Genomic DNA, 71850 nt, shown 5'->3' on the forward strand with positions numbered 1-71850 from the left:
GTTTGCAATGCTCATTTCATGGCTTGATGATATTGAACTTTTTGCACTGGTGGAACCATGTCTATGCTTTTGGATCAAAATTGAGTATCTTAATGGCAACCGTGTGAACTTTCTTTGGCTATTTGTCTTACCCTCGTGAAGTTTAAATACTAACAATCTACAAATAGGATAGGGCCATGCTCTATTTGTTTGCAATGACCCTGAAAATTTTATGATTATGTTCAAGGTCTGATTGATGGACTACAATCTGGCTTGGATTCACATGATATTTTATCCATAATGTCAGGTAATTAAGCGATGACTATGAAGTTCAAATTGTTCAACTTTCCTTTAAAATACTCCATACGTTTCTCTTTTAATTCACATATAAGATTTGTTTGAAGTCAAACTACATAAAGATTGACCAAGACTATACAGTATTAAAAAATATCAACATATGTAATACTAAAGTTATATAGTATGAAGGCTGTTTTTGTGATATATCTAATGGTATTGATTTCGTACTGTAAATGCTGATATTTTTCTTATAAAGTTTGTCAAACTTTACATAGTTTGACTTTAGAAATTATATGCAGACTAGAAAGTAACAGAGGGAGTATCTTGAGACATATGCTTTTGTAAAAGATGGTGCCTTTGGGTCGATGAACACATGTTTAAGGATCTTTGGTGGTTGACTGGAGGAGCATGGGTGCTCGACGGCAACAGGGATGGGCCAAAGGAGACAACGTGGATTCGTTGTATGGGACGCCCTACAGGCTGTGTTGTTGCTTGTGTTTGACTCTGCATCATCCCTACCTTGAACCACTCCATTCTAGATACCCAATTCTATTTGTTTTGTATTTTGATATCTAATAGATCCGGGTTTAAGAAAAACGTACGTGGATTGTGTTCCCTACATTTTCTAATTTGTTTCAATTAAATATGCCTCTTAAGGTCTTTGCTATTCCTTTTTTAACAACTAGCGATCATTGCTTTGCACACACACGTTAATAATACATAATCAATATTATTACGCACAATACCGCATAGGAGGCGCGCCTAGGACGCGCCCCTGCCACCAGTGGTTCTTCACATTAGGCAGAGACGCAGAAAGACAGAGACAGAGAGGTCACTGTACATGTGATATGACTTGGGACTGAACACCGACCAGGACGTGTCGTAGCAGTGGCCACGCAGGTGTGTGCAAACGCGTGTCACGTAGGACTGCACTGGCCATGCAGGTGTATGCATAACGCGTGTCACGTAGGACTGGCCATGCAGGTGTATGCAAGACTGGACGTCTACTGGAGGCGCTTAATTACTGCGTCGTATCGGACTAGCAAGCAAAGAGGTGCCTGTTTCGCTACATAGCCTCTTTTGCCATTTATCGAGCCGGGTCATCCTTATCTTAATACTCCGGTTTAAAACACACGGTTAAATTTTATATGCATTTTTTTAAATAGATACAAGATTTATGACGTATTGCATTTACTTCTAGTAGATAACTGATAATTTGTTTTACTATTTTTATATGCATGTGTTGTACGAATGCTATTTTGCAATCCATCTTCCAACCAATCAATAACCATTTAGGTTTACAGAATTTTCAAACACGCTTTGTGTACTGTGATGGAAAGACTAATAGTTCCGGCATTTTTCACGTGGGCCTTAAAATGTCCGCAACCAGAAGCGAGCTGCCCGGACGCTCATCGAACGAGGTAGCTTTGTCCGAACTTCACAGAACGGGACACACACCGAGGAAGAGGGGGTGGTATCAGGGCATCTCCAATAGTAAGCTCAAACCAGGGGGCTTTCGGGGCATCTCCAACGGTAATGTGTAAATTTCTTTCGCTTTCATCCCTAAACAGGAAACAGTCTGCGGACACAGATTCGAAAAACCGTCATCCAACACTATTTGCATACATTTCAATCTGTATTTAAAAAACCGGACGGAATTCATGCAAATAAACCAATATCATCAAAGTTTGGATAGAAAATAGCATAAATTATCCATACATAGCAGGCAAATTAAGTCTATTACAACAATGTCTTAAATTTGACTAGATTACCGGATGCCCAACAAGGTTTTCGTCAACGGATTGTACTCTCCCTTCAGCTTCATCTAATGCACGTAAATAATCGTCTGTGTGTATTGTGGTACATCACGACAACGTGTGCGGGCTACTTAATGTGTTGACCGAGATTGAATGAACGAATCAATCATCGAGTTAAGCAAGAGGGAAAAAAACTTATGACCCCATCCTTTGTCACATGCAATGTCCAACTTGCCTCCAGCTAACGAACCACATTATAAAACTAGATGACATTGGTGTGGATAGTGTACCAGCGATACGATAACAACCTCACATTACATGCTTGAATGATGTAAATATCATAAGACGCAATGTGCTTTCGTCCTTGTTGATGAAACAATTCCCGCACTTGTTGACAAAAAGGTCTCCCTTCTACTCGTGTCTATGAAATCCGTGGACTCGGCCAACTACGTATCACACAACAACTTATCCTCGAATAGCTCACCATCCTTCGTACTCTAAAAAAAGTGACAGAGCCTTCGAAAATAAGCTCAATGGCATTTTACCAAACACCCGCCGAGCATGGTGTCCGCCATGGATGTCGTGTACATGAGGGAGGAGCCTACTTAGGTACAAAATATTGCAATTTTCGTAAATATTTTGAAACTAACATTAAAAAGATATATAGGTCTGTATTGTTGTATCCTTTCTGCCTCCAAAATTTTATGTAACAAAATGATCTCCTCAAAGTTGAGATGAAGCAACCCTAGTTGCCCGGAATGCAAGCATCCGAACAATTCTAGAAGATCCATATTAAGGACTTCCCAGAAATGTTGGTAAAACTCTGCAGGACAACCATCTGGGCCAGGTGCCTTATTATGTTTCATTTGGAAGACCGCCTTTCTAATTTCCTCTTTAGTGAAGGGAGCATTTAGTAAGGAGTTTTCCTCAACGGAAACCTGGGGGATATCATCTGATCGTGACTCATCCATGGTAATATTCCCATTTTCCGAAGCCCCAAACAGGCTTTTATAGTACTTTGTGATATATGACTTGAGTTGTTCTTAGTCCTCGATCCGGCTTTCCTCCTGACTAAGGGAATGAATACGTTTTTTTCCTATATTTGCCATTGACATGCCATTTTAATGTTGGGCATGGTCATTTTATTTGAAAGACCAAGGCATTTTTTATTGCTAAGTACATGACACTTCCATTATTTATATAGCATGGCAATTTTCAGCATACCATGGTAATTTATTCTTGCATTGCATTTTAGTTACAAACATCACGGGGCACCTTTTTGCGTGTATAAGATTTATTAAATTTCAGACATAGGCAAATGTGCGAATAAAGATACCCCACTATCTTGGTTGTTTTCGTATTCCTAAGGCTTGTTTAATTATAGTTTCAAGGAATTTTTTGTCGAACATAACGGCATTTTATACTAAACTGTTTTATACTAAACTGGGATTTATTTTGACCCAACACTACTAGAATCACCTTTTTTTTTTGCTGAGTTCTAAATAAACTCAACATAGGGCATAATGAACTCGACGAACATGTATTTTCTCGTACAAACGGAGGGTTTCGTTTTAGGAGAGGTTTTCCAGCGAACGAAAACGTTCCCTAGGGTTGTTGCACCCGTGGCGAATTAATTAATCGTTGGACAGTACTGAGCGTCGGCGCGTCGGCGCGAACGCTCGCGTCGGTCGCAGCGCGGCCGCCAGATCTGCGGGATGCACCGTTAGATCTATCAATGCACCAATTTTTTCTTGATTCAACAAATTTCGTTTATGATGCAGCAATTTTCCCCAACGGTTGTAATAAAAATATAGTTGTAGCAAAAAAATCTACGTGATTGTAGCAAAAAAACGAAGTTGATGATGCGTGGTAGCAAAACAAAAAAAGGGTTGTAGCAAAACAATCCGATGAACTCGGCTTGCAACTCTGACGAACATGTATGCAAATTTTTTAGTGAACGGTTGCAGCAAAAAATGATGTCGGTTATAGCAAAAGTTAACACTGTTGTAGCAAAAAAATCCAACGAAGTCGAGTTGCAACCAAACGTGCATGTAGCTTTTTTAATGAACAAATTGTAACAAAAATAGAACACGCTTGTAGCAAATTTTACCACGGTTGTAGCAAATCCGGACAAAAATTGTAGCATACACTCGCAAGCCAGCGCGCGAGTCACGCGCGATCGGTCGAAGCGTTTGGCCGGCACGTCGTGGCGAAACGTTTTCCTTAATCGATGGTCGGTAGGGTTGGGCGTTCGGTTTATATGGTTAATACGGTTCGGTTTATTCGGTTCTATGTAATTTTGGTTTTGGAGAAATAGAAACCGAAATAATCATCCAAAATTTAGAAACCGAACTATATTAAACGTAATATATCGGTTCGGTTTGTTTGGTTAACCGGAAACCAAAATTCATGCACTTGTCAGTATAAGTGTAATGACTCGAGATCACTGATTTGGATTGTATAATATACAAAAAGATAATTACAAGTTCTAGAAACCTTAATATCATTCTATGATTCATTCGGTCAAGCAAACTAGTAATCATAATTAAATAGAAAAAGCACATGGAATATGAAATATATTATGTATCGAGAAATGTGTGATGCCTCTGTACTGTTGCACATGCGAAAACAAGGTATTACATGGGGTATCCCACATATCGGTTTGTTCGGTCTATTCGGTTTCTAGGCACCAAAAGTCAAACAAAAACAAAACGTCGAACAACCTTAAATTTTTCCACCAAACCAAAAAACAAACCACCAAATAAACCTCCCCTGACATTCGATCGCCAGATATTGGAGCTCTGCTACCACGTGGCAAATTTGTGCCATCCAATGGATATTCGACGACTCACGAGTCGCTCCGGCGACGGCTCTGGGGGCTAACCTAGCGCCGCATGACTCATCGCGTTCCAGATCCGTTCTACCCTCGTCGTTGCCGGGGTGCACCGCCGGACTAAGGCCGACTAGCATCAGCTACGACGGGGATTTCTTTCTCTCCACGCTCGGTGGCGACCTGCGCGGGTGGCGACGCCGAGCAGTGGCAGCGAGCTGGCGTTGGGCGCGTCGGTGTAGAGGCGGGCGCCGGCGGTGGTTTGCCGCGGCGGAGCGCTGGCACGGAGGTCTTCGCGGCATGGCCTCCCTTGGCGTCGACGGCGCTGGTTCAGCCGGATCTGCATCGACTGGATCCAGTAGTTCGTGGCTGCAGGTGGCGGCTTCCTCGGACCGTCGACGCCGTCAAAGCAGCCAAGACTATGGTGGTTGGCTGCTCGGCAGTTCGGCGACGGAAGGTTTGGCCGATGGCGGCTGAGGCATCCGGCCTGGATCTTGGGGCAGTGGCCCTAGAAGGTGGTGGCTGGTGAAGCTTAGGCGACCCGCGGTGGCATGGCGTGGTGATGTCCGTTGCCTAGGCAGAACTTCGCCTGCGATCTAGTGCTTTGGCTCCAGATTAGATTAGATCAATGACGGTGACGAGCACGTCCGTGATCCTTCTCGGTGGCTATCGCGGTTTGGCGTGGTGGGGTGGCGGCCTGTCACGCCCAAGATGCGACCCTATCCTTAATTTGGCACGAAGGCCTCGTCAAGGATAGAAGCGCATCTCGTCGTGTCGCAAGAATGGATATCGTTACAAGTACATGTACTGAAAAGAAGAGATATATATACATAATTGGCTTACACTCGCCACAAGCTACATCAGAGTCACATCAGTATATTACATAATCATCAAGAGTAAGAGCAGGGTCCGACTACGGATGAAAACAAACGACAAAAGAAGAACGACGTCCATCCTTGCTATCCCAGGCTGTCGGCCTGGAGCCCATCCTAGATCGATGAAGAAGAAGAAGAAGAAGAAGAAGAAGCAACTCCAAATGAACAATCAACGCGCTCGCGTCACGTAACCTTTACCTGTACCTGCAACGCACAGATCAAAGATGCAAGGCATGGCATGGTAATTCACCTCACGCAAACTCTACACATTAAATGAAGCTCGATATGCAACGGGTTGCATATCGACGAAACTCCACGTTTAATTATTTAATTCACTCCCGTTAATTTACATGGCAATATTAAATTGTTGTTAACATGGCAAGGGTGAAACGATGATTCTACCTGTCATACTAGTCGGTTAACTCGCGAAACATAGAACGGAGCTATGTTACAAGAGACACGCAACACAAGATAATTATGCCACGAATGCGTCATGCATGCGAGTTCAAACATCAGGGGCAAGAAGAGAAAGAAACAGGTGTCACCATGGCGAGCGAGAGGGAACCATGGCGGCAAGACGGAAACAATGCCACGGCAACGTTCCTATCCCGATAACTCGACGAGCAATCGTGCCAACGTACTGGGAACGCGTGCGGGAACGATAAATAAAGATGGGGTGATCCCGATACCGGGTTCCCATGTGTCGAGGCACGACGAAAGAAGACAACGTGCAACGGGCAACATACGGTGCAACATACATATATTCATACATCACTCGTACACGATACACGACAACGTATCAACGTTATACCTTCGGAGCGTGCACAACGGAGCGGTTCGGTTCGGTGAAGGGGAACAACGGTCGTCGTGGACGTCGCGGTAGTAGTCGTACACAGTCTCGTCGACGGTAGTCGTTCTCTTGCGTCGGTAGATGATCTTCGGCATCGGTAGTCGAACACGGGTCTTCGGCGACATCGAGGAAGTCAAACTCGTTTCCGGGGTCGTCGAGGACGTCGTGGTACTCGCGGCGAACTTGTCGGTTCCATGAAGGAGGGGGGTTGGTGCACGCGGCGACAGCACAAACAAGCAACTAACTAGCAGTCTAACAGCAACATCGGCCACGGCAAGCACTAGCAGCAGCTAGCAACTAGCGGCAGCAACAGCACATGCAGGCAAGACGCTAGCTACTGCAGCAACAGGGACAAACATCGGCAAGCAAGTAGCAAGACACGCAGCGGCAACAGCAGTCTGCAACGGCTACCAAGCAGCAGCTAGCACAGCAAACGCGACAACAAAAGGAACCAGCAACCAGCAGCTAACAACCTGCAACTATCTAGCAACAGCAAAACGCACCGCAGCGGGCAACAGCGGCACGACACGACATGCAAGCAAGCACAGGTAGCTGTTGGAAATATGCCCTAGAGGCAATAATAAAACGGTTATTATCATATTTCCTTGTTCATGATAATCGTCCATCGTTCATGCTATAATTGTATTAACAGGAAACAGTAATACATGTGTGAATGAATAGATCACAATGTGTCCCTAGCAAGCCTCTAGTTGGCTAGCTCGTTAGTCAATAGATGATCATGGTTTCCTGATCATGGGCATTAGATGTCATTGATAACGGGATCACATCATTGGGAGAATGATGTGATGGACAAGACCCAATCCTAAGCCTAGCACTAGATCGTATTGTTCGTATGCTAATGCTTTTCTAATGTCAAGTATCTTTTCCTTCGACCGTGAGATTGTGCAACTCCCGGATACCGTAGGAGTGCTTTGGGTGTATCAAACGTCACAACGTAACTGGGTGACTATAAGGTGCACTACGGGTACCTCCGAAAGTGTCTGTTGGGTTGGCACGAATCGAGATCGGGATTTGTCACTCCATGTGACGGAGAGGTATCTCTGGGCCCACTCGGTAGAACATCATCATGAGCTCAATGTGACTAAGGATTTAGTCGCACGATGACGTGCTACAGAATGAGTAATGAGACTTACCGGTAACGAGATTGAACAAGGTATAGGTATACCGACGATCGAATCTCGGGCAAGTTCTATACCGACAGACAAAGGGAATCGTATACGAGATTGATTGAATCCTTGACATCGTGGTTCATCTGATGAGATCATCGTGGAGCTAGTGGGAGCCACCATGGGTATCCAGACCCCACTGATGGTTATTGGCCAGAGAGGTGTCTCGGTCATGTCTGCCTGTCTCCCGAACCCGTAGGGTCTACACACTTAAGGTTCGATGACGCTAGGGTTATAGGGAATTGTTATACGAGGTTACCGAAAGTTGTTCGGAGTCCCGGATGAGATCCCAGACGTTACGAGGAGCTCCGGAATGGTCCGGAGGTAAAGATTGATATATAGGACGGATGGTTTCGGACACCGGAAGTGTTTCGGGCATCACCGGTAACGTACCGGGACCATCGGGACCACCGGAGGTGGTCCCGGGGGACCACCGAAGGGGGGCAACGACCCCGGAAGGTAAGGTGGGCCAAGTGGGGGTGGGAACCAGCCCCTAAGTGGGCTGGTGCGCCTCCCCACTCAGCCCATGGCGCAAGGGAAAGAAAAAGGGGGGGCAAACCCTAGGCCAGGTGGGCCTAAGGCCCACCAGTGGGTGCGCCACCCCCTCCTCCCCTTCTGGCCGCCGCACCACCCATCTGGGAGGGCTGCCGCACCCCCTAGGGTGGGAACCCTAGGGGTGGCACCCCCTCTCCCCTTCCCTTATATATAGTGGGCACTTTTGGCCTTTGGAGGACACTGTTTTCTCTCTCTCTCTCTCGGCGCAGCCCTGCTCCTCTCCCTCCTCCTCTGTGTCGGCGCTTGGCGAAGCCCTGCCGGGAGACCTCGTCTCTCCACCGACACCACGTCGTCGTGTTGCTGGACTTCTTCCCCAACCTCTCCCTCCTCCTTGCTGGATCAAGGTGCGGGAGACGTCACCGGGCTGCACGTGTGTTGAACGCGGAGGTGCCGTTGTTCGGCACTAGATCGGAATCGCCGCGAGTACGACTCCATCAACCGCGTCCTAGCAACGCTTCCGCTTAGCAATATTCAAAGGTATGAAGATGCTCTTACCCCTCTCTCGTTGCTGGTCTCTCCATAGGAAGATCTGAACATGCGTAGGAAAATTTTGAATTTATGCTACGTTACCCAACAGTGGCATCCGAGCCAGGTTTTCTATGCGTAGATTCTATGCACGAGTAGAACACAAAAGTTGTGGGCGATGGTTTGTCAATTTGCTTGCCGTTACTAGTCTTATTCTTTTCCGGCGGTATTGTGGGATGAAGCGGCCCGGACCGACCTTACACGTACGCTTACGTGAGACTGGTTGCACCGACAGACATGCATATCGTGCATAAAGGTGGCTAGAGGGTGTCTGTCTCTCCTACTCTAGTCGGATTGGATTTGATGAAAAGGGTCCTTATGAAGAGTAAATAGCTTTGGCATATCATCGTTGTGGCTGTCACGTAGGTAAGAAGGCGTTCTTGCTAGAAACCCAAATCAGCCACGTAAAACTTGCAACAACAATTAGAGGACGTCTAACTTGTTTTTGCAGGGTTTGACATGTGATGTGATATGGCCAAAGTTGTGATGTTGCATGTATGATGTATGAGATGATCATGTTATTGTAATAGGTTTCACGACTTGCATGTCGATGAGTATGACAACCGGCGGGAGCCATAGGAGTTTTCTTAATTTATTGTATGAGATGCAACGCCATGTGCTTACTACTTTTACTTCATTGCTAACGGTTAGCCATAGTAGTAGTGATAGTAGTAGTTGGCGTGACGGCTTCACGGAGACATGATGATGGAGATCATGGTGTCACGCCGGTGACGATGATGATCATGCGATGCCTGAAGATGGAGATCGAAAGAGCAAAGATGATAATGGCCATATCATGTCACTATATGATTGCATTGTGATGTTTATCATGTTTTACATCTTATTGCTTAAAACGTCGGTAGCATAATAAGATGATCCCTCTTAAAATTTCGAGAACGTATTCCCCTAAGTGTGCACCGTTGCGAAGGTTCGTTGTCTCGAAGCACCACGTGATGATCGGGTGTGATAGATTCTAACGTTCGCATACAACGGGTGTAAGCCAGATTTACACACGCGAAACACCTAGGTTGACTCGACGAGCTTAGCATGTACAGACATGACCTCGAATACAAGAGACCGAAAGGTCGAACATGAGTCGTATGGTTGAATACGATCAGCATGAAGTTGCTCACCTTGGTGACTAGTCCGTCTCACGTGATGATCGGACACGGGTTAGTCAACATGGATCATGTATCACTTAGATGACTAGAGGAATGTCGATTTAAGTGGGATTTCATACTTAATTTGATTAAATGAACTTAATTGTCATGAACTTAGTCTAAAAGTTGTCTTTACAAATATTGTAGATGTCCAACGTCAACCTCAACTTCAACGCATTCCTAGAGAAAAACAAACTGAAAGATGATGGTAGCAACTATGCGGACTCGGTTCGCAACCTGAAGCTCATCCTTGAAGCAGTTAAAAAGGCTTATGTCCTTAATGCGCCGCTAGGCGACCCTCCCGCTCCCGCAGCAGCCCAGGACATTCTAAACGTCTCGCAAGCGCGGAGTGATGACTACTCTCTGGTCAGGTGTGGCATGTTATACAGTTTAGAAACGGGGCTCCAAAGACGTTTTGAGCAACACGGGGCATATGAGATGTTCCAAGAGCTGAAGCTAGTTTTTCAAGCTCATGCCCGTGTCGAGAGATATGAAGTCTCCGACAAGTTCTTCAGCTGTAAGATGGAGGAGAACAGTTCTGTCAGTGAGCACATACTCAAAATGTCTGGGTTACACGGTCGTCTGACTTCACTTGGAGTCGAACTTCCGGATGATGCTATCATTGACAGAATCCTCCAGTCTCTCCCACCAAGCTACAAAGGCTTTGTGCTACAACATGCAAGGGATGGAGAAAACCATTCCCGAGTTGTACTCGATGCTCAAGTCTGCAGAAGTAGAAATCAAGAAGGAGCATCAAGTGTTGATGGTCAACAAGACCACTAGTTTCAAGAAAGGCAGGGGTAAGAAGAACTTCAAGAAAGACGGCAAAGCTGTTGCCGTGCCCGGTAAGCCAGATACCGGGAAGAAGAAAAAGAACGGACCCAAGCCTGAGACTGAGTGCTTCTATTGCAAGGGAAAGGGTCACTGGAAACGGAACTGCCCCAAATACTTAGCGGACAAGAAGGCCGGCAACGTTAAAGGTATATGTGATATACATGTTATTGATGTGTACCTTACCAGCGCTCGTAGTAGCTCCTGGGTATTTGATACCGGTGTTGTTGCTCACATTTGCAACTCAAAGCAGGAACTGCGGAATAAGCGGAGACTGGCCAAGGACGAGATGACGATGTGCGTCGGGAATGGTTCAAAGGTCGATGTGATCGTTGTCGGCACGCTACCTCTACATCTACCGTCGGGATTAGTTTTAAACCTTAATAATTGTTATTTAGTACCAGCTTTAAGCATGAACATTGTATCAGGGTCTTGCTCAATGCGAGACGGCTACTCATTTAAGTCAGAGAATAATGGTTGTTCTATTTATATGAGCGATATGTTTTATGGTCATGCTCCGCTGATGAATGGTTTATTCTTGATGAATATCGATCGTGATGTTACACATATTCATAGTGTGAGTACCAAAAGATGCAAAGTTGATAATGATAGTCTCACATACTTGTGGCACTGCCGCCTTGGTCATATCGGCATTAAGCGCATGAAGAAGCTCCATACTGATGGACTGCTAGAGTCTCTTGACTTTGAATCATTTGACACATGCGAACCGTGCCTCATGGGCAAGATGACTAAGACTCCATTCTCAGGAATAATGGAGAGAGCAACCGACTTATTGGAAATAATACATACTGATGTGTGTGGTCCAATGAACGTCGAAGCTCGCGGTGGTTATCGTTATGTTCTCACTCTCATCGACGATTTGAGTAGGTATGGGTATATCTACTTGATGAAGCACAAATCTGAGACATTTGAAAAGTTCAAGGAATTTCAGAGTGAGGTTGAGAATCAACGTGACAGAAAAATTAAATGTCTACGATCTGATCGTGGAGGAGAATATTTGAGTCATGAGTTTGGCACACACCTAAGAAAGTGTGGAATCGTTTCACAACTGACGCCGCCTGGCACACCGCAGCGCAACGAAGTGTCTGAACGTCGTAATCGCACTTTAAGAGATATGGTGCGATCTATGATGTCTCTCACCGACTTACCGCTATCATTTTGGGGATACGCATTAGAAACTGCAGCATTCACTTTAAATAGGGCACCGTCTAAATCCGTTGAGACGACATCGTATGAACTATGGTTTGGCAAGAAACCTAAGTTGTCGTTTCTTAAAGTTTGGGGCTGCGATGCTTATGTGAAGAAACTTCAACCAGAAAAGCTCGAACCCAAAGCGGAGAAATGCGTATTCATAGGATACCCTAAGGAAACTATTGGGTATACCTTCTATCTTAGATCCGAAGGTAAAACCTTTGTTGCCAAGAACGGATCCTTTCTAGAGAAAGAGTTTCTCTCGAAAGAAGTAAGTGGAAGGAAGGTAGAACTTGATGAGGTAATTACACCCCCTCTCGAACAGGAAAGTACCGCAGCGCAGGAAGTTGTTCCTGTGGCGCCTACACCGACTGAAGAGGAAGTTAATGATGATGATCATGAAGCTTCGGATCAAGTTACTACTGAACCGCGAAGGTCCACAAGGGTACGCTCCGCACCAGAGTGGTACGGCAACCCTGTGATGGAAATCATGTTGTTAGACAACGGTGAACCTTCGAACTATGAAGAAGCGATGGCGGGCCCGGATTCCAACAAATGGCTTGAGGCCATGAAATCCGAGATAGGATCCATGTATGAGAACAAAGTATGGACTTTGGTGGACTTTCCCGATGACCGGCGAGCCATAGAAAATAAATGGATCTTCAAGAAGAAGACTGATGCAAACGGTAATGTAACCGTTTACAAAGCTCGACTTGTCGCAAAGGGTTTTCGACAAATTCAAGGAGTTGACTACGAAGAGACTTTCTCTCCCGTAGCGAAGCTGAAATCAGTCCGAATCATGTTAGCAATTGCCGCCTTTTATGATTATGAAATTTGGCAAATCGACGTCAAAACAGCGTTCCTTAACGGGAACCTTAAGGAAGAGTTGTATATGATGCAACCAGAAGGTTTTGTCGACCCTAAGGGTGCTAACAAAGTGTGCAAGCTCCAGCACTCCATCTATGGGCTGGTGCAAGCATCTCGGAGTTGGAACATTCTGTTTAATGAGGTGATTAAAGCGTTTGGGTTCATACAGGTTTACGGAGAAGCCTGTCTGTACAAGAAAGTGAGTGGGAGCTCTGTAGCTTTCCTCGTACTATATGTGGATGACATATTATTGATGGGGAATGATATAGAGATGTTGGAGAGCATAAAGGCCTATTTGAACAAGAGTTTTTCAATGAAGGACCTTGGAGAAGCTGCATACATATTAGGCATCAAGATCTATAGAGATAGATCGACACGCCTCATAGGTCTTTCGCAAAGTACATACCTTGACAAGATATTGAAGAAGTTCAATATGGAAAACTCAAAGAAAGGGTTCTTGCCAGTTTTGCAAGGTATGAGATTGAGTAAGACTCGGTCACCGACCACGGCAGCAGATAGAGAGAAGATGAGTTCTGTCCCCTACGCTTCAGCCGTGGGCTCTCTAATGTATGCCATGTTGTGTACCAGACCTGATATAAACCTTGCCATAAGCTTGGTAGGGAGGTACCAAAGTAATCCCGGTGCGGAACACTGGACAGCGGTCAAGAATATCCTTAAGTACCTGAAAAGGACTAAGGAAATGTTTCTCATTTATGGAGGTGACGAAGAGCTCGTCGTAAAGGGTTACGTCGGCGCTAGCTTCAACACAGATCCGGATGACTCTAAGTCACAGATCAGATACGTATATGTGTTGAATGGTGGGGCAGTGAGCAGGTGCGGCAGCAAGCAAGAAGTCGTGGCAGCATCTACATGTGAAGCGGAGTACATAGCTGCTTCAGAAGCGGCTCATGAAGGAATTTGGATGAAGGAGCTCATCACCGACCTTGGAGTGGTTCCAAGCGCGTCGGGTCCTATGACACTCTTCTGTGATAACACTGGAGCCATTGCCATAGCCAAGGAGCCCAGGTTTCACCGGAAGACGAAGCACATCAAGCGCCGCTACAACTCCATCCAGGACCATGTCCAGAGTGGAGTGATAGATATTTGTAAAGTACACACGGATCTGAATATTGCAGACCTGTTGACTAAACCTCTTCCACGAGCAAAACATGATCAACACCATAATGCTATGGGTGTTCGATACATCACAATGTAACTAGATTATTGACTCTAGTGCAAGTGGAAGACTGTTGGAAATATGCCATAGGGGCAATAATAAAACGGTTATTATCATATTTCCTTGTTCATGATAATCGTCTATCGTTCATGCTATAATTGTATTTACAGGAAACAGTAATACATGTGTGAATGAATAGATCACAATGTGTCCCTAGCAAGCCTCTAGTTGGCTAGCTCGTTAGTCAATAGATGATCATGGTTTCCTGATCATGGGCATTAGATGTCATTGATAACGGGATCACATCATTGGGAGAATGATGTGATGGACAAGACCCAATCCTAAGCCTAGCACTAGATCGTATTGTTCGTATGCTAATGCTTTTCTAATGTCAAGTATCTTTTCCTTCGACCGTGAGATTGTGCAACTCCCGGATACCGTAGGAGTGCTTTGGGTGTATCAAACGTCACAACGTAACTGGCTGACTATAGAGGTGCACTACGGGTACCTCCGAAAGTGTCTGTTGGGTTGGCACGAATCGAGATCGGGATTTGTCACTCCATGTGACGGAGAGGTATCTCTGGGCCCACTCGGTAGAACATCATCATGAGCTCAATGTGACTAAGGAGTTAGTCGCACGATGATGTGCTACGGAACGAGTAAAGAGACTTACCGGTAACGAGATTGAACAAGGTATAGGTATACCGACGATCGAATCTCGGGCAAGTTCTATACCGACAGACAAAGGGAATCGTATACGGGATTGATTGAATCCTTGACATCGTGGTTCATCCGATGATATCATCGTGGAGCTAGTGGGAGCCACCATGGGTATCCAGACCCCGCTGATGGTTATTGGCCAGAGAGGTGTCTCGGTCATGTCTGCCTGTCTCCCGAACCCGTAGGGTCTACACACTTAAGGTTCGATGACGCTAGGGTTATAGGGAATTGTTATACGAGGTTACCGAAAGTTGTTCAGAGTCCCGGATGAGATCCCGGACGTTACGAGGAGCTCTGGAATGGTCCGTAGGTAAAGATTGATATATAGGACGGATGGTTTCGGACACCGGAAGTGTTTCGGGCATCACCGGTAACGTACCGGGACCATCGAAGGGGGGGCAACGACCCCGGGAGGTAAGGTGGGCCAAGTGGGGGTGGGAACCAGCCCCTAAGTGGGCTGGTGCGCCTCCCCACTCAGCCCATGGCGCAAGGGAAAGAAAAAGGGGGGGCAAACCCTAGGCCAGGTGGGCCTAAGGCCCACCAGTGGGTGCGCCACCCCCTCCTCCCCTTCTGGCCGCCGCACCACCCATCTGGGAGGGCTGCCCCACCCCCTAGGGTGGGAACCCTAGGGGTGGCACCCCCTCTCCCCTTCCCTTATATATAGTGGGCAGTTTTGGCCTTTGAAGGACACTGTTTTCTCTCTCTCTCTCAGCGCAGCCCTGCTCCTCTCCCTCCTCCTCTCTGCCGGCGCTTGGCGAAGCCCTGCCGGGAGACCTCGTCTCTCCACCGACACCACGCCATCGTGTTGCTGGACTTCTTCCCCAACCCCTCCCTCCTCCTTGCTGGATCAAGGTGCGGGAAACGTCACCGGGCTGCACGTGTGTTGAACGCGGAGGTGCCGTTGTTCGGCACTAGATCGGAATCGCCGAGAGTACGACTCCATCAACCGCGTTCTAGCAACGCTTCCGCTTAGCGATCTTTAAAGGTATGAAGATGCTCTTACCCCTCTCTCGTTGTTGGTCTCTCCATAGGAAGATCTGAACATGCGTAGGAAAATTTTGAATTTATGCTACGTTACCCAACAGCAGCAGCAAACCGGCACAACGACAGCAGGCAGGGACGGCAACGCCAGCAGGCAACAGCATTAGGCAGCAGCAAGACGCACAGCAAGCAGCTACATCAGCGGCACGGCGGCGCGGGCACTAGCCCCAGGGCGAGCAACGAGGAGGAGGTAGGGCCTGGAGGGCTGCTGGAGGCGGCGCGCATGGCTCCGGCAGGGCGAGGCCAAGACGGCGCAGCCGGCAGGAGGCTGAGGGCGACGAGCTGCGGCGGGGCAAGCTGCGAGGAGGGGGAGGTCGGGGCCCTGGAGGGCTTGGCGGAGGCGCGGAGAACGGCCGTCGGGCCCGGGACGAGGCACGGGGCCAAGGTGGCAGGCAGCTCGAGGCCATGGCGGCGCGCGAGGGGAGCTACTGGCGCGGGGCTGCTCGGCCCGGGCACCTCGGGCAGGGCATGGGCGCGCGGGGGAGAGGAGGCGCGCGAGGAAGAGGAGGCCAGGGCGAGGGCATGGCGGCGAACAGGCGCAGGGGCCACGAGGGGGCGCGGCGAGGAGGGGCCGACGGCAGGGGCTCGGGGCTAGGCAGAGGAGGGGGAAGCTCCATGAGAGAAGAGGGAATCGGGGCCATGGAATCGAGAGGAGGAGGCGCACGGGAGGACGAGGGGATCGGCAGGATCGCTAGGGTTGGGGGAAGCTGCTGGGCCTGGGCCGGCTCAGCTGGGCTCCCTCCCCCTATGTTTTTTTTAAAAAAACCTTTTTTAAATCAGACAAGTTTTAACTAAAGAAAAGGCTTTTAACAAAGAAAAGGAAAAATAACAATAAATAATAAAATAAAGAAAATGCCTTTGCTCCTTTAAAAATAAACCCCAACTCTAAAAATAGATTGGGCTTTTAAAACAAATAAAAATAAAACCCTTTTGAAGAATAAAATAAAACCTCCTTTATTTAACGAATAAAATAAAAGCCCTTTTAAAGAGAAAAGGAAATGAGAGGGGTTTAAAATAAAACACAAGGAGAAAATAAAAATAAAAACCCAAGGGTTGCCCCCACATTTAATAAAAGGACTTCTATTAAAAGGAAGATGAACCTTTTTAAATTGGGGTTAAAACGAAGACTTAGCAAAACCACAAAAACAAATTAGGAGGGGAGAGGAGGGTTTTAGGTCCGCGGTGCAACAGGGTTTTGAGAAGAATCCTAGGCACCCAATCACGCAACAAACACAAAGGCACACTCACCAAGCACTCACACTCACAATCACCAAGGTGCAACTAGACACCAAGACAAGCACGCAAGAGAAATGATGACATGCATGATGCGATGATGCAATCTACATGATGATGCAACAAATAAAACTAAGCACACGACGGAAACGGAAATAAAGGGGAATCTTCTAGGCGTCGGCATAGGGCTGTCACACGGCCCTCCCCCGAACTCCAGTGGTGGCACACGCAGGCAGTGGCTGGTGTGCCAATTCTCCCACGGTGGCAGTGCCGCTACGGGTTGTCGTCGGATCTGGGAGGCTATATCTAGGGCTTTGAAGGTGGTCGGTCAGATGCACAAGATGTCGGATAGATGCTCGTGGGACAAGATCCTGGTGAGAACCTTGTCTACGACCGATGGTCGGAGCCGGTGATGGTAATGCCCATGGCGGTTTCCTTCTTGGACGCATCATCAAGGTGAAGTTCCCGCCTCCTTCCGCTACCTCCGGGGAAACCCCTTGATCAGTCGATCAGATGATGGAGGCACTTAGGTGTCGTTTGACCCTTGGGGGCGTCATTCTTGGAGGTGTGCATTGGTTCGAGGGACCAGTGGATAGTTTAGCGGTGGAGCGGTGTTTCATGTCACACATCGATGACATGATGTATCGGCGGCATGGAGCGGCAGGTTCTCGGCGATGGATCTGTGATGATGGCGCGCGTAGGGAGGTGGTATTGGTGGGCGCCGTGGTGGCGTCGATAACGGGCCTCGCAAGGTCGATACATCAGTACCTGCTCTAAAGATGGATCGGTGGATGACGACGACAGCTTCTAAGTAAGCCAGACCGGTGCATGCCCCAGACCCGCTTGGTTGGGGCCTTCGGCTTTAGATGTTAGGATATGGTGCGAGGTTTGTTTGGTATTCGGCTCGGACTTTCGACATCCCTTTATCAGGTGGATAGGAGTAGCGACATATGTTGTCAAGATGATGGCCTCAGACTTACTGATGTATTACTTTATAAGGTCTTTGTGAATAATTAATAAAATGGCTGCATGCATCACCCAGATGCAGAGGCCGGGGCCATCCTTTTCGTAAAAAAATTGACGTTTGTTGTTGTTTTTTTCTAGCTTTTTCATCATAGCAAGGAGGGGTCCAGTTCAATTCATGGGTATGCAGTTGAATACCCATTATTTTTGTCAAGAAACTAGGTATATGTAGTGTATATATGGGTATGTATAAAAAAAATACGAAAATGCTGAGCATTCAGCCCAAAAATAGAGGCTTGGCCACCTCGCTATTCTCCCTCACGACCGCAAGAAGGCCCATAGGCCCAAATCAATTCACTCTGCAGCGTATGCACGCAATCATCATTACCTTTGTCAAAAGAAAAACGCATCGATCGAGACAAACCGACGCCTTCATTGTGAAATCCTTTCCGAATGTTAAAAGCTCACGATTCTTAATTGACCTAAATTCATTTATTTTTATCTAAAAAATAAATTCACTGATTTATCACTGCAGCGTGCACGTGTCGTCTAATTTTCTTCTTCTCCTTGTGTCAAGCAGGTTGTAGTCTTGTAGACTACGTGAGTTACATCAAAGTAAGTTAGTTTGACTAGTTGTCTTCCTATTTTAATAACAGTGGAATTAGATTTATTTTTGCTGTCAGTTATGAATTGTTTGGACATGAAAATTTGCAATTTTCCATTTGAATTTGTAATGCGAGAATATTTATAAGTTGTGAATTTGTTCCTGTGAGCACTATTTACATAAATTAGTACTCTGAAACTTGAGCATTTTTTATTCTCTTTCTAAAGCATGGGGAAGAAGAATACTGGTAGATCAATGTTAAAAACTTAGGAGTTTTTATATGTTGAACAATTTTGAATACACAGTCTTCAAATCCTGGGCCCGCCCCTGATCATAGGAGGAGCATCTATTTTGATCTTCCCAGGCCCTTCCCGCTCACTGTAGTACCACGCACACACAGTTGATCTGCTTCCTTGGAGCTTCGCTTTGTTCTCCATCAACAATGGTGGTGCGATTTCTGCGGTGATGAGAAGGCACTTTGTGTGCGAAGATAGTTGCTTCTGGTCAGGTGAGGCGTACTGGATGCAAGTCAGTTGATCTTTGGGGTGATGCGCATGCAGGCACTTGCTACGGTATGGGAAGATATTAGGCTCCGGTCAGGTGAGGCGTGCTTTTTTTCTTTTTGATCAAAGTCAGGTGAGGCGTGCTGGAGACGGTAGACTTGACTCAATCCCGCGCGCCCATGTTGTATGCATCCATGCACGTACGTGGGATTCAGTCCTCGTACCGTCGTACGTGCCGACGTGCGTCTCAAGTCCGACCATAAAGCTTGAAATTTCTAGTGATGGCGTCACCGTGGCTGGAAACGAGCCGTGAAATGTTGACCCGTGACCAGGCCATGCATGCAGTCCAATCTGAGACGCCCACCACGTACGTACGCCGAGGTTGCCATCTTATAAATTTCAGTTGAGATCGGCCTGCATTGATCGACTCACAACTTGCATTGCAAACACACGAAACAAAACCAAACAAAGTTCCTTAGCTCACACTACATCTAGTGTGAGAGAGATAGAGAGAGCGCAAATGGAGGACGCGTACATCACGGCCTGCCTCGCCGTAGCTCTCGTGTCGCTGCTCATCGTGATCGCGGGCAGGCGGCGCTGGGGGCCGCGTGGCGAAGGCCTGCGCCTGCCGCCCGGGCCTTGGCAGCTGCCGGTGATCGGCAGCCTGCACCACCTCGTCCTCGCTGGGAAGCTCCCTCACCGCGCGCTGCGCGAGCTGGCGCGGCGCCACGGGCCGGCCATGCTGCTCCGGCTCGGTGAGGTCAACGCCGTCGTGGTGTCCTCCCGGGAGGGGGCGCGCGAGGTGCTCAAGAACCACGACACCATGTTCGCGACGCGGCCCCTGAGCACCACCATGCGCGTGCTCTCCTACGGCGGCCAGGACATCGTCTTCGCGCCCTACGGCGAGTACTGGCGCCAGCTCCGCAAGATCGCCGTGTCCGAGCTCTTCACCGCGCGCCGCGTCCAGTCGTTCCGCCCCATCCGCGAGGAGGAGGTCGCCACCGCGCTCCGCACCGTCGGCGAGGCCGCCGCCGCCGCGCGCCCCGTGGAGATGCGCGCGGTGCTGTCCGCGCTCGTCACGGACAGCACGGTGCGGGCCGTGATAGGCGACCGGTGCAGGGAGCGCGACGCGTTCCTCCGGGAGCTCGACCGCATCCTGGAGCTCGCGTCTGGGTTCAACGCGGCCGACATGTGGCCGTCCTCGCGGCTCGCCGCCTGGCTGAGTGGAGCCGAGGAGTGCCGCCACACCCTGTACAGCATCCTCGACGGCATCGTTCAGGAGCACCTGGAGAGGATGCACGGCGGCGGAGGCCACGCCGAGGACCTGCTCGACGCGCTGCTCAAGATCCAGAAGGAGGGTGGGCTCAAGTTTCCCATCCACATGGACGCCGTCAAAGCCATCATCCTCGTAAGCATTCGATCTCCTCTCATAGCATTTTAGCGTCATATTTTGAACGAACAATCTCATGTTTTGTGTACGAACAGGACGTGTTCGCCGCCGGCAGTGAAACAACAACTACGACGCTAGAATGGGCGATATCAGAGCTGATCAACAACCCGAAGGCCATGCAGAAGGCGACGACCGAGGTGCGGCAAGCCTTCCATGGCCATGGCGCCGTGTCCGAGGACGCCCTAAGCGAGCTCCCATACCTACGCATCGTCATCCGGGAGACGCTGCGGCTGCACGCGCCGCTGCCGTTGCTATTCCGCGAGTGCCAGGAACCCTGCCAGGTGCAGGGATACGACGTGCCGCGGGGCACCCAGGTGCTGGTCAACGGTTGGGCGCTATGCCGCGACGAGCGCTACTGGCCCGACGCGCCCGAGGAGTTCCGGCCGGAGCGGTTCGAGGGAGAAGAAGCGGCGAAGGCCGACTTCGGAGGCGGCGACTTGGCGTTTGTGCCCTTCGGCGCCGGCCGCAGGATGTGCCCCGGCATGGCGTTTGGCCTCGCCGGCGTCGAGCTCCCGCTTGCGAGCCTGCTCTTCCACTTCGACTGGGAGCTGCCAGGGCCAGGCTCGGCGAAGCTCGACATGACGGAGACGTTCGGGCTCACGGCGCGGCGGACAGACCAGCTCCTCTTGCGCCCTGTCCTTCGGGTCCCTATTACCGGAGTCTAGTCATGAATATAAATAAACTACTAGTAAAACACATGGATGTTATACTGTAAGACTATAATTATACCCACGTAGTAAATAAATTGCCTACCGTTGCATAGCATCATTGGTATTATTATGCAATAACTAGCGTAGTGGGGCTAGATCAATATGTGGTTCCTGAATACATTGTTAACCTACCTATTTGAAATAATATTACTAGTTTTTTAAGCTTATTTAATACTTCCTTTGTTTCTAAATGTAAGAGCAGGATAGCTTGGCAAGAACACAACCAAAAGGGATATGATCTGAATTTTCGATAGAGTTACAAATAGTGCAGTGATCCGGCCCGGTCCATTCTCTTCCGAATCTGGTCAGTCGAAGGCAAGCGTCCTCAAATGACCTCCATATATAGGAAGATTTTAACCTTGGGCGGCACCCTAGCCTACCAAACAGCGTGACGAATACACTCAAAAGACCAGAAACACCTCCACCAGCCTCGAGCTACCACGAGGCTGAAATCCGCACCATCAAAGAAAAAGCCGGAAATTTGTGGAGCTTTGAGCATCTATAGCCGTGGATATCAAATTTGGTCTCCCAAACGCCCACGGATGGGATCGGGTGCCCGTAGGCAGTAACCGAACACACCTCATACTTTCTCCAATACATTCGAATACCTCATATTTCATCCCACAAATTCATACAAAATATGCAAAAAAAAATCCTATATATGTACTACACAAAACAAACTACCCTAACTTCTCTTCGTCGTAGAAAATGTCCACCATCTTTGTGGCAGGCATCCGGGTAGATTGACGCGAAGAAGGGTTCAGCTTTGAGCATCTATAGCCGTGGATATCAAATTTGGTCTCCCAAACGCCCACGGATGGGATCGGGTGCCCGTAGGCAGTAACCGAACACACCTCATACTTTCTCCAATACATTCGAATACCTCATATTTCATCCCACAAATTCATACAAAATATGCAAAAAAAAATCCTATATATGTACTACACAAAACAAACTACCCTAACTTCTCTTCGTCGTAGAAAATGTCCACCATCTTTGTGGCAGGCATCCGGGTAGATTGACGCGAAGAAGGGTTCAGCTTTGAGCATCTATAGCCGTGGATATCAAATTTGGTCTCCCAAACGCCCACGGATGGGATCGGGTGCCCGTAGGCAGTAACCGAACACACCTCATACTTTCTCCAATACATTCGAATACCTCATATTTCATCCCACAAATTCATACAAAATATGCAAAAAAAAATCCTATATATGTACTACACAAAACAAACTACCCTAACTTCTCTTCGTCGTAGAAAATGTCCACCATCTTTGTGGCAGGCATCCGGGTAGATTGACGCGAAGAAGGGTTCAGCTTTGAGCATCTATAGCCGTGGATATCAAATTTGGTCTCCCAAACGCCCACGGATGGGATCGGGTGCCCGTAGGCAGTAACCGAACACACCTCATACTTTCTCCAATACATTCGAATACCTCATATTTCATCCCACAAATTCATACAAAATATGCAAAAAAAAATCCTATATATGTACTACACAAAACAAACTACCCTAACTTCTCTTCGTCGTAGAAAATGTCCACCATCTTTGTGGCAGGCATCCGGGTAGATTGACGCGAAGAAGGGTTCAGCTTTGAGCATCTATAGCCGTGGATATCAAATTTGGTCTCCCAAACGCCCACGGATGGGATCGGGTGCCCGTAGGCAGTAACCGAACACACCTCATACTTTCTCCAATACATTCGAATACCTCATATTTCATCCCACAAATTCATACAAAATATGCAAAAAAAAATCCTATATATGTACTACACAAAACAAACTACCCTAACTTCTCTTCGTCGTAGAAAATGTCCACCATCTTTGTGGCAGGCATCCGGGTAGATTGACGCGAAGAAGGGTTCAGCTTTGAGCATCTATAGCCGTGGATATCAAATTTGGTCTCCCAAACGCCCACGGATGGGATCGGGTGCCCGTAGGCAGTAACCGAACACACCTCATACTTTCTCCAATACATTCGAATACCTCATATTTCATCCCACAAATTCATACAAAATATGCAAAAAAAATCCTATATATGTACTACACAAAACAAACTACCCTAACTTCTCTTCGTCGTAGAAAATGTCCACCATCTTTGTGGCAGGCATCCGGGTAGATTGACGCGAAGAAGGGTTCAGCTTTGAGCATCTATAGCCGTGGATATCAAATTTGGTCTCCCAAACGCCCACGGATGGGATCGGGTGCCCGTAGGCAGTAACCGAACACACCTCATACTTTCTCCAATACATTCGAATACCTCATATTTCATCCCACAAATTCATACAAAATATGCAAAAAAAAATCCTATATATGTACTACACAAAACAAACTACCCTAACTTCTCTTCGTCGTAGAAAATGTCCACCATCTTTGTGGCAGGCATCCGGGTAGATTGACGCGAAGAAGGGTTCCGACTCCTCCTCTTCATCCATATTGGTGAGCATCTCATCGACGTTCATTTCCTGCTCCTCCTGGAGGATACGGGGATTGGTCTCGGTCTCCGCCTCTGACTGAAATGAATCGAGGATTGTCTATTACACCTCCTGCAGATCGGTATCGCCCGCGACCGCCATGTCCTTCACCTGCACCACCTCCTTCTCTTGCGTCGCGTCCTCCTCCAAGCCATCCTTAGGATCCACCATGTTGGAAGGTAGCCCCGCGGCAATGAAGCTTCGAGCCTTGTCTGGATTTGCTCAAGGAGATCAAGCGGGCGCTCAGCGTTAGATAAGAATAGGTCCTGACCAGACGGCATGGTGGCATGGCTGCTTGATTGTGGTGGCTGTCGACGAGTGAAATCTGAAGGTGGAAGGCGATGTGAAAGTGGCGATGATAGGCGGGAGTGGACCGATAGGATTTCGCCTTAGATAGTCTGGATATGGGCCTGCGAGATGAACTGGAGCGCCGACACGCGGCGCCATCAGTCCGCGCGAGAAGACGAAGGTATGACCGTTAGATTCCAGATTGCTTTTATGAAAATCCACACGTTAGTCTCGCGTGACGGGCATGTCCGATGATGCCCCTGCCTTGTCTTATCCATCTAAGATTTAGATTGAATATGAGGACGGGCATTTGAATATGGTTTGAAAAATCCTCTGAATCATATTTTCTGATCACATGGATCGTTCAGCTTTGAGAGAATTTAAGAAAGCACGAGTGTGTAAATGCTCTTAGAAACACTGGGATGCTAGAATTCAGCCACTGCTTGGTCACAGTAGCTCTGAGAGCATGACAGGTGCGATGATAAAGCTTACAAGTACATACGTGCCACTAGGGATGCATGTAAGCGGCATTGCCTCTAATCATATAAGAACAAATATAATAAGGTACAATCAGCAGGTTGTAATAATTAAATTATGGGAGCTGCTACGCGTCAGCCGACGGATTCTTTAAAAAGATCTGCCACCTCCTAAGTCGTCGGATCTCACGAATCGAATGACCGAACGTCATCATGTACTACTGCAACATAGGTTGTGTTGCGGAAACATGGGTCATGTTGCAGAATTTTTTACGACATAGATCAAGTTGCAGATTTTTATTATTACAACAAAGGTCTTGCTACAATTTTTTCTTGCAACAACAATCTTGTCAAAGAAATTTCTGTAACAAAAGTCTTGTTACAGAAACTTTACAAAAGTCAGAAAATTTGCAGAAACATTTTACAACAAAGGTCTTGCCGTAGGATGATTCTGCAACTAAGATCTTGTTGCAGAAATTTGTATCCTTTTCATAATCGATGTCCGTGCGAGCCGTGGCCCTGTTTCTGGATAAGATGAAGATATTTCTAAGAAAGAAAAAATGAACACGTGGTAAACGATGGAGGCGGTTGACGCGTAGGAGCGATCCGCCAGTAGATAGTAATCATTTCCCTTAAATTATTGTATTTTTATTGAATTGAATGATAGAGAAGAGTAGAGAGAAGGGAAGCGGGTTGTAGATTAATAATCGGCTGTAGCACGGACTTCAAGAAACATGTGAGGATATAAGGTGGGTCATGTATTAAAAAATAATACTTTTTACCAACTTGTTACTATATATATTGACTTCTAGGTCGACTATATGTGACATGGTAACTTTTTATAGCCCGCAGTTGGCTATACTATTAACCATGCTCTAAGGACATGTGCAATATACAGTCGGCTACAGTCTGTCTCAACCGTCCACATTTCTGACATAAAAAAATGTTGCTGCAAATAATTTTATTCTCAATTTCAGTTGAGATTAAATTGAGATCGGTCAGACAAAGCATACCTTACGTGAACCCTCGAACACACGAACACACGATGCAAAACTCCTTACGTGACACTATATAGAATGATGCATGGAGTGAGCTGGTCGAAGTGATTGAATGGAGGGGTAATTTGGAAAAGTACAAAGATCTCGAAATGTGCGGAAAATTTGCCTATCAAACCTGAAAAGGGGATCTCCAGCTAACACCCTGCACCCCGCGTGCGGCTCGCACACGTGCAGGAACTGCCGTCGCCGACGGCTGATCTCCCTCCTCCGACCCAGCTAGGGCCGGGCTGGCAAACTCCGAGGTCCTGTGCGAAGCTAAAAAATATGGTCCCATATCACTAGCAGAAATAATGATCTAACCAGCAATTATGATGTATATGATATAATGTCTTAACAGAGTAATGTTTCTTCATGATGACTCAAATATTATTGAAACAGAAGATGCAAATCATGAATAAAATAAAATTGAAATGATGCAACAACAGATATCAGTTGGAGTTTCTTTTTGTGAGGGGATATAAATTGGAGATTATATGTGAATGATATGCTATTATACGAACCGTTTAACTCACTTAGTCGCTCTGTAGAAATTAGAAATAGAAATCAAAGGAAATCAGAAAGAAGGACTTGTTAGCGGCAAGTTAGCTATTTTGACGAGAGAACCAAACAACTGTCACCGCCCCGCCCGTCAACGACGTTCTGGAGTTTGGAATTGCGGGCAATCGATCCGACGATCCCGTACGTTTCCGGTGATCCGATCAAGCAGCGGCCCGAGAACTGTAGCAGAGGATGATCGATCCAACGATGGACGATCCTGTCTCATCATGTACGTGAGATATTTTGCCTATTCACGATCCGCCGACGGATCTGACGATTGCATTACCTTTTTTTAGGGCTAATCATCATGTTTCCTAATTCCTATCGAGCAGCGTTACATCGGCCGATCGATCCAACGTTAGAGCAAACGCGCTGGCGGCCCAGTTCCTTGCCCGGCCCAGCGTCCTGCAACAGTTAACATGTTAACAAAAGGCCCGTGCGTTGCAACGGGAGAAAAAAATATCAAACACTTTTAATCTTTTTATAATTATTTTGATTCATTAAAATAATAAGCTAAGTAACTAATGTAGTCAGTCATATCTTATTTTGTTAAAAAATCAACCCGTTCATTGTTAATTTCACCATGATGAGAAATTGAGTGGGACAAGCAAAACAAAACAAAGAGGCTACGTGAATTGATCAATGTACTGTTATCTTATTTCACTCATGGGGTAAAGAATGTGGGATCAGATGACAAACTGAAGGTGGTGTTCCATTCTCTGTCTCTACAACAATACAATCTTACATTCAATACATTCATTCATCAGCAAACAAATCCCCACAAAACAAAATTTCTTGCCGGTGCTTGGCACACGGTTGGAGGCATAGGGAGGGGATCACACCAGATGATGAGTTCCTGCCGGAGGAGGGGATACGATGAGGGGAGCAAGGGTTAGGCACCTCTATCTGGCCATAAGGAGTCGCTGTTGTCGCGCCATAACCTCGGACTTTCCCGTGTGAGCCATGGAGGCCCGCCTCCACCTGCAAGTACTTCGCTCCGCCGCGCCTTATCCGCGCGCTGCCGCCGTTCTGCATCGAGCAGACGCATCATCCCCAGTCACTGTAGCTGTCGCATTGATTTGATCCAGAAGCTGTGCTCGAGCGCCGAAACGGGGGCAGCAAGCGGGCAGAGGTACGGCCGCGGCGGCGGGTGGGTTGAGATCGACAACAGTGGTGGTTGAGGTCGGCCGCGGCGGTGAGTGGTGTGGCAGCGGCCTGGGCATAGGCCAGGGTGGACCAGGGTTGACGCGATGCGCTCGAGCGCCGCAACGGGGGCAGTGAGCGGGGAGAGGTACAGACGCACAGGCGGGTGGGTTGAGATCGGCAGCGGTGGCGGTTGAGGTCGCCCGCGGCGGCGAGTGGTGTGGCGGTGGCCTGGGCACAAGCCAGGATGGCCCAAGGTCGACGAGAGGAGGCGATGCGTACGGGTATAATTTTTGCAGCGAATCATTTTTTTCTTTTGCGTTGCAAATAAATGATGGAGCGTAGGTTGAATAACAAAAATTATAGGTTTTTTTTTTATAAAAATGCCGCGGTGGGTTTTCCGACGGAAGCGCTAGCCTCTTTATTATTAGGTATAGAAAAATCAGGTCCTCAAAATTCATGGGCCCTGTGCGGGGTTACACGTTTGTACAGCTACGGGCCCGGCCCCTGGGCCCAACCAAGCGCAGATCCGGGACCCTCCCAGCGTCCTCTCTTCATCCATCCCGAAGCCCGGCACCGTCTTCACCAGCTCTCTCCCCGCGGAGGAGTTCGAGTCGGGTCCTCCCCTCTTCCTGTCCCGCTCCCGTGCGGCCGCGCCGGGCCACACCGGGGTGCCCCTGCGAGCTCGAGCAGGTCCCCCGCGCCTCCCGCTCCGCTCGCCGCCGCCGGAGGCGTCGCCGGGCAAAGCCCTGGCGGTGCGGCAGCGATGGGACCCCGCGGTCGCCGTTCTCGAGAGCGGGGGCGGCGCTGCTCCGCTGCTCCAGGCGGTGATGCTGCGGGGCCTGACGTGGCTGCATGATGTGGTGGAGGAAGCCGAGGCGGCGGCCCGGGGTGTTGATTGCAGTGGCTGGGGAGTGCGACAGATTCGGCGAGACTGAGGTCCCGTGTAGCTGGGGGCTGCTGCAGTGCTGCATGGAGGAGGTGCTTGGTGGCTCTCCGGTGCCGCTGGCGCAGTGGCTTCGTGAGAGGCGTGTGGGCTAGCGGAGGTGTTGTGTGTGGGGTTGTGGTGTTGGGAGGTGCTCCGGGCAAGAGCTTGCCGGCCGACTGTGTCGCCGTCTCACCTTTTTGGAGGCATCATTGAGGAGTTCTCTCCCTACACACCCTCGGATCCAGTTCTTCGGGTGAAAACCTTAGGCCCGATTGGGCCAGACGACGGCGTCGGCATCGTCGCTTCCTCCTTGGGGGCGTCATCTTGAAGAGCTTTGGATCTCGTTTGCACTCTCCGGGGGCTAGACGCTCGCGACATTGCGGTCGGCTGGGGCTCGTCCGGCAATGTGGATGATCTGCGCGGCTTCTTGTGTGGCAACGATGGCCCCTTCAAGCGGAGAAGGATTTGTTGTTGGGTTCTGGTAGTCGGTCTCGTCCGGCGTGTTCGAGGGATCATCGTGCCTCTCTTGTCTTCTGAAGTCGGAGATGTTTGAGGTGGATCCTTGCGGCGACGATGACGTGAAGACAAGTGGTCGGTTCTGGCGCTGGCTCGGCGCAGGTTCAGTGCTTTTCTTCCTTCAATGCTCTTCGGCTGAATCGAATCTGCCTGGTCGCCGGCACGTGTTATGGACTGTTTGGCGTTGTCCAACGCAGGCCTCTACGTTTGTGTGCGGTGGAGGCTACATCGGTGGTCGTCGATGGTGAAGTTGGAGTCGCCCTCGCGGAAGCATGATGACGATGACGTCGGATTACAACCTCGACGGAGCTTTCCCCCTAGACGGCGTGTGTGCGTTCTTGTGTAGGTTGCCTGCAGGTCGCCCTGTGTGACCTGTTGTGACGGGCGCATTGTGACGGTTTTAGCCCGCTTTTTCGATTATTAACCGGACAACTCTCTTCGATCTTTTTTAATGAAAACGGTACCTAAGGAACCGCGTTTCAAAAAAAATCGGTATAAAGGGAGTACCTGAGTAGCTGGCATTATGAATAAACTTTCAAGTAAGATCATAAAATACTACTGAATATTCAAAGCAAGAGCAATCAAACAGCAAATCTAAAGACACTTTATATACAAAAAATTATATTTTGTTTTTGCAGTGACTTCTTTAACTGTATATAAAGGATGACAGTCAATTCAAATGTTTAAAACGGTTGTAGAAAATTCGATTGGATTGCATTTTTATGACCGGTTAACTTGTCCGGACGTTTGATACACGTATGGATCTAACCATAGATGCTCTTTGAAACTCTGGAAGCGAGGGCGGAGACAGAGGGATGAGCAGGGGCTGGCCTTTCCCAACGATCGACGAAACTTGAAGTATCTATGGTTGTTCCACTGATATGTGCAAGTATGTATATATTTGATTCTTTATCATTGGCTATATCCAAATCCTGCTCCGCCACTGTCTCGGAGGATAGAATTCAGCCACCGCTTGATGCTCTCGACTCTCGAGAGAACGATATATAAAACTTTGAGATTTCTAGGGCATGCACCTCCAGTTTACGGGTCACACACGTGCCGCTAGGAATACAAGCGGCGCCACCGCCAGATATGGGCATGTGTAATGTTCAGTCGCCTACAGTCTGCTGCATGCGTCCACGTAGTACATTATGACATATATAAAAACAAGCTGCTAGAAATAATTTTGTTCTCAATTTCAGTTGAGATCGGAGGAAGCATTCCTTGCGTGAATACTCATACACACCAACACACGAAGCGAAATTCCCTACGTGACACTACATATAATGATGCATGGAGCGAAGCATTGGCCAGGCCCCAGAGCGCAAATGGAGGACGCCTACGTCGTCGTCTACCTCGGCATAGCTCTCTTGCCGCTGCTCATCGTACTCGCATGCCGCAGGAGCTGGGGAGTGCGGGGTGATGGTGGCCGCGGCCTGCTCCTTCCGCCGGGGCCGTGGCAGCTGCCGGTGATCGGGAGCCTGCACCACCTCGTCCTGGCCGGGCAGCTCCCTCACCGCGCGATGCGCGACCTGGCGCGGCGCCACGGGCCGGCCATGCTGCTCCGGCTCGGCGAGGTGCCCACGGTGGTGGTGTCCTCCCGGGAGGGGGCGCGCGAGGTGATGAAGACCCACGACAAGTCCTTCGCGATGAGGCCCGTGAGCGCCACCATGCGCGTGCTCACCAACGGCGGCCGGGACATCGTGTTCGCGCCCTACGGGGACTACTGGCGCCAGCTCCGGAAGATCGCCGTCGTGGAGCTCTTCACCGCGCGCCGCGTCCGCTCCTTCCGCGCCGTCCGCGAGGAGGAGGTCGCCGCAGCCCTCCGCGGCGTCGGCGAGGCCGCGGCGGCCGCGCGCCCCGTGGAGATGCGCGGGCTGCTGGCCGCGCTCGTGGCGGACAGCACGGTGCGCGCCGTGATTGGCGACCGGTGCAGGGAGCGGGACGCGCTCCTCCGGGAGCTCGACCGCTCCATGCAGCTCGCGGCGGGGTTCAATCCGGCCGACCTGTGGCCTTCGTGGCGGCTCGCCGCGCGGCTCAGTGGCGCCAAGGAGTGCCACGATACCGTGCACGGCATCCTCGACGGCATCGTCAAGGAGCACCTGGAGAGGACGGACGGCGGCGAGGACCTTCTTGACGTGCTGCTGAGGATCCAGAAGGAAGGTGGCCTCCAGTTTCCGCTCGACATGGACGCCATCAAATCCGTCATCATGGTAAAGTTCTCTTCTCTGGACGAACTACCTATTTCAAAGTGGTTGAAGAGCGGTTATTTTTGTTCCAAATATGGATATGGGTCGTACAAGAAATTAATCATGCACTCTGTTTTATGTAGTCTTGGACATATATTTTTTAGGATGCATAGAACTCATCTACTCCCTCCGCTCCTAAATATAAGTCTTTGTAAAGATTTCACTAGTGGACTACATACGTATGTATATAGACATACTTTAAAGTATAGATTCAATCATTTTGCTCCGTATGTAGACCCTTAGTGAAATCGCTTAAAAAACTTATATTTAGGAACGGAGGGAGTAGATGATATATAATTTGATTTCATTTACATAAAAAACAAATATAGATACAAAGTATTAATATACTCTACGTCAGCGCGCACACACGCATCTTATAATCACATTTAACGGTTATAAAAGATGAATGTGACATAACTAAACCTTAGCTAAATGAGTTATAGCAAAATCATATATTTTTTCGTACGGATGGTTGACTAAAAAATGTCATGTTTTACGGACAGGACATATTAGGTGCGGGGAGTGAAACAGCAGCTACGACGCTGGAATGGGCCATGGCAGAGCTGGTCAAGAACCCGAGGGCCATGCACAAGGCGACGGCCGAGGTACGGCGAGCCTTCCATGCCGGCGGCACCGTGGCCGAGCAAGACCTAACAGAGCTCGCATACCTACGCCTGGTCATTTGGGAGACATTGCGGCTGCACCCACCCATACCGCTGCTGTTCCGCGAGTGCCAGAAATCATGCCAGGTGCTGGGGTACGACGTGCCGCGTGGCACGCAGGTGCTGGTCAATGCCTGGGCGCTGGGGCGAGATGAGCGCTACTGGCACCACGCGCCCGAGGAGTTCTGGCCGGAGCGTTTCGAGGGAGAAGCGGCGGTGGACTTGGGGGCCGTCGACTTCGTGTTCCTGCCGTTCGGCGCCGGCCGCAGGATGTGCCCTGGGATGGCGTTCGGCGTCGCCAACGTAGAGCTCCCGCTCGCGAGCTTGCTCTTCCACTTTGATTGGGAGTGGGCATGCTCGGCGAAGGTCGACATGACCGAGGCATTCGGCCTCACCGCGAGGCGGAAGGACCAGCTCCTGTTGCTCCCTGTCCTTCGGGTACCACTTCCTCGTGCCTGTCTAGTCTAGTCTAGTCGATATTAACTGTAAGAGTTGGATATATAATGTGAAAATTATAGTTATTCCCACGGTCAGAAATAAACAGCAAAATGTTCTTCTTGCATAACATAGTTATTACCGTATTATGCAATATAACTCACACTACAATAAACCAATGCTCCCAGTCTTCATTACTACAGTATTAAAAAAGAAAACAGAAATTTTCCTAAATCCTACCGAACAAGTGTACACATGACAATTAGAACCAACAAACGATTGATCTGACCGGGCTGGATGAAGGGCTGGTATGTAGAATGTGTCCGTATGTTAAGCATTATTGCACCAACAAATCCCTAATACCGCCCGGCAATCCTTGGTCCACGCCCCACGCACGTACGTTGCATCTTCCCAACTATGCGGCCCTCAGATCCCGTCTCGGGTGTCATCGCCTCACGGTGCCGGCATAGGCTTCCCATCCCGTTTGCCGCTAGATGTGGTCATGCCAACGACGAGGGTAGGACGCGGGAGGACTTCCCTCACCGCCCTGCCCTGCTGTCCCTTCGGTCCTCATCACCCTCACGCTTCTCACGCATCGGCGTCTCCCCGCCGCCTCCACGCCTTCCGTAGCAGGCCAGGGCCGGAGCAGGGAGTGACGCGTGCTGACGACGTCGACGCGCCCCTGATTGTCACACCAGGCATGATGGCCCGACCGAGCTGTTAATGGCTCGTGAAGCTCTCGTTGCCGCGCTGTAGTGGGTGCGCCGCCGTCTCCGCAACCCATCGCACGAGCCACACCTCCATTCGTCGGAGCCGTCGCGGGCAGAGTCGAGCCAGACCCGCCCAGACCCAGATGGGGCTCCAAAGGGCCCAGATCTGGGCCGGGAGGGCACCGCCTCCTCACCATCCGGAGCAACGCCGCCGTCAGAACTGCCGCTGCCCGCGATAGGAAGACCATCTGCAACCGTCGAGAGCTCGAAGTCGAACCCCAGCAGTCGCCCTCGCCGCCCGCAGCCGTGCCGCCTGGAGCCAGATCAGGCTGCCGGCCGACGGGATACGCACCAGGCGCGCGCCCGACCAGATCTAGGACGAGCCACGGCCGAGCGCCGTCCCCACAGGTCGAAGCCCCTGCCAAGGCCAGCTCTCCACGCATGGGACAGGGCACCGCAGAGCCGCCGCCGAGCCAGCCCACGCACCGCCGCGCCCTGGACCAGCGCCGTGCCACCGCCGAAGGTCGTCGGCCCGCGCCGAGTCCCGCGCGAGGAGAAGAGGAGGCCCCGACGCCGCCAGCACCTACCGGGCTTCGCCCGGCAGCGAGGGGAGGAGAGAGGGAGGCGGGGGCCCGAGGCGCCGGCGGGTAGGATTGCCCCCTCGGTCGCCTGCGGGAGCGACGCGAGGGGGGGAGAGGGGTTTTTTCGTCTCACTTGTTCTGTCTAGTGTGCAGTTTTCATCTGGTATGTTAGTTTCTATACATTTAGCACCTTGTGTATCGATGGTAATCAGTAGGATGTATGCATTTTTGACACCATTATACCGTTTCAATTAGTCCGATTGCCCTATTCTGTATTTTCAAACAGGTTAACCACATAAAATGCCTGGCATCGCTCCCATCTTTCTAACAGACCATTGTTTTCATCAATTAGGGAATAGAGCTGACCAACCCACAGGCCCACGGTAACCGTCTTCGAAGTGGAACCCAGAGCACCTACTTTCTCCGAGACGGGCATATTTTCTCGTATCAGTAGGCCCTGAGGTTAGAATCCGAAAATGAAAGGACCTGATGATGAGATCAGAAGAGAGGATTGTTTCTTGGTCCCAGCGATTTCATCCCATTCTGCAGACAAACTCTTGGTGTGCACTTGCACACAACCTTCTCAGTTGTATCACGTGGTTTGTAAAGTACAGCTAGCGCACTACAACACCACAATGTATGAAGTCAGGCAGTACGTACACAACATTTACCAATGCTTCGAGTGTGGATAGTTTTTCGGTTTTGCTATTCTACAGTCGAGTGTTTTTCAATTCGCTGTCATTCAATTTTCTGTTCATCCGATCTGGTGCTAAGATTCGCGCTGAGAACTCTGGTTTTTAGGCGTTGTGTATGCATATGTATTTTTCGACTCCAATAATTGTACTTCTTTAGCATTTACATTGTACTTCTTGGTGATTTACACTGTGCTTTTTGGTATTTACAGTGTAAATTCATCGGTTTTTACAGTGTAAGTTCATCAGTTTTTACAAGTGTAATTCTAGGAGATTTGGGGTGTAATTTGTGGGTGTTTTACGCTGTAACTTCATCAGTAGATACACTGTAATTTTATAAGTTCCACTGGTTTGACTTAAGTTGTTCTATTATTGGTTAGAAAACTTGAGTGATGTCCAATTTATTTTCAGTCAAATGTCAAATAGACACTCCCTGGTTTTTCTAGAAAACCTGCTGGAATTACCTTGTCTGAAACTGCTGCAATCCAAACGTCCGGCATTACGTGGTACGCATTACGGTTATTCTTCTTGTTCATGATGATGATGATGGTTTTATCTACATTTTTGAGTAGATAAAACCATGCATGCAGACTGCATAGTGCTCATAAGTTGTTGTATTTGGTAACGTAGAGATCACGAAACCTCTTAGTTGTGTCGTAAATAAGATACGACAAAATGTTACTGCATCGCCATACACACTACTCCATGAGCTTCGCTTGGTGAAGACATGACGATGACGAGAGCGACGCGGACCCCCAACGAGCGAGGCGGGCGGCGGAGGAGGAGTGCGCGAGGGCACCTTCTCTTCTCACTCTTCAATAGCATGTGAAAGAGAGACCCTTATAAAGGGATCCAAACTCTCCTCCACTAGCGGGGTGGGACTAAACTCCCACCACCTTGTCACGCCACCACCTACATGGGTCCTTGAAGATTTTTCTGAAATTCTCTAATGGACGTAAAGCCCACTACCAATTTCAACAAGGATAACTATGGCATAACTACAGTTTTTACAATATACATCCAATTCTTACAGATTACGTATGCATCAGTTAGACTCCGGGAACAGGCACCCGGAGAACAGGGCGCAACAGGAGCTTGTCCTTCCGCCGCGCGGTGAGACCGAATGCCTCAGTCATGTCGAGCTCCGCCGACTCCAGCCCCGACAATCCCCAATCAAAGTGAAAGAGGAGGCTCGCGAGCGCGAGCTCGACATTGGCGAGGCCGAACGCCATCCCAGGGCACATCCTCCGGCCAGCGCCAAACGGCAAGAACGCAAAGTCGCCGCCCCCGAAGTCCGACGCCGCGTCCCCATCGAACCGCTCCGGCCGGAACTCCTCCGGCGCGTCGGGCCAGTAGAGCTTGTCGCGGCCCAGTGCCCATGCGTTCACTATCACCTGCGTGCCGCGCGGCACATCGTATCCCAGCACCTGGCATGGCTCCTGGCACTCGCGCGGGAGCAACAGCGGCAGGGGCGTGTGCAGCCGCAGCGTCTCCCGGATGACCAGGTGCAGGTAGGCGAGCTCGCCTAGAGCATGCTCGGCCACGGCGCCGCGGCCATGGAAGGCTTGCCGGACCTCCGCCGTCGCCTTTTGCATGACCCTGGGGTTCTTGATCAGCTCCGCCATGGCCCACTCCAGCGTCGTGGCCGATGTCTCGCTGCCGGCGCCGAATACGTCCTGTACGGAAAACATGAGGTTTTTCAAGGGGCTGTATCCAGGCTTGTGTTCCATATTCCTTGGATTCTGATAAAACTATGCCGATTCCTTTGCCAAAATGAACAAAAGCATAGGCCAATTTTCAAGGCAATTTCCAATGGTTAAAAAATACAGCAGAACACAGTGAACATTTTGATACAACCGTACACGTTTCAACCACTTTGGAATAAATTGTTCGTCAAGAAAAAGGAAACAACGTCACATAAGCACGACAAAGTCAATCATGGAAGCCGAATAAGGCTGTGTCTAAGTCATGCCATGAGAATCAAATCAATTGGTCCACATGGGTTCGATGTCACTAGGCCTGGTGTCACATCCCAGTTCTTTCCCGTCTCTCTCCAAACAAATCCACCATTTTATTCTACTTTTCCATATTTAAAGCATTTGTATTTTTTAAAGTAATATTCAGTTTTTACAACTTTTTGTATGTATGATGAACTCCTCGCGCAAAGTCCTCTAGAACAAGACTAATTTTGGATATATTCTGACTAGTTTGATTTTATTTTTCTCCATCAGCTTTTTAGAATGAGCGAAGTCTATTTTTTGAAACGAGTGGAAATAGTTTTAGAATCTAGCAAAATTAGTTCTTGGAATGAGGGAAGCAATCTTTTTCAAATGATTAAGATTTATTTTTTGAATCATGTGAAATCAGTTTTTAAAAAACGACTGAGATTAGTGTTTTGAAATGAGTAAAATAAGTGTCCTAAATGAGTGAGATATGTTTTTTTTCAAACGAATGAAATTATTATTTTGAATAGACTGCAATCTGTGTGTTCAAGAAACAAGTTTCATTTATTTAGAAAAGATATTCAAAAAAGCTAGGCTCCCGTTAGGGTTCTCCCCGCCGCCACCAGCCGCCCCGTCCTCCGCCGCCGGCCGCCCTCGTTGGGTGCTTCGCCCCCCTCCTTCCCCCGTCCTCCCTCCCCCATCTCCAGTTCCCGCCTTCCCCCAACCTCCCGACCTGCTTCCTCCGCCACAGTAGGAGCATCGGACCCCATCTCCGCCCCCCTCCCGCTTCGTCGCTGCCGGAGGGGACGTCGGCGAAGCCGCGCACACCCCGGGGATGGCGGCGGCGGGGCCCCTCGCGTCGGCCCTCGGGCAATGGCGGCGGCGCGCCGCGTCGGCGGTTGCGTGATCCGGTGTGATCTCGCCAATCGGAGGGCGGATCCGGGGCTCCATGGCCGGATCTGGCGAGGCACTCGGCCCTGGTGGTAGGGAGCGGCAGCAGGGCGAGGCTGCGCTGGTCGGCTGGGCACGAGCACTGTCCAGGGCGCGCGGTGCAGTGGCCTTGGCTGGTGCGTGGCGGTCATGCTCAGCGGTCGGTGGCGGTGGATATCCAGCGCAGCTCCGGAAGAAATCCTTGCTCCGGTCTTCATCGGAGCCGTGACGGCGACGCCCGCGGGTGCCGCTATCTTTCTTGGAAGCGTCGTTATGGAGGTGTGATGTTCCCCTTCGTCGGCCGCTGCCCGCACCGTCACCTGCGCCCCCCAGGTCCTGATCTGTGGGCCTCTCTCCTGCGGATTCTTGGCGTTGCCGGCGTGGTTGCGGGGGCCCTACCTGCGGGTGAAGCCGGTGGAGGAGATTCGGATTGGGGGAAACCCCTTGGTTGGCCCAGGCCGGCCGCGCCGACGACGACGCTAAGGGCGCCGTTATTCTTTTTGGAGACGTTGGTATTCATCTGCTCCTCTGCTCCCCTTCCTTGCCTCTCGGGTGAAAACCCTAACTCCGGTGGGCGGCGGCGGCGTCCTTGATGTCGTGACCTTCCTGAAGGCTTCGCCTTGAGGGCTGAGTGATGGTGGGCACTGTGTGGATCCTGAACGGCTGCTGGTGGTGGGCACTGCTTCGGGGGAAATCCTAGGATCTGGTCTTCCAGATCGGACGATGGCGGTACTGCGGTGTCGTTTCTCTCTTGAGAGCATCGTTTGTGGAGCAACGCTGGCAGACTGAGGCAGGAGGTGGAGCGGCTTCGTCTTGCACGGAATTTCGGTAAAGCTGTCAAGTCATGCCTGGCCGACAGATGCTACGCAGAGTCATGCCTAGTTGGCAGGTGCTACGCACGACAGATGTGCCGGAGTCTTCGCATCTGGACGGATGAGCGCAAGACGGTAGCGTCGTTGGGCGCCATTGTGGCGTCGACGGATGATTGGACTGGCAAGGATGATGCGGATCTCTTTCCTGAAGATGGGTCAGTGGTTCGAAGATGATGACGGCTGGTAAAACGTGTGCGTGAGGTGTGCGTTTTAGGTGTGCTGCACCGGGTATTGTTCCCGATACGTTATCTGGATGGATTGGAAACAACACCGGTCTTAGATATGTGGAGTAAGAGCACTCCACATTATCAAGTTTGTAGGTGTGAGTGGTGGCTTTGGGTGGATTGATGTATACTTTTGTTAGACCTTTGTGAAATAATTAATAAGATGGCTGCATGCATCGATTGATGCAGAGGCCGGCGGTTTAACCTCCTTTTCTAAAAAAAAATCAAATGTTTTTCATTGGTAACTATGTTAGTGCCGAGTATGGCAACTTTAGTTGACGATCATGGCAAATTTGTCTCAATTTATTTCTTTTGCCAGAAAATTATCGTGCTTCCAACTTAAATCTGTTATGTCATGATAAATTACCGTGAAACATGTCAGATTTTCCATGACTAAAACCTGACATCGGATTTTTAGCGTTTCTGCAAAGAAAAATGCTCATTTAAAAAACAGACTTAAAGAAAAAAAACATACTGGTACTATCCAAAACATTTCCAAGATTGGTCTTTGTTCTATAGGTCTTTGTGCTAGAGTTCAAATATACAAAATATTATGAAATTTAATATTAGTTCAAAAGATATAAATGATTTAAGTTAACAAATGGGTAATTAAAGGATAGATTTGTTTGAGAAAGAAGAGGGTACACGCAGCCTGTTAATTTGCCGAGGATCCCAAATTTGTCATGCATGCAGGATAGTTGCACGGAATATTTAGACAAAATCACTAGTAGAAGAGAATACTTACGAAGATGACAGATTTGATGACGTCCATGTCGAGCGGAAACTGGAGCGCACCCTCCTTCTGGATCCTCAGCAGCACGTAGAGCATGTCCTCGTCATGGCCTCCGCCGCCTTCCATCCTCTCCAGGTGCTCCCGGACGACGCCGTCGAGGATGCCGTACACGGTGTCGCGGCACTCCCCGGCGCGGCGCACAGCGCTGCTGAGCCGCGCGGCGAGCCACGACGAAGGCCACAGGTCGGCCGGGTTGAACCCGGCCGCGAGCTGCATGGAGCGGTCCAGCGCCCGGAGGAACGCGTCGCGCTCCCGGCACCGGTCGCCCAGCACGGCGCGCACCGTGCTGTCCGCCACCAGGGCGGCCAGCACCGCGCGCATCTCGACGGGCCGCGCGGCCCCCGCGGCCCCGGCGACGCCGCGGAGCGCGGCGGCGACCTCCTCCTCGCGGATGGCGCGGAAGGAGAGCACGCGGCGCGCGGTGAGGAGCTCCGCGACGGCGATCTTCCGGAGCTGGCGCCAGTAGTCCCCGTAGGGCGCGAAGATGATGTCCCGGCCGCCGTTGGTGAGCACGCGCATGGTGGCGCTCAGGGGCCGCGTCGCGAACGCCGTGTCGTGGGTCTTCATCACCTCGCGCGCGCCCTCTCGGGACGACACCACCAGCGTGGGCACCTCGCCGAGCCGGAGCAGCATGGCCGGCCCGTGGCGCCGCGCCAGGTCGCGCATCGCGCGGTGTGGGAGCTGCCCGGCGAGGAATAGGTGGTGCAGGCTCCCGATCACCGGCAGCTGCCAGGGCCCCGGTGGCAGGCGCAGGCCGTCGCCGCCATCACCGCGCGCGCCCCTGCGCCTGCGGCCAGCGAGCACGAGGAGCAGTGACACGAGAGCTAGGCCGAGGTAGACGACGACGTAGGCGTCCTCCATTCGTGATCCGGGGGTCCGAGCACGGCGAGGAGCCAGCGTTGAGTCACGTACCGAATTTCGCTTCTTGAGTTCCACACGAAGCGGTTGACAGTGATGTGGATAACGAAGTGGTGTTGTAGCTTGCGACAGATAAATCCTGTCTCACCTCATTTGTGGAAATTTGTGCACATAAGGACGGAAAAAATTGAGTACGTATAAAATTGTGTACTCCCTACGTTAGAGTTTAGAAAACGATTAACTTTACATTTCCACAATAAACAAAGATTAAATCGCATTGCATTTAATCTTAACAGATAATTACTTTATTGTATTATTTTTATATACATGTATAGTGTAAATGTTATTTTTTAGTCCATCTCACAACCAATCAATAATCATCTATGCTTCATAGAATTTTCAAGCATGTCTTCTAAACCGTGACTGAGGGAGTACTTCACAAACAACGCGTATTTGATTCAAAGATTTTTTGTAAGAACTTTGGTGGGTTATAATCTTTGTATTTTTTTTATATCTAGTTATTTGATTCCGGGGATTAAATCCTATGGGAATTCTCTCGAGAAATCCATTGCACTAGATTTCATACAGGAAATTTTTCATCCACAAACACCTCTTACAAACAATCCTTTGTTTTTTCCTGCGGTGGAATCAAACAAGCGTAAACAGAATCTTTTAGGACTTGAGTGGACATGCTACTGCAATTTCCTCTATTCCCACTTTTTTGCATGATAAGGTTAGGATCCCGGTATTGCTCACACGTATGGACGTTAAGGGAGTCTTACCGCATGTCCCGTATGGTATGTAAGAGAAACTGCTCGCACGTCTATGTGCGGGCAAAACAGGTGACGCCTGCACGTTCGGCCTCCTGCCTCACGGCCCGCACGTCCGACCTCCCACCTCGCGGCCTCGCACGCCGGGCGTCCCACCTCACGGCCATGCGCTCCATGTGTCCCACAAAGCTAGAGTGGGTCCCTCACGTGGCAGCCACCACACGCCCCCACCCCAAACCTCGCTTAACCCCCCCTACCATCTCCCGCCTCCTGATCGACAATCTTCCCTTGCCTCCCTTCTTGTGGTTCAAAAATTGCTATGGCAATCAGAGTAAAACCCTAGCGTCGCCTGGACGAAAAACATGGCAACGAATCCCATATGGATCCAAAACCTCATGGATACGACCATTCTCCTCTTCCCTCCCCTTACAATTTTTTCACCAAGAGATTGGAGGGAGAAAAGTCGGACTTGCCATGTTTGTAGAGTTAAAATGGCATACGTTTTGCCATCTCTAATCAATCACATTTACCAATACTATCCAACAGCAGTTGCCATCTCTAGTCAAATGCAGTTTCCATGTTGTTCAACCGCACTTGCCATGTCTATTCAACTGCAGTTGCCATGGTTGCTCAATTGCAGTTGCCATGTCTGGACAACTACAGTTGCCATGGTTGCTCAGCTGCAGTCGCCATGTCTGGACAACTGCAGTTGCCATCTCAGGTCAAATGCAGTTGTCATTTATGGCCAACTGCAGTTGTTGCCATGTATGGTCAACTACGGCTACCTTGACTTATCAACTGCAGTTGCCATGCCTGGTCAACTAAGTTGCCATGATTTAAGAAGTGTAGGAGTTACCACATACTAACACTAGTGGGAGTTGCCATATGCTTCTAAGCACACTAGGCAATTGCCCCTGAAACACTGCAAAAAAGACATGACAAATAATATATTCGGGTAAGAGAGATTGCTCTCTGCACTCTCGAATGCGAATGGGTGTGGGAGAGGGATGGGAAGAGGAGACGTGTGGCGATCGTGTGGGCGTGCGGGGCCGATGATAGTTCCACCGCACGTCTGGTTGGCCGCCGCGAGCTCTCCGTGCGTGAAACGAACGCTTGGGCTAACTACTAAAGGCCCACACACCAGCCGCTTCCAACGTGGCACACAAAACCGTCACAATGTGTCAAGATCGTGCAGAATTGAATGGACGAACTTCCACGCGTGTGGGCGAGTTGCAAAACTGCCACACATGTGGGCGGTATCATTTAGGTTAGATTAAATCGGTATTGCCATGACAGTTATTGAATAGATAGAAGGCTTTTCCAGCACCCCCCCCCCCCCCATTAGGCCATGTTAGGGCTCTTCTTAGTGCTTGTCTCTTAGCACGTTGCCATAGTCAAATGTTGATGTCACACTGTATTTTAAGGAGGGAGGGATGGACAGAGGGAGAGAGGGAGAGGGAGGGGAGGGGGAGGGAGGAAGGGAGAGAGAGATGGAGAGAGGGGGAGAAGGAGGGAGAGAGTGAGAGAGGGAGAGAGAGGGAGAGGGGGGAGAAGGAGGAAGAGGGGGAGAGGGGGAGAGGGAGAGAGAGGGGGAGAGAAGGAGGGAGAGAGGGAGAGAGAGAGAGAGCAATTGTGTGTTAATGAAGATACGTCTTTTAGTTCATTTCTCTATGAAGTATTATTATTAATGTAACCCTATAATGGCTTATTTCCCTATACTTCCCCATTCTCTTTTTTGGGCAACTAGGACACAATATATGAGTAGAGTTACTAAGCTCACATGATTTATTCGCTTGTGGTTGAACGAGGCGTTGGGTGACGTATGTCGCCCCATCTGTAACTCGGTGGATCCTACGTCATTAGTCGGTTTGCCGATACATGTGTGACACGTCTTTTCGCTGCCTTCGCTGAGGTCTAACTAACATGTTAGTGCTCACTCAGTGTCGGTTTTCACCACACTCCCGATCTATATTTTCCTTTCCCCATCACCCCCGCCACGTTAGGGTTTCAACGTCCGCCTTCCTAGCTTCAGTCGTCCCGGCCCTCCCAGCGCGCATCCTCCCCCCCCCCCCCCCAACAGCCTACCAGATCAGCGAGCGACCCAAATATTGCTCGTTGTCCACCCGTCCTATGATCCTTCCCTGTATGGCGTCGGCCAATCACTATGTCTCCTTGTATAGTTGCCATAGACCGTAAAGAAGCGGCTGAATCTTAGCAGATGATCTACCAATTCTTGCATGAGTCGACTTGGATGAATTGTAGATCTTGCATTGATTAAAGTGCTTTTTCCCAAGAAAGACCATGCATTTATTTAGACTAGCTCAAAATTGGATTATTTTAATTTGACAACTACATCCCCCTGTTGCGAGAGGCACTTTGGTTTGCTATGATAGAGGTATAAATAATATTCATCAAGTCGACAAAACCATATTTCACCGATACGCCTCTTATTCTTCACGGTTTTTCAAAATTGTTTTCCTTTTTCAAAAAAAAATTCTCAAGATTTAAAAAATTGTTCGCGCTTCCAAATTTATTCACAATTTTTCAAAAGTTGTTCTAAAATTCAAAAAATTGTTGTGCTTTCAAATTATTCGGGATTTTTCAAAATTATTCTCCTTTTCAATAATTTGTTCTTAATATTCAAAAAATATTCGTGTTTAAAAAAAATGTCCGCGCTTTCAAATTTATTCACGATTTTTCAAAATTATTCTGCAAATTCGAAAAATGTTTTTTTGCTTTAAATAAAAAAGGAAAGAAAAAACGAACCAAAAAATAAACAAAAAAGGAAAAAAATTAACAGGAAAAGAAAATCTGGGTCGCAATGAGTGACAGGTAGGAGCTCCCGTCCCCCACCCCCTCCTTCGGGGGTGGGCTCCTGCGTACCTCAGTCTCCAATCGATACTCTGCACATCACTCGTTACGTTAGACCCGTAACTAAAATTACATAGGTGTAGCGTTACTTCTTACATTATATACGGTGTTCAAACAATGGAGACACGTTGTGGATTAATTGTCTCTTGACATGTCAAGAACGAATTGCATTTGGGCTCGACGGGTGCGTCTCTGTCTCTCACGCATATGCACGCAAGCAAGCGCACAAATATATCTCCAACAGCACAAGTTAACGTCCGAAATGCGGCAAAGCTTTCCAGGCCCGCGGCGAAGCACCGTGACCTGCTGCGCGCTCTTCTCCGGGTGCCTGCTGCCGGAGTCTATATTGCTGTAAAAATTGGAAGCATACTACTGTAAACCGCAAGAACACCCACACTAGAAATAAGTAAACTGCATACCCTTCTGCTGTTGCATAGCAACACAACATTATTATGTAACTGGTACAACAAAAACAATGCTTGTAAGCAAAGAAGCAGCGGTATGGTACGGTACAGACACCACCGCGACCTGCGCAGATATCTATCTCGCCTGCGAGACCGCGTGCGATAACTGAGATGGAACTCAACACAAAGACCGGCTACAAATAACTTAGGACACCTCATGCCCACATCAACTCTGATCTGATGCACCTCCTTCCTTGCTGGGGTGCCCAAACCCTATCTTCCATGGATATCACATTTGGGGACTTGGTCTGGGGGCACCAACCTTTCGGAGTCTGCACCAGGGCAGCGGTAACATCGGCTTGCCTCTGAGTTATTGGTCTCTGAATAGGGTGGAGAGCAGCAGGTCTTGCACGAATGCCGCTCTCACGCTGGCTTGCTCCCTTTCTTCCCTTGTGAGGGACAAGTCAATACTGCCAAAAGAAAATGACGCGGGTGACTCAATTATAAGGTTTCCCTCAAGATTTATAGGAAGTGGTTGCCCAGACATTCCACTCATTACTTCATTCATTAGTACTCCCTCCGTCCCAAAATAACTGTCTTAAGCTTAGTATAATTTTGTATTAGAGCTAGTACAAAGTCAAGACAGTTATTTTGGGACGGAGGGAGTAAGAAAATACAAGGTTTGTAGCTAAATGATCTCTCTCAAGTCAAACCAACGCTACTTGACGTTCTTACTTAGTGCAAGTCTGTCATCACTTATCATCGACAGTAAGCATTCGTTTATCTAGAACTAATGAGTTCAGTTTTCATGGTCAACACAGATTTTTTTTCCCTTCATCTGACTAAATTATGTAAAAGATGTTCTGCAACAAGTCAGATTTTCATGGTTAAAACAAATTTCTCATGATCTGAATAGATTAAGTAAAAGATGTACTGAAAATAAACATCGCCATGGTGCATTAGAGAACAGTTGGCATAAAGGCAGTTCCTCTGTCGACAGGTCACTAGATATATAAATAGGAGAGTAACAGGAAGAAGATGGTCAGTACGAAGTCTATAATATCCACAGTATCAACAGATATTTACCTTGACCGCCACGGCCGAGCAGCTGCCTCTTTTAGCACTGGTACATCACTCTGAGCAGGAGTAGACAATTTTGATGTTTCCTCAGCATCTAATGTTGGGAAGCTAAGGCCAAATGATGACAGAAGGGGATCAGCTGAAATATTTGCCGCATTATTGTTGCTCGACCTATGCCCACCACCTCCCAGAAGCACCTGCAAATGGGCTTCACGTAGATCCCGGCTCAGCAGAGAGAGCGACTGGCTGCCTGGAACAGCAAATCTGCGCAACCTGCGGCGATTCTGCACATGGTCCAAAGTTAAAGAAACTCATATGAAAAGAGGGGAGGAGGGGATGAAGGAGGGGATTTACCTTGAACAAGTACCCATGTTGCATGGTGATATGATTAAGCATATCTTTAGAAACCTTTTCGGAACAGATAGGGCAAGGCTGAAATGAGGAGAGGTAAACCATATAAGAATACATAGAAGCGAAAACATCAAGTTACAAAATTCCATATTATCTACTGTAGACACGCACAAATAGATAACAACAACAGGTCAATCAAAAAGAATTCCAAGCAACAGGTGAAACTAGTTGATGTCAAAAACAATGCTTAGTATATTTACTGGTTTTACCAACAGGATAAGTTGCACTCTCTTCTATTTACTGATTTTACCTCACATATTCGTTCTTCTGCATTGTTCCTAATAGATAGAAATGGTCTATACGATGTGCATTGGCGGAGAGCTTTCGGCATGAAAAGTGACTGCACTGGGCAAGAATGAAGAAGATCATGGTTCAATTTCCATTACTCTATGTTCCGTGATAGCCACTCCAGTTTCGACTAAAAGGAGATGTTGACATATAAAATTGAGCATCTTCCGTGAAACTGATAACTGCTATTTGCATTCAAACTAAATTGTTGCTCCTCATAATTCCTACTCCGAGTCATGGTTTATCAGCACATATTGCTAGTTTTATCAAGCAATCATGGCATGAGTTTATGGCAGCAAACAAATGCCAAAAGCTACACTTTTTTTCTGTCTCCAGATTTTATGATAAACCTTTTCTACTCCAAGAACACTGATCAAGGCCAAAAATCCCATGCTTTGCACACCTAAAATCATTTGCCAGGTCAGAAGCATTATGCAAACCAATATTTTAGCATACCAAGCCATATTTCTACATCGAATTCCCAAGGGACAAGATAAAGAAAAGAAGAGGACTCGTTCTGTCGTCCAGGTCTCTGAACAAGAGAGCTCATTCTTGTTCCACGCCAATAGAAGGTATACTACAGAAATTTTGCTAAGTTCCAAAATTCCATATCTACTTTAGACGCGCAGACAGCAATAACCAACAGGTCAATCTCTTCTCTTTCGAAGGAATAGGTGAAATTAATTGAGCAAAAGAAGAACACTTGATCTATATGCAGTACACTTAAAGCTGCATAGAACCAAATCCTCTTTCACTTGACTCTAACAAAACAGGGGATAAGTTGAGTTCTCCTCAATTTATTGATGTTCCCAATATATGATTTTCTTCCTGAGTAAAAACCTCCCTCTTCATTGTAACAATAATAATATGATTGCTCTTCTTTGTTGTTCCTAACAGATAGAATGGTGTACACAACACAAAATGCATTGATGGAGAGTTGCCAACATGATGAGTGAATACACCGGGCAGAGAAGAGATCATGCTTCGGTTCCCATCACTCTCCACGATAACTACTCTAGTTTTGACTAAAATGAGATGTTGACATGTGTAATTGAGCATCTTTCAAGAAACTGACAACGGCCCCTTGCATTCAAATTAAAGAATTTCTCCTCATAATTACTGCTCCTAGTCAAGAGTTTATCAGGCCAGTGTTTTCTTCTTGTCAAGAAATGATCTCATGAGTTACAGCAGTAGCAAATGCCAAAAGCTCCACCTTTTTTATCTCCGGATTCATGATCAGCCGTTTCTACTGAACACGGCCAAAATTCCCTCCCCTTCTGCACATCTAAAATCATTTGCCAGACCAGAGCATTATGACCATGATATTGCAGCCAAGCAAGCCATATTTGTACTTCGAATCCCCAAGGTGACAAGAGTGAAACAAAAGGAGGACTCGTTCGGTCGTCCAGGTCAACGCCCTTCAGAAAAAGAGCTCTTCTCATTCTCCAGGCCACTCAAAGCAGTACGAACTCCACCTTCTCTGAATCTCTAATAATCCAAGCAACGAGGTACAAACCGATAAACAACAGGCCAATCTAAAAAAAATCCCAAGGAGCGGGTGAAACTAATTGAGGTAAAACACAATACTTGGTGTCCAACTTTAGACAGGCAGAAACCAATAAACAACATGCCAAACTAAAATCTTCTCCGAGCAACAGGCGAAACTAGTTGATGTCAAAAACAATACTTGGTCTATTTACTGATTTTACCAACAGGGTAAGTTGTGTTTTCTTCAACTTATTGATTGTATCTCACATATGACTGCTCTTCTGCATTGTTTTGTTCCTAATAGATAGAATCATAGAATGGTCTATATGGCGTGCATTGATGCAGAGTTGCTGACATGAAAAGTGACTGCACTGGGCAGGGAAGAAGATTATGGTTTGGTTCCCATCACTCTATGTTCCGTGATAGCCGCTCCAGTTTTGACTAAAAAGAGATGCTGACAATCTTTCACTGTTCCTTGTGTCCAAACTAAATCATTGCTCCTCATAATTCCTACTCATAGTCACGGTTTATCAGCCTATATTGTTGTTCTGTCAAGAATCTTGGCATGAGCTTTACGGGAACAAACAAATGCCAAAAAGCTACACTTGTTTTTGCTTCCTCCAGGTTCCACGATCAAACTTTTCTACTCCAAGAACACTGACCAAGGCCAAAAAATCCTGCCCTTGTGCGCATCTAGAACCATTTGCCAGGCCAGAGCAGTATGCAAACCATGATATGATATTCTAGCAAAGCAAACCATACTTTCTTCTTCCGATTCGCAAGAGACAAGGTATAAGGCGAAGGGGGGGGAGGAAGAGGAGGACTTGTTGGGTCGTGCAGGTCAACGCCCCTCTGAACAAGGGGGGCTCGTTCTTGGTCCCATGGATCTTGTGTCTCTGAATAACAATCCAAGGAAGAGGAGGGGGAGGAGGAGGAGGTTAATGGGGTACTGACCGCGGCGTGGGGCTCGAAGGGGTGCTCCTCCTCGAGGTGGGCGATCAGGGAGGCGACGTCGTGGTCCTCGTAGCAGTAGGGGCAGGCCAAGTCGGGCCTGCCGGCGTTCTCGTCGCCGTCCATGTCCAGCTCGTCCATCCCCGCCCGATCTGCGCCCACGCAAGAACCGGCAAATCAATCAGCCAGCCAACCAATCAATCAACCACGGAACCCGGCGCAGAGCGAATCGATCCAATCGATGGATCCCGGGAGGGGGGGAGGGTACCGGCGTGGCCGAGCTGCGCTGCGTAGAACCGCTTGGCGGCGGCCAGGCGCGAGATCCAGTGCTCCGAGTCCATGCCGGCGTAGATAGATAGATGGGTAGGTAGAATATAGGGCCGGCTCTCGCACGCGCCGCTCCTCTCCCGACCCCGCGCGCGGATCAGCTGGTGGGAGACAGGGGAGGGAGGAGGATGCGAGGCGAGGCGAGGAGGGAGCTTCTCTCGGTCGCTGTCCGCCTTATCGCTGGTTGGGGAACGAGATGTGTAGGGGACGGACGGACGGACGGACGGACAGACGGGGGACGGGAGGGGAGGGGAGGGGAGGAGTGAGGGATGGAGGCACGGCGCCGCTTTTATTATTCGCCACCGGGGCCGGACCGGGTCGCCGTCCCCCACCGCGTCATCGGATCGGATCGGATCGGCGGCGGCGGCGTCGTCGTCGTTTACCTTACCGCCCGCGCAGCGCCGTTAAAAAATTGCTTTTGGCGCGCGAGTTGGCATGCAACTCAGCGGCGACGCCCGCGGTCGGTCCACCGTTTGCGCGGTGGTGGGCCACCCACGGAAGGAGCTCCGGTCGGGTCTGTCTCGTGCCATCGGCCGCGCAGGCACAGAGCCGTAGCACGCGTGGCAGTGACGCCGCATGCCTGCAGACCAACGGTCGAGGGGGGCCGCGGGAGGTCGGCGCGTGGCGGCGATCTGCGGCTCGTCGGCAGGGAAGGGGCGGTGCGAAATACATTTTGGTTTGGTTGTACTCTTCCGCCTAGTTTACGAATCCGGCACATATTTTTTTGAACCGGGTTCCTCGCCTTTCCATTACTTTTATAATGAAAATACAATGTTTTTTCGGGCCAGAACCAAAAAGAAGGAAAAGAAAAAAAAGCGAGCTCGTAACAATACCATGAAACCCACCGTCTACGTCTGTCATCAGGAACGATAGACTGTGGGGCGAAAACCTGGTATCATCATTCATCACGCAAAACAAAATCTAGCCTACCATCATACCAGTATCACAGGAGTATCTCCAACCATCAAACTACAAACCAGGCTCAAAGAGCACAAACAACTAAGATACCAAACTACAACCACAGATAATAGAAACTTTCTTGCTGATAATTAACCTGCAGACATCCAGCAAATGCCACCAGCTCACCCCAAAAACCAGCTTCATCAGTATTACCATTTCTCCCAGCCTCCGTCTTCATCATCTTGCTTAGTAGATTCTGACAGTGGCGGCCCGCACAGCAACAACATCTACGAAGCATTCTCTTTCAGCATGTCAGCGCCTTTTTTGACCACCTCCCTCGTCACAGGTTTTTGCAAGCCTGACCAATATTTAAGAAATGCACATGTTGTAAAGACAATCTTAAAGGGAGTATTGATCCATTTCTTCTCAAATGTGGCACGGTTCCGAGCCAACCATATAGCCCAGCAAATTGCGGCTAAGCCAACAGTATAAACATCACAAAAACCAGGTAAAAAGCGTATAACCATGCATAAACCTGTCATATAGACTTTGGAACATAACTAGTTCCAAACATAGCTCCTACAGTCCTCCAAACTACCCTGGCAACCAGACACCCAAAAAATAGATGCTGAGCCGATTAAGGTTGCTCATAGAATGAACACCTAGGGTTCCCCTGCCATTAGCGTTTCTTCATATTATCTCTCGTAAGGATAGAATCTTGGAAAAGTTGCCATAAGAAAATTTGAATTTTCAAAGGAATCTTAGCCCCCCAAATCCATTTATAACTAGCTCCCGCAATGTTTTTTTTCCAACCACCTGTACATAGATTTAGTAGAGTATTCTCTGGAGTTATCTAATTTCCAGTATATCTCATCATTTTTAACTTTGTCAGTCTTGCCCAGCACATATTTTCTCATATCATTCCACTTCTGCAGCATTTCACTTGACAATCTTCTTCTAAAGGCAGAAAGGTGGTTCAAGCTTTCCATCTTATCTACAGTACATTCCTTATTTATACAAATTTCAAAAAGCTCAAGATATTTATCTTTTAAAAGGAAGTTATCCCCCAGGTCATCTGACCAAAGGCCAGCAATATTTCCTCTATTCAACTGGACTCCTCTACCAGCCATATAATGCTCTTTGACTTTTAATATAGCTTTCCAACAAAGGAAATCATTAGCTTTCTGTTTGACCTTAGCCACTGAGGTTTTCTTAAGATATTTAGCTTTAACAATATCTTGCCATAGTCCTCCTTTTTTTCAAGTTTCCACCACCATTTTGCCAGCAAGCTAATATTTTGCTTTCTCAGATCCTTAACCCCCAGCCTCCCTTTCATCTTGGATCTACAAATGCGGGACCATTTCACCATATGATAACCTTTCCTCCCATTACGATGCCAAAAGAATTTCCTCCTAGGCTTATCCCATCTCTCCAAAGTAGTTATCTTAATCAAGGCCATAGACATATAATAGGATGGAATATGTGACAGCACATCATTGACCTTAATAAGTCTGCCTCCGCTAGACAAAGTTTCACTAATCCAGGTTTCCCCATGGCTAGTAAATTTGTCATCAGCAAACAACCAATCATTGCCTTTAAGGCCAGCATAGCTGGCAGGCATGCCCAAGTATTTAATGGGAAACGATCCAATCTCACAGTTAAACATTTCAGCATAATTTCTCATTGTTTCATCATCAGCACCAACTGAGAAAATTTCACTTTTCAGAAAATTTTCAGCCCTGACATAATCTCAAACAGATATAGCAGCAACTTGATATTAAGCGCATTACTAGGATTATCCTCAAAGCACAAGATGGTATCATCAGCATACTAAAGAATAGCTACCCCACGTTCCACTAAATCTGTTGTTAATCCAGTAAACAGATTGTTTTCCTGCGCCTTAAGTACCATTTTTGTTAGGCAATCAGCTGCCAAATTAAATAGGAAGGGAGAAAGGGGATCACCCTGTCTCACCCCTTTGGCACTTTGGAAATAATCCCCCACCTCATCATTCAACTTCACACTAATAGTACCTCCCACCAAAATTCTCCTAACCCAATCTATCCATTGGGTGTTGAATTTCCTTTTACTATGACATTCCAACAAGAAATCACAATTTACTTTATCATAGGCTTTTTCGAAATCAAGTTTGAGCACAATCCCAGGTTTCTTACGAGCATAGGAATGGTGTAGAATTTCATGTAATGACATAATCCCATCCATGATATCCCTATTTTTAATGAAAGCATTCAGGTGCCTACTAAAAAGAGTATCAACAAAAGGCTCCAATCTAATAGTAAGCACTTTAGTCATCAACTTGTACACACAACGCAGTAAACATATAGGTCTGAATTGTTGCATCTTATTAGCCCCAACCACTTTGGGAAGTAAGGTTATAATACCATAGTTAAGCCTCTCTACATCAAGTTTATTCTCATAAAACCATTCAAAGAGCAACATCACATCTTTCTTCACAATGTCCCAGCAACATTAAAAGAATTGAATTGGAATGTTGTCAGGACCAGGAGCTTTATTATGTTTCATAGTGAACAAAGCATTCTTGATCTCCGTGTCCGAAAAGGGTCTTCGAAGAATAAAATTATCAACATCACTCAACTTCTCTTTCTATCCCCACATATTACTGTCAATCCCACATAAGTTTCCAGGAGCAGGACCAAAAAGTTCTTTGTAAAAGTCAGTCGTATGTTTAAGCAGATTCTTATTCCCTTCAATTACCGTATCTCCACAATTGAGCGAAAGAATTGTATTCCTCTTCCTCCTACCATTCACAGTCCTGCGTAAGTATTCAGTATTGTTGTCCCCTTTCAACAACCAATTTTCATGGAATTTTTGTAGCCAGGCTACCTCTTCTTGTAATAAGAGGTTATTCAGCTCAACTAGCATGTCAACTTTTTTGCAATAAAGTTCAGGGCTCAAGGTATCTGGTTCTTGCAAGTTCTCAAGATATTCTAGTTCTTCTCTCAGCCATTTTCTCCTTTTTCTGGCTTTACCAAAGTTATTCGAACCCCAACCTTTAAAATATTTTTTAAATCTCTTCAGCTTAATGTTCATAATGTCAATAGGATTATCAGATTGCATCGGTTTCATCCAAATTTTGGCCACCACAGGAAGAAAATTAGGTTTATTAATCCAGTTTAGATCAAACTTAAATTCTCTTTTACCAGAAAAGATAGCCACATTATGATCATTATTAAGGATCAGGGGCAATGATCTGAAATCTCTCTAACAACTTTCCTGACAAAAGTGAAAGGGAATAAACTTTCCCAAGATTTCGACATGAGCACTCTATCCAATTTTTCCAAGGTTGCTCCCGCTGATTATTATACCAAGTATAAATGCCACCGCTCATATCCACCTCACGCAAGGAAAGGGAATTGATAATGGAATTGAAAAGGTTCGAAGAATAAACCAACTTAACTTTCTTATTCTTCTCATTAGTGAATCTAAAAATATTAAAATCTCCTCCTACAATATAAGGGCAGGCTATATTTCCACACATTGCAGCAAGCTCTGTGAGAAATTCAGTCTTAAATTCTTCGTGTGTTGATCCATAAACCACCAAAATACAGCAATTCAGTTTCAAACTTTTACTCCACAACTCAAGTTTCATAAGATACTTGCCCGCAGTACAATTCACCAAATCAAAGGTAGTATTCCTATATCCACATAAGATACCTCCCGATTTCCCTTCCGAAGGAATCCACTTCCAACAGAAAGCATCCCCAGGATCAAATTTCCTCAAGAACTTAGAGGAAAAGTCCTTCTTAATTGTTTCCTGAATCCCAACAAACTCAAGTTTATAATCTCTGATCAAATCAGACAGATATGTCACCCTGCCTCTCTTCCCAATCCCCCTACAATTCCAAAAAAGGCTAATCATTTTTTCTTATCTTTTGGATATTGAGATTTGTTGCCACGTTTACCAGGAGCCATGGTCTTACCTGCAACTCCACTCAACTTTTGATTTTGGCTTCTAGTCACAGGTTTAGATATTATGATATTCACTTTCCTTTTTTCTTTCTTCTTGGATCTAACAATAGTAAAATCATTCTCATCCAAGTCCCCCTCCCCCACCCAGGTTGTGTTTAAGGGAGATGATTCTCCAGCAGCATTGGTGATAAACAACATCTTGTCTTGCTGCTCATCACTTTTATCAACCTTTTTAGCAATATTAGCTCTAGATATCTCAAGTTCTCTAATTATATCTATAGAGGCAAAGTTATCATCAGGAATGTTAACACCCATTTGAGCAGCAGTAGAAACAATCTCTAGATTTGATAAAACTTCAAAATAGTTACGAGGAGACATTTCCTTACCTTGCAGATTTCTTTTCTTAGTCATCTTCTCAGCACTGATGCCCATATGCTCCACATTGGCCCCCGTAGTCCTTTTGCTAAACCTTGCTTGCATTTCCTCCACAGCAGGTGGTGTAGGAATCACCTCAACATTCTCATCAGAGTTACCAGGAGATTGCACCAAGTAAGACTGCACTTTTTGCTGGCAAGATAAGTCACTAGGATCCATCTCAGTCACCACAGGTTCCCCCACACATGCCTCCAAGTAAGATGAGAATATTTTGCCAGAAACAGAACTAGGGACAATTTGCATCGAATTCATCACAATTCTATCATAGGAAACCTTATCAGTGTCTATATTTTTCTCTCCCCCTTCAGTTTGATTTTTTTCTGCTTCCTCGGCCATGGTATCAATGAGCACCTCATTACCCATTTCCTCACTCTCATCCTCAGATTGAATCTCATCACTATCATTTTGAGTTTTTTCTTCCTCCACCACTTCCTCTAATGGAGTCATATTAATATTCTTCCCAAATCCTCCCCCAGCCATCCCTGAAGGAGCCGAAGACTCCCCCATAGTAGATGAGGAGGCAATATGTCCTTCTGCACGCTTATAATTACTGAACCTAGCTCTTTTAGGTGAATTGCCCCCATCAGTTTCTTGCTGCACAACAACTTTTTCCTGAGGTGGATTTTTTATAAGAATCTTATCAACAGAGAAAAAGAAATCATAAAAGGGTCCTCCGAGCACCCCCTCTGCAGAAGCAGAGATATCCTCTGCATCTCTGCATCCCAGCTTGATTCTCACAGACTCAGACCTATTAATAGTTGCCTTGTCAATCTCTAGTGTAACCCCAACTAGAGACCCCACATATGCAATATTTTTTCTCATGTCTTTTATCTAGAGGTATGTTACTAACATTAACCCAAGCCACATTAAGAACACCCTTGGCACCCACAGATTCGGACCACTTTCTCAAGTTAATCACAACACCACAACTTTTCACATTCATGCCCTCAGCAAAGCAAGCTTTGTCCACATCTCTGGTAGAAGGAAACCTCGTCACAAATGTGTTAGGCCCAATAGATCTAGCCGAGCATCTCCAGTTAGTATTAATGTATGCATTAAAAAACTCCTCTAACAGTCTCCCAGGCGCATGTCCCTCTACTACTGATATCACAATGAATCTGTTCCTATCAGTATTCTGACTAGGGGTGCTATGATCATGAACATAGAAGAAACCTTTTCCCACAGCCTGAAATCCACACATTGGGGCCACGCAATCCCAAGGAAGCACAGCATTGCACATTGGAACCAGGTGGCCATGGTTCCCAAATCTACCGCATATAGCACGAGGACAACAAACTGGCAAATGCCCAAGTTCCTTGCAAGTGATGCATGTTGGGGAACGTCGCATGGGAAACAAAAAATTTCCTACGCGCACGAAGACCTATCATGGTGATGTCCATCTACGAGAGGGGATTTCCGATCTACGTACCCTTGTAGATCGCATAGCAGAAGCGTTAGTGAACGCGGTTGATGTAGTGGAACGTCCTCACGTCCCTCGATCCGCCCCGCGAACCGTCCCGCGATCCGTCCCACGATCTAGTGCCGAACGGACGGCACCTCCGCGTTCAGCACATGTACAGCTCGACGATGATCTCGGCCTTCTTGATCCAGCAAGAGAGACGGAGAGGTAGATGAGTTATCCGGCAGCGTGACGGCGCTCCGGAGGTTGGTGATGATCTAATCTTGGCAGGGCTCCGCCCGAGCTCCGCAGAAACGCGATCTAGAGGTAAAACCGTGGAGGTATGTGGTCGGGCTGCCTTGAAAAAGTTGTCTCAAATCAGCCCTAATTGCTCCATATATATATAGGAGGAGGGAGGGGAGGCTTGCCTTGAGGCTCAAGGAGCCCCAAGGGCTGCGCCACCAAGGGGAGGAGGAGTCCTCCTCCAATCCTAGTCCAACTAGGATTGGAAGGTGGAGTCCTTCTCTCTTTTCCCACCTTTCCTTTTTTTTCTTTCTCTTCTTTTGGTTTTTTCTTTCTCTTGCGCAAGACAGCCTTGGGCTGACCCCACCTACTTGGTGCGCCACCCCCAAGGTCCTTGGGCCCTCCCGGGTGGGTGGTCCCCCCTCCCGGTGAATATCCGGAACCCATTCGTCATTCCCGGTACATTACCGGTAATGCCCGAAAACCTTCCGGTAACCAAATGAAGTCATCCTATATATCAATCTTCGTTTCCGGACCATTCCAGAAATCCTCGTGACGTCCGTGATCTCATCCGAGACTCTGAACAACATTCGGTAACCAACCATATAACTCAAATACGCATAAAACAACGTCGAACCTTAAGTGTGCAGACCCTGCGGGTTAGAGAACTATGTAGACATGACCCGAGTGACTCCTCGGTCAATATCCAATAGCGGGACCTGGATGCCCATATTGGATCCTACATATTCTACGAAGATCTTATCATTTGAACCTCAGTGCCAAGGATTCATATAATCCCGTATGTCATTCCCTTTGTCCTTCGGTATGTTACTTGCCCGAGATTCGATCGTTAGGATCCGCATACCTATTTCAATCTCGTTTACCGGCAAGTCTCTTTACTCGTTCCGTAATACAAGATCCCGCAACTTACACTAAGTCACATTGCTTGCAAGGCTTGTGTGTGATGTTGTATTACCGAGTGGGCCCCGAGATACCTCTCCGTCACACGGAGTGACAAATCACAGTCTCGATCCATACTAACTCAACGAACACCCTCGGAGATACCTGTAGAGGATCTTTATAGTCACCCAGTTATGTTGCGACGTTTGATACACACAAAGCATTCCTCCGGTGTCAGTGAGTTATATGATCTCATGGTCATAGGAACAAATACTTGACACGCAGAAAACAGTAGCAACAAAATGACACGATCAACATGCTACGTCTATTAGTTTGGGTCTAGTCCATCACATGATTCTCTTAATGATGTGATCCCGTTATCAAGTGACAACACTTGCCTATGGTCAGGAAACCTTGACCATCTTTGATCAACGAGCTAGTCAACTAGAGGCTTACTAGGGACAGTGTTTTGTCTATGTATCCACACATGCACTGTGTTTCCAATCAATACAATTATAGCATGGATAATAAACGATTATCATGAACAAAGAAATATAATAATAACTAATTTATTATTACCTCTAGGGCATATTTCCAACAGTCTCCCACTTGCACTAGAGTCAATAATCTAGTTCACATCACCATGTGATTCCAACGAATCCAACACCCATATAGTTATGGGGTCTGATCACGTCTTGCTCGTGAGAGAGGTTTTAGTCAACGGTTCTGAAACTTTCAGATTCGTGTGTTCTTTACAAATCTTTATTTCATCTTATAGATGCAGCTACTATGTGCTATTCGGAAATACTCCAAATATCTACTCTACTATACGAATCCGTTTCACTACTCATAGTTATTCGGATTAGTGTCAAAGCATGCATTGACGTAACCCTTTACGACGAACTCTTTAACCACCTCCATAATCGAGAAAAAATACTTAGTCCATCAGTTACTAAGGATAACTTTGACCGCTGATCAGTGATTCAATCCTGGATCACTCTGTGTACCTCTTAACAGACTAGCTGCAAGGCACACATCAGGTGCGGTACTCAGCATGGCATACTTCAGATTCTACGGCCAAGGCATAGAAGACGACCTTCGTCTATTATCTTTATTCTACCGGGGTCGGGTGTTGAGTCTTACTCAAATTCACACCTTACAACGCAACCAAGAACTCCTTCTTTGCTGATCTATTTTGAACTCCTTCAAAAACTTGTCAAGGCATGCATCTTGTTGAAACTTCTATCAAGCGCTTTCGATCTATCTCCATAGATCTTTGATGCTCAACGTTCAAGTAGCGCAATCCAGGTATTCCTTTGAAAACTCCTTTCAAACAACCTTGTATGCTTTACAGAAATTCTACATTACTTCTGATCCACAATATGTCAACCACATATACTTATCAGAAATTCTATAGTGCTCCCACTCACTTCTTTGGAAATACAAGTTTCTCATAAACCTTGTACAAACCCAAAATCTTTGATCATCTCATCAAAGTGTATATCCAACTCTGAGATGCTTGCACCAGTCCATTGAAGGATCGCTGGAGCTTGCATACTTGCTAGTATCTTTAGGATCGACAAAACCTTCTGGTTGTATCACATACAATGTTTGCTCAAGGAAACCGTCGAGGAAACAATGTTTTGACATCCTATGTGCAATATTTCATAAATAATGCATCAACTACTAACATAATTCTAACAGACTTTTAGCATCGCTACGAGTGAGAACGTCTCATCATAGTCAACTGTTTGATCTTGTCGGAAACATCTTTGCGACAAGTCGAGCTTTTCTTAATAGTGACTTATCACCATCATCGTTTGTCTTCCTTTTAAAGATCCATCTTTACTCAACAGTCCTATGACCATCAAGTAGTTCTTCCAAAGTCTACACTTTGTTTTCATACATGGATCCTCTCTCGGATTTCATGGCTTCCAGCCATTTGTCGGAATCCGGGCCCACCATTGCTTTCTCCATAACTCGTAGGTTCAGTGTTGCTCAACAATATGACCTCCAAGACAGGGTTACCGTACCACTCTGCAGTAGTAGGCGACCTTGTCAACCTACGAGGCTTGTAGTTACTTGATCCGATGCTCGATGATCACCATCATCAGCTTTCACTTCAATTGGTGTAGGTGCCACAGGAACAACTTCCTGCACCCTGCTACACACTGGTTGAAGTGATGGTTCAATAACCTCATCAAGTTCTACCACCCTTCCACTCAATTCTTTCGAGAGAAACCTTTCCTCGAGAAAGGATCCGTTTCTAGAAACAAACACTTTGCTTTCGGATCTGAGATAGGAGATGTACCCAACTGTATTGGATATCCTATGAAGATGCATTTATCCGCTTTGGGTTTGAGCTTATTCGACTCAAACTTTTTCACACAAGTGTCGAAGCCCCAAACTTTTAAGAAACGACAGTTTAGATTTCTCTAAACCTCAGTCTATACTGTGTCATCTCAACGGAAATACGTGGTGCCCTATTTAAAGTGAATGCGGTTGTCTCTAATGCATAACCCATAAATGATAGTGGTAATTCGATAAGAGACATCATAGCATGCACCATACCAAATAGTGTGTGGCTATGACGTTCAGACACATCATCACACTATGATGTTCCAGGTGGCATGAACTGCAAAACAATTTCCACATTGTCTTAACTGCGTACCAAAACTCGTAACTCAGATATTCATTTCTATGATCATATCGTAGACAGTTTATCCTCTTGTTACGACGAACTTCATTCCTGAAACAGAATTGAACCTTTCAATATTTCAGACTTGTGATTCGTTAAGTAAATACTCTTGTATTTGCTCAAATCGTCATTGAAGTAAGAACATAATGATATCCACTGCGTGCCTCAGCACCCATCGGACTGCATACATCAAAATGTATCACTTCCAACAAGTTACTATCTTGTCTCATCTCAATGAAAACAAGGCCTTGCTCATGTGGTATGATTTGCATGTCACTAGTGATTCAAAATCAAGTGAGTATAAAGATCCATCAACATGGAGCCTCTTCATGCAATTTATACCAACATGACTCAAGCGGCAGTGCCACAAGTAAGTGGTACTATCATCATTACCTCATATCTTTTGGCACCAATATTATGAACATGTGTAACACTACATCGAGATTCAATAAACCATTGAAGGTGATTTATTCAAGCAAATAGAGTAACCATTATTCTCTTTAAATGAATAATCGTATTGCAATAAACACGATCCAATCATGTTCATGCTTAACGCAAGTACCAAATAACAATTATTTAGGTTTAACACCAATCCCGATGGTAGATGGAGTGTGCGACGTTTGATCATATCAACCTTGGAAACACTTCCAACACGTATCGTCACCTCGCCTTTAGCTAGTCTCCGTTTATGCCGTAGCTTTCATTTCGTGTTACTAATCACTTAGCAACCGAACCGGTATCCAATACCCTCGTGCTACTAGGAGTACTAGTAAAGTACACATCAACATCATGTATATCAAATATACTTCTTTCGACTTTTGCCAGCCTTCTTATCTACCAAGTATCTAGAGTTGCTCCGCCTCAGTGACTGTTCCCCTCATTACAGAAGCACTCAGTCTCGGGTTTGGGTTTAATCTTGGGTCTCTTCATTAGTGCAGTAACTGTTTTGCCGTTTCACGAAGTATCCCTTCTAGCCCTTGCCTTTCTTGAAACTTAGTGGTTTTACTAGCCATCAACTATTGATGCTCCTTCTTGATTTCTACTTTCGCAGTGTCAAACATCGCGAATCGCTCAAGGATCATTGTATCTATCCTTGATATGTTTATAGTTCATCACGAAGCTCTGACAGCTTGGTGGCAGTGACTTTGGAGAACCATCACTATCTCATCCGGAAGATTAACTCCCACTTGATTCAAGCGTTTGTCGTACTCAGACAATCTGAGCACACGCTCAACGATTGAGCTTTTCTCCTTTACTTTGTGGACAAAGAATCTTGTCGGAGGTCTCGTACCTCTTAACAAGGGCACAAGCATGAAATCACAATTTCATCTCTTTAGAACATCATTTATGTTCCATGACGTTTCAAAACGTCTTCGGCGCCTTGCTTCTAAGCCATTAAGTATTTTGCACTGAACTATCGTGTAGTCATCAGAAACGTGTATGTCGGATGTTCACAGCATCCACAGACGACGCTCGAGGTGCAGCACACCGAGTGGTGCATTAAGGACATAAGCCTTCTGCGCAGCAACGAGGACAATCCTCTGCAAAGTTTGCTACTATCAACTTTCAACTAAATTTTCTCTAGGAACATATAAAAACAGTAGAGCTATAGCGCAAGCTACATCGTAATTCGCAAAGACCATTAGACTATGTTCATGACAATTAGTTCAATTAATTATATTACTTAAGAACTCCCACTCAAAAAGTACATCTCTCTAGTCATTTGAGTGGTACATGATCCAAATCCACTATCTCAAGTCCGATCATCACGTGAGTCGAGAATACTTTCAGTGGTAAGCATCTCTATGCTAATCATATCAATTATACGATTCATGCTCGACCTTTCGGTCTCATGTGTTCCGAGGCCATGTCTGCACATGCTAGGCTCGTCAAGCTTAACCTGAGTGTTCCGCATGTGCAACTGTTTTGCACCCGTTGTATGTGAACGTTGAGTCTATCACACCCGATCATCACGTGGTGTCTCGAAACGAAGAACTGTCGCAACGGTGCACAGTCGGGGAGAACACAATTTTGTCTTGAAATTTTAGTGCGAGATCACCTCATAATGCTACCGTCGTTCTAAGCAAGATAAGATGCATAAAGGATTAACATCACATGCAATTCATAAGTGACATGATATGGCCATCATCATGTGCTTCTTGATCTCCATCACCAAAGCACCGGCACGATCTTCTTGTCACCGGCGTCACACCATGATCTCCATCATCATGATCTCCATCAACGTGTCGCCATCGGGGTTGTCGTGCTACTCATGCTATTACTACTAAAGCTACGTCCTAGCAATATAGTAAACGCATCTGCAAGCACAAATGTTAGTTTAAAGACAACCCTATGGCTCCTGCCGGTTGCCGTACCATCGACGTGCAAGTCGATATTATCTATTACAACATGATCATCTCATACATCCAATATATCACATCACATCGTTGGCCATATCACATCACAAGCATACCATGCAAAAACAAGTTAGACGTCCTCTAATTTTGTTGTTGCATGTTTTACGTGGTGACCATGGGTATCTAGTAGGATCGCATCTTACTTACGCAAACACCACAACGGAGATATATGAATTGCTATTTAACCTTATACAAGGACCTCCTCGGTCAAATCTGATTCAACTAAAGTTGGAGAAACCGACACTTGCCAGTCATCTTTGAGCCAAGGGGGTTACTCGTAGCGATGAAACCAGTCTCTCGTAAGCGTACGAGTAATGTCGGTCCAAGCCGCTTCAATCCAACAATACCGCGGAATCAAGAAAAGACTAAGGAGGGCAGCAAAACGCACATCACCGCCCACAAAAACTTGTCTGTTCTACTCGAGAAGACATCTACGCATGAACCTAGCTCATGATGCCACTGTTGGGGAACGTCGCATGGGAAACAAAAAATTTCCTACGCGCACGAAGACCTATCATGGTGATGTCCATCTACGAGAGGGGATTTCCGATCTACGTACCCTTGTAGATCGCACAAAAGAAGCGTTAGTGAACGCGGTTGATGTAGTGGAACGTCCTCACGTCCCTCGATCCGCCCCGCGAACCGTCCCACGAACCGTCCCGCGATCTAGTGCCGAACGGACGGCACCTCCGCGTTCAGCACACGTACAACTCGACGATGATCTCGGCCTTCTTGATCCAGCAAGAGAGACGGAGAGGTAGATGAGTTCTCCGGCAGCGTGACGGCGCTCCGGAGGTTGGTGATGATCTAATCTCGGCAGGGCTCCGCTCGAGCTCCGCAGAAACGCGATCTAGAGGTAAAACCGTGGAGGTATGTGGTCGGGCTGCCTTGAAAAAGTTGTCTCAAATCAGCCCTAATTGCTCCATATATATAGGAGGAGGGAGGGGAGGCTTGCCTTGAGGCTCAAGGAGCCCCAAGGGCTGCGCCACCAAGGGGAGGAGGAGTCCTCCTCCAATCCTAGTCCAACTAGGATTGGAAGGTGGAGTCCTTCTCTCTTTTCCCACCTTTCCTTTTTTTTCTTTCTCTTCTTTTGGTTTTTTCTTTCTCTTGTGCAAGACAGCCTTGGGCTGACCCCACCTACTTGGTGCGCCACCCCCAAGGTCCTTGGGCCCTCCCGGGTGGGTGGTCCCCCCTCCCAGTGAAGATCCGGAACCCATTCGTCATTCCCGGTACATTACCGGTAACGCGCGAAAACCTTCCGGTAACCAAATGAAGTCATCCTATATATCAATCTTCGTTTCCGGACAATTCCGGAAACCCTCGTGACGTCCGTGATCTCATCTGGGACTCCGAACAACATTCCATAACCAACCATATAACTCAAATACGCATAAAACAACTTCGAACCTTAAGTGTGCAGACCCTGCGGGTTCGAGAACTATGTAGACATGACCCGAGTGACTCCTCGGTCAATATCCAATAGCGGGACCGGGATGCCCATATTGGATCCTACATATTCTACGAAGATCTTATCGTTTGAACCTCAGTGCCAAGGATTCATATAATCCCGTATGTCATTCCCTTTGTCCTTCGGTATGTTACTTGCCCGAGATTCGACCGTCGGTATCCGCATACCTATTTCAATCTCGTTTACCGGCAAGTCTCTTTACTCGTTCCGTAATACAAGATCCCGCAACTTACACTAAGTCACATTGCTTGCAAGGCTTGTGTGTGATGTTGTATTACCGAGTGGGCCTCGAGATACCTCTCCGTCACACGGAGTGACAAATCCCAGTCTCGATCCATACTAACTCAACGAACACCCTCGGAGATACCTGTAGAGGATCTTTATAGTCACCCAATTACGTTGCGACGTTTGATACACACAAAGCATTCCTCCGGTGTCAGTGAGTTATATGATCTCATGGTCATAGGAACAAATACTTGACACGCAGAAAACAGTAGCAACAAAATGACACGATCAACATGCTACGTCTATTAGTCTGGGTCTAGTCCATCACATGATTCTCCTAATGATGTGATCCCGTTATCAAGTGACAACACTTGCCTATGGTCAGGAAACCTTGACCATCTTTGATCAACGAGCTAGTCAACTAGAGGCTTACTAGGGACAGTGTTTTGTCTATGTATCCACACATGCACTGTGTTTCCAATCAATATAATTATAGCATGGATAATAAATGATTATCATGAACAAAGAAATATAATAATAACTAATTATTATTGTCTCTAGGGCATACTTCCAACAATGCAAACTTCAGCGCCTCCCACTAGTGGGGAAACGTTCCTCTTGCTGGGAGTAGGATGACGACGATCTGGCGCTTGATGAAGAGGTTGTTGCTGACACGGATCTTGTTGACGCCCTCTCGCAGCACCTCCGACGACTGTTTGGTTGCTGTTGTTGCCCCATTTCTCCGGTCCACGGCCTCCACCTTGCGTCCCCATGGTGGCCGCATCCCATCTCGCCTTGTCGGACCCCCCTTGTCGCAGATCTGCGTTGGAGGAGACTTGTCCGCCGTCGTCGACGTCGCGAGTCCACACCATGTTGCGGCCGCCTCTGCCTCTGCCACAGTCACGTCCTCCACCGCGACCGAAACGGCCACCACCACCGTCGTGCCCGAAATGCCCCTTAGCACCACCGTCCCCGCGGAATCCGCGGTTGCCCATCTCCCGCCCCGCCATGGACAAAGTCCGCGGTGGCGAGGCCACAACCTCCGCGAAGGATCTATTATCCCCTCCTGCCTTCCCCTCCCACCAACCAAAGGAAGAAGAAACCCTAGGTGGCGAAACCCTAGCTCTCTCCCAGAAGTGGCAAAAGAGATCGACGAGATCTGGAATGGGAGAGGCAGTGGGTGCGGGCGAGGATAACCCCTAAACCCTAGATGTGTCCCCTGTAGTGCGCGGGCTTTCGTGGACCGGGGCCGAGGCACCCCCTACCCAGCATGCGACCCGGACCTAGGCCCGAGAATGCCTGGCTCGGTCGTACCTTGCGGTACACGACAACGTAGTGGCACGTGAACGTTCCCCACGGTCACCTCCTCCTGCGCGCCGGCTTGAGTCGCCGGCGGTGAGGGCCTGCGCCGGGGAGTCACGTGTGGCGAGGGAGAGGAGAGGGACGTGATGAAAGCCATCTTTTCTCGTGACAGCAAATCCGGCACATATATCTCACCCTGGGCGTTTGGGTACCCGAACCCGCTACCCGAACCCGAACGGAACCGAATTACCCGAATTGTCGGGTAATTCGGGTATCGGGTAAGGGTTCGGTTCTCATTTCTTGACTATTCGGTTTTCGGGTTAGCTTTCGGGTTCTAGTGTGGAAAACCCGAAATACCCATACTACCCAAATTATTCATACTGTCCAAAATTTTCATGCTATTATTACACTAACTTGTTACCCATACTAACTAAAATACTCATATTACCAAAAATACCCATACTATCCGAGTTATTCATATCAAAAGTTGATGCATGCTCAGAATATTTTGGGTACCCGAATTACCCGAACCAAAATTTTAGGTAATTTGTATTCGGGTATTTTTTTGACAGAAATAATTTTGGTTTCCATTTTCGAATACCCGAATTACCCATAAACCGAACTACCCCAAAATAACCAAAATACCCGAATGCCCAGGCCAACATATATCTAGGTCATAATTTGATCAATTTAATGAGAATTATATATTACAAAAAATAAATCATTAGAAACTTTAGATGTTTTATTTTCTAATGATATATTTTTTATGTTAAACAATATATTTTATATAAGTCAAATTAACGATCTAGATACACGTGCATGTCTTCTAAACTCTGACGGAGGGAGTGAATAATTTTTTTAATAATTAATTAATTAAAAGTTAAAATAGTTTTAAAGTTTTTTTAGATTAAACTTGACTTTGTTTTGCATTAGTATGTAAATTTTCACCTAAAAAGGTTAACATTGGCTTTTGGGAAAAAGGAGAAAATTTATTTGCTATTATAGATCACTATTCATACTATTTTAACCTAAATTTTATCTTTTTTAAAAAAGTTTAAGTATAATTTTTTTTGGAATTTTTCTTACAAGTAAATTGAAAGGTTAAGTTTATTTTAAAAATATTTTCATATTCTTTTGACTTTTTATTGAATTTCTATTTATTTATTTATTTTCCTTATAGGGTGTATATACACCTAGGTTCTAAAAGTTTCCCTCCGGAAGGTGGTGTGTTATTTTTACTATATGCTCTACAGGATGCATATTGAGGGCACAAAAAGTCTGGAGTTGAAATAGTATTAAAAAATGAAATGGCTTTGTAAGACATGAATATTCATGCAGAACCTTGATACTTCAAAAGAGATAGTTCAGTTTGTACACAAACTGCATCCTGTTTTTCCCGTAACCCTTCCAACTTTTTACATGAAAGAGATACATAATGTTTCTTCGCGTTTCAAATGCCATAACACACACACATATATATATGTAGCCGGAAACTCACTAAGAAGAAAGTGATGATAATGAAAATCGGTCACATCCGAGATTGGGATGTTGGGGTATAAAACTTGGGGTATAAAACTTTTTCTTCACGTGTGTTCCTTTGCGCCGTAACCATGGACAATCTTCATCATTTAACAGGATGTTTGGGTCAGTCTTCACTGTGAAGTGAGAAATTTTGTGAAACTTTTCATAATCTGCTGACATGTTTGTCTTGTCCTCCACTCCCACGATGTTTCTTTTCTCTGAAAGAACTATGTTGCGCTTTGCCTCATCGTATGATGTATTCGCTTCCTTACATTTTCTTTTTCTCGGCTTGGTAGACATGTCCTTCACATGGAAAACCTGTTCCACACCATTGGCTAGGACGAATGGTTCATCTGTGTACCCAAGATTGTTGAGATCCACTGTTGTCATTCCGTACCACGGGTCTTCCTTTACCCCGCCTCCTTTCAGATTGACCCATTTGCATCGAAACAAAGGGACCTTAAAATTGTTTCCATAGTCAAGTTCCCATATCTCCTCTATGTAACCATAATATGTGTCCTTTTCGCTTATTGTTGGTGTTTGCCGCATCAAAGCGGACATCACTATTTTGATTGGTGCTCTTTTTATCTTGGGCGATCGTGTAAAATGTATTCCTATTTATCTAGTACCCTTTGAAAGGCGATATAGTCGAAGATGGTAACTTGGCCAGCAAGTACAGGTCATCTCCAACTTCAGTGTCATGCATGAGACGTGTTTGCAACCAACCGCCAAATGAAGACATGTGTGTACGTTTGATCCAGGGATCAGACTGCTCCGGATTCTTGGAGCGTACAATATCCATATGTTCCTCGATATACGGAGCCATCAAGGTGGAATTTTGTAGAACTGTGTAGTGTGCTTCCTCCCAAGAATGTTCGTCCTTACATATTAGTCAATCCTTTCCTAGTGTGCCTTTTCCACCCAGTGTGCCCTCATGCCTCGATTCAGGAAGACCAATCGACTTAATATCAGGAATAAAGTCAACACAAAAACTCAATGACCTCCTCTGTTTCATGGCCCTTGGAGATGCTTCCTTCTGGCCTAGCACAGTTGTGAACATATTTCTTTAAGACTCCCATGAACCTCTCGAAGGGGAACATATTGTGTAGAAATACAGGGTCCAGAATGGCAATCTCTTCGACTAGGTGAACTAGGATGTGCATCATGATATTGAAGAAGGATGGTGGGAAACACCAACTCGGAACGGACAAAACATTGCACCAAATCATTTTGTAACCTTGTTAGGATTTCTGGACGATTACCTTCTGAGAGATTGCATTGAGGAATGCACATAGCTTCACAACGGATGATTGGACGTTTTCCGGTAGGACCCCCCTCAATGCAACCGAAAGCAATTGCGTCATAATCACATGGCAGTCATGAGACTTCAGGTTCTGAATTTTTTATCTGTCATATTTATTATTCCCTTTATATTCGACGAGTAGCCAGACGGGACCTTCATACTGAGTAGGCATTCAAAGAAGATTTCCTTCTCTTATTTGGTAAGAGCGTAGCTTGCAGGACCTTCATACTACTTTGACTGCATGCCGTCTTTTTCATGCATACGTTGTTGGTCCTCCCGTGCCTCCGGTGTATCTTTTGTCTTCCCATACACGCCCAAGAAGCCTAGCAGGTTCATGCAAAGATTCTTTGTCACGTGCATCATGTCTATTGTAGAGCGGACCCCTAGGACTTTTCAATAAGGTAGGTCCCAAAATATAGATTTCTTCTTCCACATGGGTGAGTGTCCGTCAACGCCATTCGGAACCGATTGTCCGCCAGGACACTTTCCAAAAATTACTTTTAAATCCTTGATCATATAAAGTATATGATCACCAGTACGGTGGACATGCTTCTTTCGGTAATCAGCTTCACCTTTGAAATGATTGCCTTCTTTTCTTAAGAGATGCTTGATTGGAAGAAATTGACGATGTCCTAGACACACATTCTTCTTACATTTATCCAAGTATATACTTTCAGTATGATCTAGACAGTGCATGCATGCGTGGTATCCCTTGTTTGTCTGTCCTGAAAGGTTACTAAGAGCAGGCCAATCATTGATGGTTAAAAACAACAACGCTCATAGGTCAAATACCTTCTGTTTGTGCTCGTCCCACACACGTACACCTTTGATAGCCCACACCTGTAAAAGTTCTTCAACTAATGGCCTCAGGTACACATCAATGTCGTTGTCGGGTTGCTTGGGGCCTTCGATGAGCACTGGCATCATAATGAACTTCCGCTTCATGCACAATCAAGGAGGAAGGTTATAGATACATAGAGTCACGGGCCAGGTGTTATGATTGCTGCTTTGCTCACCAAAAGGATTAATGCCATCTCCACTTAAACCAAACCAACAGTTCCTTGGGTCATCTGCAAAGTCCGGCCACTCTCTCTTGATTTCCCTCCACTACGACCCATCTGCGGGTACTCTCAACTTCCCGTCTTTCTTACGCTCGTCTTTGTGCCATCGCATCAACTTGGCATGCTCTTTGTTTTGGAGCAAATGTTTCAACTGTGGTATTATAGGAGCATACCACATCACCTTGGTAGGAATCCTCTTCCTGGGGCGCTGGACCTCAACATCGTCACCAAGGTCATCGCGCACGATCTTATAGCATTCGGCACCGCATACCGGGCATGCATTCAAATTCTCGTAATCCTCACCGCGGTACATGATGCAATCATTAGGGCATGCATGTATCTTCTGCACCTCTAATCCTAGCTGAGAGATAGTCTTCTTTGCTTTGTACATATTGTCGGGAAATTCATTGTCCTTTGGAATCGTCTTCTTTAACAATTTTAGCAACTTTTCAAAACCCTTGTCAGATACATCATTCTCCACCTTCCATTGCAGCAATTCCAGTGTGGTACCCAGCTTCTTCTTGTCATCTTCGCAATTTGGGTACAACAATTTCTTGTGATCCTCTAACATGCGCTGCAACTTCAACTTCTCCTGTTCACTTGCGCAGTTTCTCTTTGCATCAGCAATGGCCCAACCAAGATCATCAGTGGGCTCATCTAGTGCCTCTACTTCAGCTTCTTCCCCCATTGTAGTACCATCGTATTCAGGGCACGAAGGATAGCCGTCATCATCCTCTTATTCTTCATTCTCTTCCATTAGAACCCCTCTTTCTCCGTGCTTGGTCCAACAGTTATAGCCGGACATGAAATCGGCCGTAAACAGGTGGACGTGAATGACTTTTGACTTAGAGTAAGTTTTATCATTCTTACAGATAGCAGATGGAAAACACATAAAACCATCCCGCTTGTTTGCCTCAGCCGTACGCAGAAAACTCTGCAAGCCATTAATGAACTGGGGAGAGCGCCGGTCTTCGTACATCCATTGCCGGTTCATCTTCATTACACAAGACCGAAAAGACCAAATTAATACAAGTTCATACACACTTATTCTCATAAAATAGCATACAAGAGTTTCTAGCTAAAGCATTTAAATGCAACAACAAATGCGATCAAGATTGCAACTAAGGTAACAATTGATCCAACAACATAGTGAAACCAAGCCTCTTTGTTAAGGGCTATACGTCGCAAAGTTGTGCGCAATTTGGACTACCTAGGTACGGATATGAGTTCTAAGTCTTTTCTTGCTTTTCCTTCAAATTCAATTCATTCAAAGCTTTCTAGTGTAAGCTTTAATCTGGGTAGTTCTAAAAGTCAAGTAGATGTATCAACTAACGTCTTGAAGCATATGGAATTCGACCATCTTACGGTTATTCCTAAAGCTTTGACTAAGTTGACTGCCACCTACGTGGATGAAGAAGAAGCGATTGCCACATCAGATGGTCAGCTTTTTTCTCATCTAATTGGTGAAGTGTTGGAGGGAGGTTTGGATGACGATGGTTTGAGCTCATTGTATGAGTTAAAAGCATCCGATCGGAAAAGAAAATCTACCTCCAACAAGGCATCCGGGAAACGAGCAAAGGCATCCAAAGCATCCATGGTTTCTCAATGAATGGCATGTTCGCAAATAGCAGAGGTCTTGGTGACTTGGCTAAACATCTGCACTTTGTTGGATGCGTTAGGGACCATAATATGGATTTCTTGGCTATTTCCGAGACAGGGAGACATGACTTCTCTCAATCTCTATTGATCCATCTTTCAGGCGGTATAGATTTTGAGTGGTACTCCCCCCTCCCCCGGTTGCTCCGGTGGCATTTTACTGGGTATCACGATAGAGACAATGGAAGTTTTGGAGGTGACGGATGGTGATTTTCATATAAAAATGCACATCCACAATAAAGCCGACAACTTCATTTGGAGTCTTGTTACGGTGTATGGGCCGACCCAGGAGGTGGCTAAGACGACTTTTCTCTGTGAAATGGTAAACTTGGCAAGAGATAATCCTCATCCCATGATTATTGGAGGGGATTTAAATCTGCTTAGGTTTCCATCTGAGAAAAGTACAGGGCGGTTTGATAGTTGTTGGCCTCTTTTGTTTAGTGTAGTGATTGACAGCTTGAACCTAAGAGAAATTACAATGGTCGGGAGACAGTTCACTTGGGCTAATTCTCTCCCGGAACCCACATTCGAAAAACTAGACCGAGTATTGATGGATACTGATTGGGAATCTAAGTTCCCACTGGTGTCAGTACGGGCTCTTGAACGTATTGAGGGGCTATCAGACCATGATCCCATCCTATTGACCACCGACATGCCTAGACCACAATGTAAACCACGGTTCAAGTTTGAACTAGGCTGGTTACATCATGAGGGGTTCCATGAGATGGTTAAAGGAATTTGGGAAAGACCGGTGACTCATGACACGCCAATTCAGAGGTGGAACAATAAGTTTCGTGCTTTACGCGCACACCTCGTTGGTTGGGCCCGCCATACTACTGGTTTACTTAAAAATGAAAAGGAACGGCTATCCTTGATCATTGATGCTCTAGAGGCATTAGCAGAAGTTCGTTTGCTATCTACGCAAGAGATTGACTTAAAGAGCCAATCGAATGCACAAATAGCAAAACTTCTGCGTGAGGAGGAGTTAAAATGGTATCAAAGATCCAAAGCCCAATTCATCCTAGAAGGAGACTCGAATACCCGCTATTTTCATAGTATTGCCAATGGCAGACATAGGAAAAAGCGTATTCATTCTCTTGAACAGGAAGAGGGAATGATCGAGGGCCATGAACAACTAAAGTCGTACATTACAAATTATTATAAAGGTCTGTTCGGGGCCCGAGGAAGGCAATTTCACACTAGATGAGTCTCGAACAGACGATATACCCCAGGTTTCAAATGAGGAAAATAGCTTACTTACTAATCTCTACTTGGAGGAAGAGGTGAGAAAGGAGGTTTCCCAAATGAAACATAATAAAGCTCCTGGACATGACGGCTTCCCAGCTGACTTTTATGAGAATTACTCGGATATCATCGAGTCTGATAAACTACAAATGTTTGCATGTCTTCATGATGGACAACTAGAGTTGTTTCGTCTAAATTTTGGTGAGATAATTTTACTGCCTAAGGTTAACGAGGCTGAAAGGATTCAACAATACAGACCTATATGCCTCCTTAATGTTAGCTTTAAAATATTTACCAAAGTTGCTACAATTCAATTGAACAGTGTGGCAGATCATGTGGTTCGTCCGTCTCAGACGGCTTTTATGCAAGGTCGGAATATCCTGGATGGGGTGGCGATCTTACATGAAACAGTACACGAACTACATAGGAGAAAGTTGAATGGAGTAATTCTTAAAATCGATTTTGAGAAAGCCTATGATAAAGTCAATTGGTCTTTTCTTCATCAGACACTCAGAATGAAAGGTTTTTCTTTTGAGTGGAGAGCATTAATAGATAGCTTTGTTTTGGGAGGAAGTGTAGCCATCGAAGTCAATGACGACAAATTCTTCCAAACGAAGAAAGGTCTTAGACAAGGTGACCCGATATCGCCGATGCTATTCAATATAGTGGTTGATATGTTGGCCATCTTGATCGAACGCACAAAATCTGTGGGCCAAATTGAAGGAGTGATTCCACATCTAGTCGATGGTGGTTTATCGATTCTTCAATATGCTGACAACACAATTCTTTTTATGGAACATGACATCGAAAAAGCTCGTAACTTAAAACTGATTTTGTCAGCATT

At 47.0% G+C, this 71850-nt stretch overlaps 4 protein-coding genes across 4 annotated transcripts; 2 read left to right on the top strand and 2 right to left on the bottom strand.

Moving 5' to 3' along the window:
• The first annotated feature begins 19623 nt into the window (after nucleotides 1-19623).
• LOC123419458 (dolabradiene monooxygenase-like) lies at nucleotides 19624-21468 on the top strand. The gene is made up of 2 exons (XM_045107174.1): nucleotides 19624-20574; nucleotides 20652-21468. The coding sequence occupies exons 1-2, from the start codon at nucleotides 19687-19689 to the stop codon at nucleotides 21279-21281; spliced, it is 1518 nt and encodes a 505-aa protein (XP_044963109.1). The 5' UTR covers nucleotides 19624-19686; the 3' UTR covers nucleotides 21282-21468.
• Nucleotides 21469-29934: 8466 nt separating this feature from the next.
• LOC123450167 (desmethyl-deoxy-podophyllotoxin synthase-like) lies at nucleotides 29935-32853 on the top strand. Its single transcript, XM_045127553.1, has 2 exons — nucleotides 29935-30956; nucleotides 31496-32853. The coding sequence occupies exons 1-2, from the start codon at nucleotides 30030-30032 to the stop codon at nucleotides 32120-32122; spliced, it is 1554 nt and encodes a 517-aa protein (XP_044983488.1). The 5' UTR covers nucleotides 29935-30029; the 3' UTR covers nucleotides 32123-32853.
• A 2199-nt stretch (nucleotides 32854-35052) lies between these two features.
• Nucleotides 35053-39811, bottom strand: LOC123450176 (dolabradiene monooxygenase-like). The gene is made up of 2 exons (XM_045127561.1): nucleotides 38787-39811; nucleotides 35053-35748 (listed from the first exon to the last, which is right to left on the bottom strand). The coding sequence occupies exons 1-2, from the start codon at nucleotides 39693-39695 to the stop codon at nucleotides 35122-35124; spliced, it is 1536 nt and encodes a 511-aa protein (XP_044983496.1). The 5' UTR covers nucleotides 39696-39811; the 3' UTR covers nucleotides 35053-35121.
• A 3919-nt stretch (nucleotides 39812-43730) lies between these two features.
• On the bottom strand, nucleotides 43731-48620 carry LOC123450187 (protein DEHYDRATION-INDUCED 19-like). Its single transcript, XM_045127565.1, has 5 exons — nucleotides 48224-48620; nucleotides 47959-48107; nucleotides 45172-45249; nucleotides 44824-45101; nucleotides 43731-44207 (listed from the first exon to the last, which is right to left on the bottom strand). The coding sequence occupies exons 1-5, from the start codon at nucleotides 48294-48296 to the stop codon at nucleotides 44108-44110; spliced, it is 678 nt and encodes a 225-aa protein (XP_044983500.1). The 5' UTR covers nucleotides 48297-48620; the 3' UTR covers nucleotides 43731-44107.
• Between the last annotated feature and the right edge of the window lie 23230 nt (nucleotides 48621-71850).

This window comes from Hordeum vulgare, chromosome 1H (genome assembly GCF_904849725.1).
Source record: "Hordeum vulgare subsp. vulgare chromosome 1H, MorexV3_pseudomolecules_assembly, whole genome shotgun sequence".
NCBI classification, from domain to species: domain Eukaryota; kingdom Viridiplantae; phylum Streptophyta; class Magnoliopsida; order Poales; family Poaceae; genus Hordeum; species Hordeum vulgare.

Coding starts and splice junctions, on each gene's coding strand:
- LOC123419458 (XM_045107174.1), top strand. CDS start 19,687: ATGGAGGACGCGTACATCACGGCCTGCCTCGCCGTAGCTCTCGTGTCG. Junction 20,575..20,651: donor CCGTCAAAGCCATCATCCTC/GTAAGCATTCGA, acceptor GTGTACGAACAG/GACGTGTTCGCCGCCGGCAG.
- LOC123450167 (XM_045127553.1), top strand. CDS start 30,030: ATGATGCATGGAGCGAAGCATTGGCCAGGCCCCAGAGCGCAAATGGAG. Junction 30,957..31,495: donor CCATCAAATCCGTCATCATG/GTAAAGTTCTCT, acceptor TTTTACGGACAG/GACATATTAGGTGCGGGGAG.
- LOC123450176 (XM_045127561.1), bottom strand. CDS start 39,695: ATGGAGGACGCCTACGTCGTCGTCTACCTCGGCCTAGCTCTCGTGTCA. Junction 35,749..38,786: donor TCATCAAATCTGTCATCTTC/GTAAGTATTCTC, acceptor TTTTCCGTACAG/GACGTATTCGGCGCCGGCAG.
- LOC123450187 (XM_045127565.1), bottom strand. CDS start 48,296: ATGGACTCGGAGCACTGGATCTCGCGCCTGGCCGCCGCCAAGCGGTTC. Junction 48,108..48,223: donor AGCGCAGCTCGGCCACGCCG/GTACCCTCCCCC, acceptor GCGTGGGCGCAG/ATCGGGCGGGGATGGACGAG. Junction 45,102..45,171: donor AACATGGGTACTTGTTCAAG/GTAAATCCCCTC, acceptor GACCATGTGCAG/AATCGCCGCAGGTTGCGCAG.